General features: G+C 53.8%; 3 protein-coding genes across 4 annotated transcripts; 2 read left to right on the top strand and 1 right to left on the bottom strand.

The window, feature by feature from the left end:
* Nucleotides 1-511: 511 nt before the first annotated feature.
* SRF (serum response factor) lies at nucleotides 512-10,475 on the top strand. Its single transcript, XM_059701617.1, has 7 exons — nucleotides 512-1,416; nucleotides 2,973-3,239; nucleotides 4,821-5,082; nucleotides 5,625-5,744; nucleotides 6,707-6,898; nucleotides 7,270-7,346; nucleotides 8,084-10,475. The coding sequence occupies exons 1-7, from the start codon at nucleotides 895-897 to the stop codon at nucleotides 8,177-8,179; spliced, it is 1,536 nt and encodes a 511-aa protein (XP_059557600.1). The 5' UTR covers nucleotides 512-894; the 3' UTR covers nucleotides 8,180-10,475.
* An 873-nt stretch (nucleotides 10,476-11,348) lies between these two features.
* Nucleotides 11,349-48,663, top strand: CUL9 (cullin 9). Of its 2 annotated transcripts, none has more exons than XM_059701613.1 (41): nucleotides 11,349-11,588; nucleotides 12,889-13,492; nucleotides 14,078-14,232; nucleotides 14,567-15,067; nucleotides 15,579-15,714; nucleotides 15,863-16,056; nucleotides 16,314-16,719; nucleotides 17,952-18,144; nucleotides 21,149-21,356; nucleotides 23,386-23,582; nucleotides 23,937-24,154; nucleotides 24,959-25,208; nucleotides 25,294-25,399; nucleotides 26,092-26,319; nucleotides 26,512-26,602; nucleotides 26,704-26,908; nucleotides 28,189-28,294; nucleotides 28,563-28,658; nucleotides 28,902-29,077; nucleotides 29,315-29,448; nucleotides 29,806-29,985; nucleotides 30,152-30,261; nucleotides 30,356-30,538; nucleotides 30,678-30,838; nucleotides 31,078-31,303; nucleotides 31,385-31,574; nucleotides 37,458-37,597; nucleotides 37,716-37,845; nucleotides 37,983-38,182; nucleotides 38,622-38,872; nucleotides 39,830-40,175; nucleotides 44,166-44,306; nucleotides 44,446-44,610; nucleotides 44,834-44,997; nucleotides 45,326-45,419; nucleotides 45,890-45,964; nucleotides 46,080-46,190; nucleotides 46,341-46,458; nucleotides 47,442-47,575; nucleotides 48,151-48,224; nucleotides 48,324-48,663. In XM_059701613.1, exons 1-41 carry the CDS (start codon nucleotides 11,451-11,453, stop codon nucleotides 48,514-48,516), a joined length of 7,728 nt encoding a protein of 2,575 aa, XP_059557596.1. In that variant the 5' UTR covers nucleotides 11,349-11,450; the 3' UTR covers nucleotides 48,517-48,663. The 2 variants fall into 2 exon arrangements, with proteins under 2 accessions (XP_059557596.1, XP_059557597.1); XM_059701614.1 differs by having other exon boundaries at nucleotides 11,350-11,588; nucleotides 26,737-26,908.
* Nucleotides 48,664-49,095: 432 nt separating this feature from the next.
* Nucleotides 49,096-54,934, bottom strand: DNPH1 (2'-deoxynucleoside 5'-phosphate N-hydrolase 1). The gene is made up of 4 exons (XM_059702253.1): nucleotides 54,619-54,934; nucleotides 49,696-49,764; nucleotides 49,466-49,576; nucleotides 49,096-49,299 (listed from the first exon to the last, which is right to left on the bottom strand). Exons 1-4 carry the CDS (start codon nucleotides 54,932-54,934, stop codon nucleotides 49,151-49,153), a joined length of 645 nt encoding a protein of 214 aa, XP_059558236.1. The 3' UTR covers nucleotides 49,096-49,150.
* Nucleotides 54,935-56,264: the final 1,330 nt, after the last annotated feature.

Genomic DNA, 56,264 nt, shown 5'->3' with positions numbered 1-56,264 from the left:
GCGACCAGTCTGGACACTAGGGACCCAAGCCCCCGCTACTCGGCCAGCTCCTTTGCCTCCCTGAGGAAGGCGTGGGTAAATGCTCCCTGCACCCCGGCGGAATTTGGGCTGTTATAGCCTTTACTGCGGCCCGCACAATGCACTCAGGAACTCCCCGGGTGCTTGTCCCCAGCCCTTCCAGGGCCGGGCTCCCAGCGTGCTCCCTCTCGGCCGCAGGACCGCGCTCCAGTCCCTGCTAGGGCTCCTCTCCGCAGGTCCCGCCCAGTCCGCCTCCCACTCGCTGTCCTGGGGGTGGAGTCGCACCGCCTCTCCCTTTCCTTTAAGAGGCGTCGGCTCCGCCCCTTTCGGAGTCGCGGTCTGACGCCCGAGGACTGCAGCGAGTTCGGGATGTTTATGCAAATAGGCGCCCCCTGTGGGCCAATGGAGAGCGGAGGTGCCGGAACGATGGACCAATGGGGCGGGGGCTTAGGGGCTCACCATATAAGGAGCGGCCTCGCCATAAAAGGAAACATTGTATCTCTTTATATGGGGGGGAAGGGTCGGGGGATCCCTCGCCGCCTGCGCGTGGTCCCGGCCCCCTCCACCCGCCGTCCCCGCGGTGGCCAGCAGCCTCTGCCCCCGGGGGGACGCTGACGGCCGCCGGGCGCGCCGCCGTAGCATACGGATAGGGGGCGCTCCGCGCGGCCTGGGGCAACCCGGGCCACAGGGGCAAGAAAGTGAGGGCCCAGGTCGGCCCGGGCGTGCAGGGGCCCCGGGTTCGCAGCGGCGGCGGCGGCGGCAGTGATAGCGGCACTAGCAACAGCGGGAGCGCCGGGGTGAGCCGGGAAGCCGATGGCGGCGGCGACGGCTCCGATTCCTCGCTGACTGCCTGTCCGTCCTCCTGCACTGAGCGCCATGTTACCGACCCAAGCTGGGGCCGCGGCGGCGCTGGGCCGGGGCTCGGCCCTGGGGGGCAGCCTGAACCGGACTCCGACGGGGCGGCCGGGCGGTGGAGGTGGCGGCGGCGGCGGCGGCGGCGGGACTCGCGGGGCTAACGGGGGCCGGGTCCCCGGGAACGGCGCGGGGCTCGGGCCGGGTCGCCTCGAGCGGGAGGCTGCAGCCGCCGCGACAACCACCCCGGCACCCACCGCGGGGGCCCTCTACAGCGGCAGCGAGGGCGACTCGGAGTCGGGCGAGGAGGAGGAGCTGGGCGCGGAGCGGCGCGGCCTGAAGCGGAGCCTCAGTGAGATGGAGCTCGGCATGGTGGTCGGCGGGCCCGAGGCGGCGGCGGCGGCCGCGGGGGGCTACGGGCCGGTGAGCGGGGCCAAGCCGGGCAAGAAGACGCGGGGCCGCGTGAAGATCAAGATGGAGTTCATCGACAACAAGCTGCGGCGCTACACGACCTTCAGCAAGAGGAAGACGGGCATCATGAAGAAGGTACGGGCCCGGGAGGCCGGCCGGCCGCGGGGAGCCGGGAGGGTGGGGACGCGCAGGGGGCGCCCGGGAGGAAGGCAGCGCCCGCCGCGGCGGAGGTGAGAGGCGGCGAGTCCGCGGGAGGCGTGTGGGAGGAGATGGCTCTCACCCCGGGACAGTGCAAGGGGAGGGGCCGCCGGGGAAATGTGGGGAGAGGGGAGCAGCCGCGAACGCCCGGAGCAGAGGGGAGAGGCGCCGAGGTGGGAGTGACGGGCGCGGGAGGGGAGCCGGGCCCTTGCCGAGGGAAGGGGCGAGGCGTGGGATTGGGAAACCCAGGGATCCACAGTAGGTCCGTTGCGCTGGTGTTGGGGAAGGGCTCCCCAAAATCAGGGAGCAGAGGAGCAGGTATGGAGGTGAGGAGGCTGGAAGCGGTGTCACAATGAGGGAGCAGATGTGGGAGGGAGGTGGGCACCTCGGAGGTAGCGCTAGCCGGAAGGACGGGCGAGGCTGATGACGGAATGGGCTCCGAGCTCCAGGTGAGGGAGCAGGGAGCAGGGCAGGAGGACGGATGCCGCCCTGACCCGCAGGGGCCGAGCCGGGTCCTGCATGGCCGTGTGTCCTGAATGCCTCCCCCGGAGGCCTGCACACCCCCTGGAGACGGGCTTCAGAGTCCTCTGCCTCTCCGGCAAGTGGATGCCCGGCCCTGGGGAGAACCTGTGCGTGGAGTTTGGTGGGAAGGCGGGGAGGTTTGCAGATGCACCTAGCAAATCCTTTTCTGTGGTTACCCAGTGAAAAGGGGCGAGGAAAGGAGTCGTCTTGGGGTGTAGGAGATAGGGGACAGGGTGGAAGCAGGAGAACGGGGAGGGAAACAAGAAGCTAGACTTCTGGAAAAACTGGCTGGGGTTTCGGTTTGTTCCCTACAAAAGTCAGAGCTGCTGCCAAGGTGGGTCTGTGGACCTTGTTGGCTGTGAGGAGACCATCGTGGGACCACCCCGTTCTGGGCTCATGGCAGGGTCGTGGCTGCTGAACTAGCCCCCACCTGCCATCAGCCCGGACACTGCTGTATGAAGACAAAGGAAGAAAATGGGTAGCACACACAGTGTTACAGGGCAGGAGACAAACGGCAACAGGTTAGTTGCCTGTGCCGTTTCTGGGAAGGAACATGGGGCATTTTAGAGTTTAGGTGGCTCCCCAACGCTACACATCAGCCCTGATGTCTTATGTGGGTCCGGACAGTAGTGACTTCTAGTACAGCAGCGAGGTCGTCCTTGTCCTCGTGACAGTGAGGAGGGGATGGGAGCCATCTCTCTGAGGCCGGGCACCAAGCTGTGGTGAGGGGCAGGTCCTTGGGCCCCGGTGTGTCCGCTGGGGTTATGTTCTGTCAAGAGGGGGTTGGAACTGTGTGCAGGCGGGCATTTTCCTGCTCCGGTTCACCTTCAGACGTGCTGGTAGGACCACCCCTGGAGAGGAAGGTCATGATGGAGTGGGGCGTGGTATCCCTGTAATCCGCCCTCTCTCCTGCTCCCCAGGCAGGTAGAGGGAAGTCTGCTGACCGCCCCATCTCCTCCCGTTATCCCCAGGCCTATGAGCTGTCCACGCTGACAGGGACACAGGTGCTGTTGCTGGTGGCCAGCGAGACAGGCCATGTCTATACCTTTGCCACTCGAAAGCTGCAGCCCATGATCACCAGTGAGACCGGCAAGGCACTGATCCAGACCTGCCTCAACTCGCCGGACTCCCCGCCCCGCTCAGACCCCACCACCGACCAGAGGATGAGTGCCACGGGCTTTCAGGAGACAGACCTCACCTACCAGGTGTCTGAGTCCGACAGCAGTGGGGAGACCAAGGTGTGTTTGGGTCCCCCATCGGAGGGCAAGGAAGGGGAGGGACTTGACCGGCAGAGAGGGGAGGGGGGCCCCCTCACTTCCTCACCGAGGACAGGTGGTAGGTGCCCACCGGTGTGGAGTGGAGCCGGGTCAGCACCCCTCATCCTAGGGGACAGGTGTCCATCCTCGCTCTCCCGACAGGAGGCCGGCCCACTCGATAAGCGGGCGGCCTCCGTGCCCATATAAGGCCGGCTCCGGCTCCGAGCCGGCCTCCCGCCTGCAGCCCGCCCGCCTGGCAGGGCCCTCGCATTCCTCCCGCCAGCTGTCTCCCGCTCGGGGTGGGGGCGTAGCTCAGCCCGGCCTCCCGCAGGCCGGCGCACTGGCGAGTAGGAAGCAGCCCTCGTGGGTTCCAGGGCCTGGGAAGCCGGCGCTGGGTGCAGGGGGGCTGGCTGCCTGGGCGCAGACTACCTGACTAGCCGGTCACCTACCTCCTCAGGATGTCCGCCGGGGCACCTTAGGGAGGGTATTCCCGGCTGCTAGGGATGCCGGCCCTAGGCACGCCTCCCCCTTCCTTTTCCCGGTAAGGAGAGGGGGCGGAGCTTCCTTCCTAGTTCCTCCGGGTACTCCGCCTTCCGGGTCCTTCACCAACTGGCCAATTGGAGGGAGCGGCACTGTTTGCCTTAGCAACGCCGTCACCAATCAGGGGCCTTGAGCGCGTCCGCTTAGCAAACATCCCGCTCTGACCAATCCCCAGTATTTGAGCCCCTCAGTCCTCCGGGCTTGGCTCTCAGCCCCCGGTTTCCTCCTTCCCCTTCTAAAAACAAAGGCTCCCTGAGGGGAAAGGCAGTGCTTTAGACTTTCCCCTCATGTGGTGGCATCTGTAATAATTTTTAAACTCTTAGCAGTAGGGCTTACTCACAGAAAATTATGCTGGATGAATCCATTCTTTTGGTAATTAAAATCTTAAGTATTTGTCATAAAGTGCCAACCCCCTAAAATCTCTCTCAAGCCATAAGTTCCCTGGAAAAACTTTCGGTCCCTATCTCAGAAGCCTGGCAAATATGAGCTGGAAGGACCCGTTTAAAGAGGGCACAGTAGCCCAGTCCTCTCACACTTACAGAAGAAAACTGGAGCTCAGAAAGAGTAAGTGATTTTCCCAGGGTCACACAGATGGTCATTGCCAAAGCTGGGAGCAGACGCCTGGTGTCCTGATTCCCCAGCCAATGTGATGGCCATAGTCCACTGGGGCTGAACTCAGGGAATTATGATGACCATATTTATCATTATCTTATGTTAAATAAGAGCAGCAAATACTTACTGCTCTTTGTATGTGCCAGGCATTGTTCTAACTTCTTTAAGTATGTTAACCTATTTATTCTTCACAACACCTGTGGGGTAGGTATTATTACCCTCCTTTCATAGACAGGAAACTGGAGCATAGCAGTTCAATAACTTGCCCATGGACCAGGCAGCAGATAAAGGTCAGAGCTGTGATTTGCACCCAAGCACACTGGTTCCGGTCTGGGCTGTCAATCCACATTAAGCTCCTGCAGGGGCAGGGTCTGGTAGAGGCTCACTGCTCCATCTCTACTCTGGGTGTAGGACTCACTGAAACCGGTGTTCACAGTCACCAACCTGCCGGGTACCACCTCCACCATCCAAACAGCACCCAGCACCTCTACCACCATGCAAGTCAGCAGCGGCCCTTCCTTCCCCATCACCAACTACCTGGCACCAGTGTCTGCTAGTGTCAGTCCCAGTGCCGCCAGCAGTGCCAACGGGACGGTGCTGAAGAGTACAGGCAGTGGCCCTGTCTCCTCTGGGGGCCTCATGCAGCTGCCTACCAGCTTTACCCTCATGCCTGGTGAGTCACAAGGGGCAAATTGAGCATGGGAAGAGTGGGCTTAGGGTTGGCACAAGGAGAACCTCTTCCCCTGCTCAGAAGGAGGGTGGACAGGGGGCCAGGGCCCGAGAGAAGCCGTTGGCAAGCATGCCCCTCCCCATTGGAACCTCTGTTATCCTTGTCAGTAAGTATCAGCCATATGCTCTGGCCTTGTCTAGCCAGCCCAGCCCTGTGTCCCCCATTGCCACAGGGACAGTAGACATTCTGTCACTTCCCTACCTTGACTAGAAGGCAGATCATGTCCCTGATGGGTCAATACCAACTTCCTGAAGAGGAAAGAGGCAAGGCCTAGGACGGGAGGAGGAGGGAAGAGCAAAAGCAGAGTAGAGAAGCCCCTCGAGTCCAAGATTCAGGACAGAAAGGGCCTTTTTGGCTCCCACAAAAGATAGCGATGGGAGTTGGGGAGCAGTGTGTCAGACCCTGGGCATGTGGGTGTTTGAGGGTGCTTGGTGCAGGTGGTGGCTGGGTAGGACAGAGCACAAGTAAGTCTCTGTGTCTCCTAGGTGGGGCAGTGGCCCAGCAAGTTCCAGTGCAGGCCATTCAGGTGCACCAGGCCCCACAACAAGCGTCTCCCTCTCGCGACAGCAGCACAGACCTCACGCAGACCTCCTCCAGCGGGACAGGTATAGCTTGAAGCTCTGTCACTTTTTAATGTGGAGACTGAGGCTATTGGCTTAACCCTTATTCTAATCCTTAAGAGAAAGTCAGGTGGGGGTGGCGGGGTTTTATATCCTGCCCTGCAGTAGGGCTGTGGACTCAAAGAGGAAATTAGGGACCATTGAAGCCACCCTCCTTATTCAGATGAGAAGCCTGAGGACCAGAAAGGAGAAGTTACTTGCCCAAAGGTTCACATTTGCTTAATTACCAGGAGGATTTATAGAGCGGTTGTCTCCTTGTGGGAGGGTCTCCTAGGTTTAGAGTAGCCATAATTTCCCTCAGGATCTCCAGTCATTCCAGATAGGGTGAGACACTTTCAGAATAAAATTACTTTTCAGTTCTTGTTATTTACAACCTTGTTATCCTAAATGTGATCTATGGAGGACCAGCATCACCCTGGATCTTGAGAGGAATGCAGACTTTGAAGCCTCACCCCAAACCCACTAAATCAGAATGTACATTTTTAACAAGAACCCCGGGTGACTGTATGCACATTCACATTTGAGAAGTGCTAGTTTAAAAGATGCATTTGTTAGCCACACATTTAGGAAGAAGGAGGAGGAATGAAAACAAATAAAAATACTGAAGCTCCCTAAAGGGGGAGTAGTATCTGAGTTGCCTTAGGTTGGGTCAGTTACTGTAATCTTAGTTTTTCCCAGGGCCTTAGGGTCTTAGAGTAGAGAATCCAGCAAATAGACAATTAAATAGCACGATGTGATAGGATACAATTAAAGGCTGGTGCTGTTGTGTTCAAGAAAAAATAAGGCTTTTCTTAGTTGATGACAGGTAGCAGAGGAACGAGTCTTGTCTAGCCGCTGACCTGGGAAATGGCTAGAGAGCTCTGGCGGCTTGGAATTCCTGGGGGTGGGATGGGAGGTATCCGTGGGGACCAGTGTCAGCCTCGCTGACATGTGTCTGTATTTGCCAGTGACCTTGCCCGCCACCATCATGACGTCATCTGTACCCACAACTGTGGGCGGCCACATGATGTACCCCAGCCCCCATGCGGTGATGTATGCACCCACCTCGGGCCTGGCTGATGGCAGCCTCACCGTGCTCAATGCCTTCTCCCAGGCGCCATCCACCATGCAGGTGTCCCACAGCCAGGTCCAGGAGCAAGGTGAGTTGGGGGGCAGGGCTGAGAAAAGGAGGACCATTATCTCCCTTATACACACACACAGACACATACACACACACGCTTTCTCCCCCACCCCCGATATATATGTCCACACATACATACATAAACTAAGATGCTCTCCATGCTTCTACACATATACACACAGATACTTGCATACACACTCTGGGGCCCATGCTTGTCTGCTTAGACACTCATGCACACTTGGACACTCACACATGCACTTGGACACATTGGACACTCACCCTAGGGCATTACATCTGAGACTCACCCAGTCATATGTGCATTTATCAGCTCCAATAACTAGAAGTTTCTCTTGAGCAAGCAATTTGAGTATCTCCCGTTTTCCAATGCAGGTGGCGTCCCCCAGGTGTTCCTGACAGCACCATCTGGGACAGTACAGATCCCTGTTTCTGCAGTTCAGCTTCACCAGGTAGGTGGGAACCCCTTTCACCCCATCCCAGCCAGCCAACTACTTTGTTTGTTTGTTATTATTAAATCCTCACCCGAGGATATTTTTTTCCATTGATTTTATTTTTTAACTTTTTCCAGGTCCTCTTTTTATTTTTTATTTTGAAAAAATATATTGTTATTGATTTCAGAGAGGAAGGGAGAGGGAGAGAGAGAAACTTCAATAATGGGAATCATGGATCCGCTGCCTCCTGCATGCCCCCTACTGGGGATCAAGCCCACAACCTGGGCATGTGCCCTTGATCGGCATTGAACCCAAGACCCTTCAGTCCACTGAGCCAAACCGGTTCGGGCTTTTCCATTGATTTTTAGAGAGAGTGGAAGGTAGGGGGAGAGACAGAGAGAGAGAAACATCAAAGTGAGAGAGACACATCAATTGGTTGCCTCCCGCATGTGCCCTGACCAGGGCTGGTGATCAAGCCTACAACTGAGGTACATGCCCTTGATCAGAATCAAACCCAGGACCCTTCAGCCCTGGGGCCAATGCTCTAACCACTGAGCAACTAGCTAGGGCCAGCCAGCTACTTCTTTATCTTGACCTTGGGGATTTTATTACTAGTTAGTCAAAGCTAAGATTCCTAGCCAGAAGGCCTGTCTGTTTTCCTGGTCAGACCTGTGGTGGGCAGGCAGGCAAGCAGGAGGTCTGAGCTGGCTGATGTGTTCCTGCCCTCATTTCCTGACACATCCACTTCCCTCCAGATGGCTGTCATAGGGCAGCAGGCCGGGAGCAGCAGCAACCTCACCGAGTTACAGGTGGTGAACCTGGACGCCGCCCACAGCACCAAGAGTGACTGATCTGCCCTGCCGCCCTGGACAGATGGCCCAGGGGACGGCACCACTTATTTATTGTTGCCTTTTCACGTTTTCTTCACACACATGACGGGCCGCAGGAGGGAGGCGGGGAGGAGCAGTGGGCAGCCACAGGACTGAGCCCTCTCACTCCAGCCAAAGAAATGGGCCAGCCTACCCTCCACCCCGGCCTCCCTCACTCTCCCCTCCTTCTGGCTCCACCTCCCATTCTGTTGATGGTGGGGCTGCCCCCCCTCCTCAGACTTCCCTTGCCAGCTTGGCTCCATGTTTGCCATGAGTATTAGCTTTCCCAGTGGACCGTGCCCCACCTACCACAACAGATCTTTGTGGGACTAGGTACCATCCTCCCCCCCACCTCGAGGAAGCAATGGGGTCCTCTGCCCAGCCTCAGTGCTGACCCCATGTCAGTACTGTGTCTGCCACAGGCTGGGTCAGTAGAGCCCTCCCCAGGGAGCCAGCTGGGGAGATGGGGCTGCTTCCCTCATGCTGCCGCCTGCAGCCCCTGCAGCTCCACGTAGCTGGGCCTGTGCAGGGAGCAGGTCCCCGGGCCGTCTGCCCTGCCTTGCCGCTCCCTTGGGAACTCCAGGGGCTCCCGGATTGGAGGGAACCATCATTGTTCCTTCTCCCCATCTTCCCCCCCCTCCTCCCAGCTGCTTTACTTAAAGTTGATTTTGAACTTTTTATTTGAGGAGACGAAGTGAAAACAAATCTATAAATATATATTTTTAAAATATTTAACTTTTTTTTATGGAGTTTTTCTCGTCCCCCTCCCTGCCCAAGCTCCCCTTCCCTGGGGAGCCCTGGGGCTCCCCAGAACTGGCTGGGCCTCTGGGGACAGAGCCACCCCCTGAACTTGGGGCCCACCAGTGTGTGGGGGAGATTCTGGGATTGCCTGGTCCTGGGTTATTTCCAGGAGAAAACCGGGGGAGGGGCCCTCAGGCCATGCCACAATGGGATGGGGAGGGTGACCCACAGCTCTGGGCCTCTTTTTGCCCTCTAGGGCTGTTGTTAGGGAGAGGGAAGAGGGAGACCAAATGGTGGGGTGTCAGGTAGAGGAAACTGACTTCATTTGTGCCACATGCATGGGCATTGCAGCCTTGTGCTCCCCAGGCCTGCAGCTGCTTGGGGCCCAAGTTGCAGTGAGCAGGGTGGGATCTGGGAGGGGGTGAGAGGCAGGAAAGGGGCTCAGAAAAATGGGAGCAGCTCTTGGGCTGAGTGCAGTGATAGGGGAACCAGAAGTGGGCAGCTCTCCCAGGGAGTGAGCAGCTACTGTAACTTTTTAAAATTAAGACAAAAAGCCTTGAAGAAAATGACTTTATTTTTCTAAGTGTAACCTCAGTATTTATGTAATTTGTACAGGGGCCGTGCCCCACCCCCCACTTCCCCCTTTGGGGTAGACCTTCAGGGTGGGCCAACACGGGGAGGGTCTTTTACCCTGTGTCAGAGCCCACCTTCACCCCCAATATCCAGAAAGGAAGCTTTTTCAGAACCGGGCAGCAGTTGGGGTGGAGCTTTATTAACCCTATGACTGCCTTCAGTAGGAACAAGCCTGCTTCTGTGATTAGGTGAAGGGGTGGGGGGAGATTTTACGCACAGCCTAGTTATCAAGGGGATGATTTGCCAACATTTTTTGAGTCCCCCCTAACCTCTAACCCCCATTGCTGTCTTGCCCCAATTTCGGGTGCCAAGATAGAAGTCACCTTTCTGGGCTTTCTCCTGGAGAGAGCTGGGGCTTATGGGTGGCTTACAAGGCTGGGGCATGGCAAATCAGGGGCCAGAGAGTGGGGGGGCTTGGGACTCAGGTCTGTAACTGCCCAGCCCTTTTCTCTGCTCTTGTTTCACTCCACCCTCACTCACTCACTTCCCAACTCCCCCACCAGAGGAGGAGACCTTGATGAATTCCTCCTCTCCTTCCCACAAAAGACAGACCCAGTGGGTGAATCAGGCAAAGTGCTTATAATGTGTGTTGTGTGAGCATGGCCTTGGGAGAACATGCGTGCATCAGGGATAAGGTGGCATTTATATGTGCAGCAACCCTTGGTGTTTCCCTTCCTTGGTGGCTCTGGGGTGTGTATGTGTGTGTGTGTGTGTGTGCATGCACACGCGTGTGCACACTTGAGTGAATGTGTGTGTGAATGTGGGGTGTGTATGTCAGTGATTTCTACTTCCTGGGATGCTGACCCAGGAATAGTGGACATGGTCACAGTCCTATGTACAGAGCTTTCTTTTGTATTAAAAAAAAAATACTCTTTCAATAAATGTATCATTTTTGTGCACAGACTGTGGGATCTTTGCCTCTGTTTTTCTGTCTAGGGAGGGACGGAGGTATGAACAGGAATTAAAGCCCAAAAGCTGCTGCTCTGAGAAGGAAGCCTAGTTGCTTGGTGAAAACAACCGCAACACTTAGGAGTGCTTTGCCCTGTTAAACTCTGAACGATTTAATTTAAGAAACATTTCGCCGGGCTTGGAGCCTTATCGACGTGCATGGCTTAGCTAGGTGCTTAGGTCAACACAGAGATAAGCAATTTTAATTAATAGAAACTGACTCTACCAATCTAAAGCATTGCTGGGGGGTTTGGGACACTCGTGGCCACGTGACCTAATAAAACCTCAAAGGACAGCCCTAGGTGGGAGCGTGGGTTGCTAGGTGTCAGGGGGAGGAGGGAGGCAGACCCAGAGAAAGGGAAGGGGGTTTTTTTCCAAGCTGATTGTGGACGGGAAGGGCTGCCTGCTGCTGCAAAGGCACGGGTCCACGTGACTGCGACCGCGGGCTCCGCCCGCCGCGGCCCCACGTGCAGCAGCCGTAGATACTGCGCATGCTCCGCTCCGCTGTGGGCCGCGGTGGGACCCGTAGACGCCCGGCTGGGCGTGCGCTCGCCGTGTGACCCGGAAGGGAGCCGCGGAGGAGGCGGGGCCAGGACGGCGGGACCGGCCTCGGGGTTCCAGCGCGAGCCCAGCCGGGCGGTGGGAGGTGAGAGGGGAGTTCCGCGTGGGCCCGATCCTTGCCCTCTCCCTCCCCGGCCCCAGTCGTAGTGGGGCGACGCCGGGAGCCAGGTCTTGCTCCCTGAGATTCGCCCGGTTTGTCAGCCTCCTCGGACCGCGTGTCTCCCCCATTCCCCCCCCCCGCTCTCCCCACCCCCCAAACCTGTTCCCACCGCCTTCTGGCCCGCACCGCCCCTGCCTTTCTGCAAGCTCGGGCCTGACCTCGCTGCCTGCACCTACCGGCTGTCTCTTCCCGCGTCTAGCCCTCATCTCCATGCCTCAGTTCACTGCTCCTTATAGTGGCCCCATCCCCCCGAATTTGGGCCTGGCCAGTCGCTCCACTTCTCCACCCTGCTCAGCACTTGTTGACCACCCCGTCACCGGTCTCCTTCCAGGCTTGTCCTGCCCCATGGTAACTAGACCCCCTGCTTCCATGGGGGTCCACATCCTGTGTTTCCCCCTCTCCACACTTTTTTTTTTTTACTCTCATCCTTGTACCCCAATATGACCCCTGTCCTGATTACCATCTCTTCATCTGGGTTTACCTTCCACTCTTATTCTCGCCATTCCCTGCTGCCCCACGCTTCTTGTCTGTTCCGGGTTCCTGGCATAGCCATCACCCCGCTCCCCTTCATGATCTGACTTCATAGTGTCCCATCGAGAACTGGCCTGCCTTCTCCAGCTAAGAGTAATGACACTAGATCATGTTTACAGAGCATTCACCATGCGCAGGGCAGCTGTTCGCAGTGCTTTACATGGGCGATCGTCAGTGTTTACTTGATGAGTTCAGTATGAATATCATTCCCATGTTGCGGAGGAGGAAACTGAGGCTCAGAGGTTAAGTAACTTGCCAAAAACTACACACATAGTAAGTCAGTGAGCCAGAATGCAGTCACATTTATCTGATGCTGAAATCTGCACTATATTGCCTCTCTCATACCTCCACCATCTCCTGACCTCATTCCCAGCCCTTCAACGCCACGATTACCACCTCCCTCCATAGCTGCCTGACTTAGACCCTCACCACACGTGTAGAATAAATGGAGGACGGGGTCTGGTCTTTACCTCCCATGATTTTATCTGGTTCCCTGGACCCCTCCTCCTTGCACAGAACTCTCATGTGCTTTTCCCATCCAGCCATCTGGATGTGGGTGTCTGCAGCCCACCCTCCTTTCATCGATATTCTCTATAGCTGCCATGGCCCACTCCTTTATATCTACCTTCCAGCGTTACCCTGTCATTTATTACCCCCCCCCCCCCCCCCCCGCTCACCCCTCTCCCACCCTGACTTTCCTCACTTGTTCTGGCCCCACAGTCTCCCATGCTGCTGTCTTTCGTGCTCATCCTTGTCATTCTTCTGAGTCCTGATCTGGATCCCTCAGACACCCTGCTGCTCTGCCTAGATTGTCCTGCTTAACTGTCACCTCTTTTTGTTACCTTGCCTGTTCTCATCTCATAACCTTTTCCATTTCTAAACCTCTTTGTTTTACCCTTAGCTGTTTTCACTCCATTCTTCCTTCTTGTATATATCCCAGAGTATGTTCAAGTTATTTATTTCATGCTATTCTTGGCCTTTCTACTTGGCCCCTAAATTCCATCATGCAACCTACCAATCACCACCCACCCTGTCTGTGTCTCAAGATTCTACCCCCTCCATGTAGTCTTCCCCCTTACTCCATATTACCTTTATCTTTTCTGCTTGTGTGTCCCAGGAGGTCAGGATGGTGGGGGAACGGCGCACTGGGGACCTCATGGTGCCCTTGGGGCCTCGGCTGCAGGCATATCCTGAAGAGCTCATTCGACAGCGTCCTGGGCACGATGGACGTCCTGAATACCTGATCCGATGGAGTGTCCTGAAGTGTGGGGAAGAGGGTAGAGTGGACGTGGAAGAGGGCAAGGCAGAGCACATCCTCATGTGGCTGTCAGCCCCCGAGGTCTATGCCAACTGCCCCATGCTGCTGGGTGAGTGGGCTCTATCTAAAGGACCTCAGCGTGAGCCAGCGGGGGGTGCAGGAAGCTTTCCCCGAGACCCAGGAGGCCTGGATGACGTGGCAATGGGAGAGATGGAAGCTGATGTCCGGGCGCTGGTGCAGAGGGCTGCCAGGCAGCTGGCAGAAGGTGGGACCTCGAGCCTCACGGCCGCTGTGCTCCACACCATCCACGTGCTCAGCGCCTACGCCAGCATCGGGCCCCTCACTGGGGTCTTCAGGGAGACAGGAGCCCTGGACCTGCTCATGCACATGCTGTGCAACCCCGAGCCTCAGATCCGGCGGAGTGCGGGCAAGTTGCTGCAGGCTCTGGCAGCCCACGACGCTGGTAAGAGACAGCCAGGGGAGGAAGGCAAGAGAATGGGGCCACAAGGAGTAAGAACAGGAAGAGGAAGGATTTCCCAACTCTAACACCAACTCGATGCAAAGGAAAACTATAGCTGAATAGGCTATTGCCTATTAATCTATGTAGGATACAGTGATAGGAACTGGTTTGTTTGTTCATTCTCAGTGCAATGACAAAGAAGAGAATAGGGTAGGTTTATATTTTTAAACTGTGGGTTGAGATTCATTAGTTGGTGAATCCTCTATTCTTCTTCCCTCTGTCTTGGGTGGCGCATAGTTGTAAAACCAGTTTGGTGAGTTATAACCAACATTTTAAAAAAATGTTAAAATATTAGTATTAGCACTTAAGGTAAGTTTTGTAGCAGTTCAGTGTAAGTTTTGGAGTTCAGTGTATGTTTCAGGTATAGATGTATACACCTACATCAGGCTGCCATGTAAAATGTATATCTTACTGTGAGTCTCAGCCACAAAGAAGTGAAGACCTCGGGCAGGGGATGGAGAGTCTAGGAGAGACAGAGGGAAAGTATCGGGGATTGAGGAGAGGATACGGATTGGGTGTGGATTACAGGGAGTCGGGCTCACGTCCTTCTGTCACTGAGCCAGCAAGATGGCATCGAGCAGCACATGGACTTTGACAGCCGCTATACTTTGCTGGAGCTGTTTGCAGAGACCACATCCTCTGAGGAGCACTGCATGGCCTTTGAGGGCATTCATCTGCCTCAGGTACTCAGCCTGCCTCAGGCTGTGGGGCACATGCTGTTGTAGGCCTTGGGCATCGTTTCTGACAGTGTGGTTCAGGACTGCCTCAGCGTCAGAGCCACCTGGGAGATGGTTAAAACGAAGGTTCATGCCCCCTCCCCACTCGGAACTCCTGAGATTAGAACTCAGGAATCTGTGTTTTAAGACACCTCTTGGGTGTTTCTCATATAAATCACAGTTTGAGAACTATAGGTATGAGGATGAGGCCTTTATGTTTTTCTGTAGAGGATGCTATTGAGGGGAAAGGAGAGGGGCTAAAGCTGGGAGATGAACCTACACCACAGACTGTTCCCTGCAGATCCCAGGAAAGCTGCTCTTCTCCCTGGTGAAACGCTACCTGTGTGTCACTTCCTTGCTGGACCAGCTGAATAACAGTCCAGAGCCCGGGGCTGGAGACCGAGGCTCCCTGCCCCCAGGGGAGGAGAAAAGCCGGGGGCAGCGGGAGCTGGAGTTCAGTATGGCTGTGGGCAACCTCATCTCAGAGCTGGTGCGGAGCATGGGCTGGGCCCAGAACCTCGGCGAGAGGGGCATGTCGCCTCCCCGGCCGTCCCGGTCCATCTTTCAGCCCTGCATTTCAGGCCCCAGCGGTTTACTCCCCACCACGGTTGCCACCCCCAGAAGGCAAGAGCGGGCCTTCCGCCAGCGTTATGAGTTCTCTAGCCGTAGCGGCTATGGTGAATACGTGCAGCAGACACTGGTGCCGGGGATGCGCGTGCGGATGCTGGATGATTACGAGGAGGTCAGTGCCGGGGAGGAGGGCGAGTTCCGGCAGAGCAACAATGGCGTGCCCCCTGTGCAGGTGAGCGAGCGCATGGCGGTGGGACCCTGATGGGGATCCTTTTGGGTGGCGCATAGCTGGGGCTTCCGTGCAGGAGACTGGCAGGCCACCCAAGGAGAAAACTCCCAAGGGAACTAGACTGGGTAAAGGGGATCAGCAATCGAAGGGGGGCTTTCGGGGGCCTGAGAAAATCTGGCCGGAGTAGGTGGGCTATGAGGTCAAGGAGAGACTCACACCCAGGAAGCAGAACCCCATATATGGAGACACCCCTGCCCCCTACCCATGTGGTTGGCTGGGAGGGCGTGTAGAAGCAGAGGCCATCAAGGTTTGGGAGAGATGAGAGGCAGGGCCTCCACTGACAGGGAAAGGGAGCCTTTGGCTATCCGGAGGATTTCCCAAGCCTAGCCAGGTGTGCATCTGAGGGCTGTGTGCCCCCGGACTTGGCCCAGCATGCCCCCTCAAGCCTGCACAACCCAGGACTCAGATGGTGAGCCCTCTCTGTTCTCCTTCCCTCTGTCTTGCTCCATACCAGGTCTTCTGGCAGGCGATGGGTCGCACCTACTGGGTGCACTGGCACATGCTAGAGATCCTGGGCCCTGAGGAAGCTGCTGTGGGTACAGCTTCAGCAGCTGTGGAGAAGGGGGCAGGACCCACTATGTTGGGCACAGGTGAGTCTTAGAGGGGACATGGACCTCGTGTCCCTGAACAGAGGAGGAGTGGCTGGGATGAAGCCACTCCTGATCCGCAGCTGCCCCAGAGATTCAGAAATCCACTCTGTCCCGGGCGGGTGCTGAGACCCTTTGCCTGTGTTCTCAGCACTTCCCTCCTGGGACTGGAAGCCTGTGGATGGGCTCTACTCTTTGCCATATCTCCAGCCTGAGCCTCAGAAGAATGAGAAGTTGGGATACCTGACCCAGGCTGAGTGGTGGGAACTGCTCTTCTTCATCAAGAAGTTGGACATATGTGAGCAGCAGCCAATTTTTCAGAATCTTCGGGAGAACCTGGATGAGGTATTACGGGCCTGAGACACCTAGGGGGTTGGTAGTGGGGTTAGAAGTGGGGTTGTCCAAGGGAATTCTAGATACAGGAGTGCTTAGGAGGAGGCTGGTGCTGTAGGTTAGAGATGATGAGGGGCGCTGCTGTGGGAGGAGACAGAAGCTGTGAGGGTGCGGTATGTAGGTGTGTGGGGCATGGCGAGAGGTGGCCACTCTTCCCTGGGACCTTTGTGTCTCTTGTCCCTGATACGCGTACCCCCATCTGCTGACAGACCCTGGATGAAAGGGCCCTCGGTGAGATCTCCGTGCCCAAAGAGGTGGCTGAAGGTCTTCTGCAGGTTCTCTGGAATCGGTTTGAGGGGAGCACCCTCAGTGACCTGCTCAACTCCAAAATCTACACCAAGTACGGGCTGCGACCTGATAAACTAAGCAGCTCATCTTCTTCCCGAAGTCGCTCCTGTACCCCAGATCCAGAAGAGGAGATCAAGTCAGAGGCCAGGTTCTCAGAGGAAGAGACCAAGTCCCCCAAAGCAAAGGCTGAGCCCCACAAAGCAGAGGCAGAGGCTGCCAAGGGAAAAACGCAGCCCCCCATGGCACAGAGTGATTCACAACTGTTTAACCAGCTTCTGCTGACTGAGGGAATGGCTCTGTCCCCCAAAATAAAGGAGGCAGCCAGTGGTGAGTTATGTGCCGGGAGGGGAGGGCATTCAAGTTGGAAAAAGTCCTGGGTGGTCCCCAGAGAAATGGGTATTCAGAGGGAAAGACATGAAAAAAAGGTCATGTTAGCTGGTTTGGCTCAGTGGATAGAGTGTCAGGCTGCGTACTGAAAGGTCCCGGGTTTGTTCCAGTCAAGGGTATGTACCTCAGTTGCAGGCTCCTCCCTGGTCGGGGCCCTGGTCCGGCACATGCAGGAGGCAACCAATCGATGGGTTTCTCTCACATCAGTGTTTCTGTCTTTCCCTCTCTCTTCTACTCTCTCTAAAAATCAATGGAAAAATATCCTTGGGTGAAGATTTAAAGAAAAAAAAGGCCACGTTTGCACAGGAAATGGTTTGGAAGCATATGTCCGTTTTCCTTCCTCTGGCTTGATTGTGTCTCATCAGTCACAGCCCCTTTCTTCAGTGTCTCCGGGAGAGGAGTGCCCATCCTCCAGGGAATCTTTGTCTTCAGTGTTGGACTGTTTTTCTTTTTTAAAATATATATATTTTTTATTGATTTCAGAGAGGAAGGGAGAGGGATAGAAAGAGAGAAACAGCAATGATGAGAGAATCATTGACCAGCTGCCTCCTGCACGCCCCCCACTGGGGATCGAGCCCACAAACCAGGCATGTGCCCTTGACCAGAATCGAACCTGGGACCCTTCAGTCCTCAGGCTGACGCTCTGTCCACTGAGCCAAACCAGCTAGGGCCGTGGTCGGCAAACTGCGGCTCGCGAGCCCCATGTGGCTTTTTGGCCCCTTGAGTGTGGCTCTTCCTAAGCCTTAGGAGTACCCTAATTAAGTTAATGTACCTACCTATATAGTTTAAGGTTAAAAAATTTAGCTCTCAAAGGAAATTTCAATCATTGTACTGTCATTTGGCTCTGTTGACGAATGAGTTTGCCGACCACTGAGCTAGGGCAGTGTTTGACTATTAAGTGCTTTTCACAGAATTGGATATGTTCTGAATGCAAGCTACAGTGATGAATAATATATTAAAACTAGAGGCCTGATGCACAAAATTTGTGCAAGGGGCTCGGCTCTCACAGCCACGGCTTCATTGTTCTGCTGTTTGGTCTAATTAGCTATTAGCTCTTTATTATAGAGGATTATAGAGGATGTCAGTAGGAAAACTGGGCTTGACCTTTAAGGACTTCTAACGTGGAGGTGCCATATTTTTTTAAGCCACTGCCTTTCCCTCATCCATTTCAGAAATGGCTAGAGCCTTGCGGGGTCCAGGTCCACGCAGCTCCCTGGATCAGCAAGTGGCGGCTGTTGTGGCTACAGTGCAGATATCCAGCTTGGACACAAACCTGCAGCTCTCAAGCCTGGATGCCCTCTCTCAGGCTGTGGAGGAGGTCACTGAGCCGGACCACCCTCTGGTCCGTCCTGACAGATCCCTGAGGTTGGAATGGTGGAGAGGGAAGCAGTTTGGTTTCAGCTAGTGGGGTGGGAAGGATCTGTGAGATTAAGAATTAGGCTGAGGGTGAAAGGAGGGTCAGTCTGAGGAGCAGCAGAGCGGGAGGATGGACTATTACTGAGGCTAATATTGTCAGAGCATTTGTTTTTGGGCTTTAACGTTTTGCTTGCATTCTCTCATTAAGTCCTCCTATCATCTGAGGAAGATTCACTCCTATTCTCATCCCGTTGTATGGGTGAGGAAACCGAGGCTTAGGGAGTTTAACCAACTTGCCCAGAGTTTGACAGAAAGCAGAACTTCCGATTCAAACCTAGGAACTTTTGGCTCCAGAACTTGAGTTTTTTTCTTTTCTTTACCCTTCTTTTTTCCTACCTCCCTACTTTCTATTTTGAAATGGGTTTTTAATACTCCTTAATTATGTAAATAATATAAAAATACATTCTCATTTTAAGAGATCTGAAGACCATAAAAGAACATAGAATGAAAAGCTAATTTCTTTTCACCACTGTCATTCGGATGCGTATCCTTCTGACCTTCTCTAGTTTTACATTTGTTGGTGTGTTTGGATCTAGAACATTTCCCGAGTTTGTGTCTTAATATATGTAATCACGCTACATGTTTCTGCAACTTTTCTCCCACACTCAGTATGTCTAACAGGGCTCTCCATGTCAGTACGCATAGAGCTGCCTCAATATTTTCACTCTGCATAGGACTCTGAAATACGATTATGTCCAAGTTCAAATACAGAGTTTCCTTCACATCTGCCAACACTGGATATTAGCATATTTTAAGAATCTGTCTGATTGGAAAAATTTAAAATGATTGGTATCTCCTTGTTTTAATTTCTTAGTTCTAGTGAAGTTAGGTATATTTGCACTCATTTGTTGTGTTTCTTCTATAAATACTGTGTTTTTTGTTTCTTTGTTTTTAATATATATATATTTTTTATTTCAGAGAGGAAGGGAGAGAGAGAGAGAGAGAAACATCATTGCTTGGCTGCCTCCTGCACACCCCACACTGGGGATAGAGCCCGCAACCCAGTGCCTGGCTGGGAATCAAACCATTACGTCTTGATTCACAGTTTGATGCTCACCCACTGAGCCATGCTGGCCAGGCTCAATATTCTGTTTTTACCCTTTGCCCATTTTCTTACTGGGTCTTTTTCTTATTGACTTATAGACATTCTGGATATTAATCTGTTACTTATGTTTCAAATATCTTGCCTTTTTTTCAAAATCCTAACTATTTTGTCAATATAAAATGATTCATGCTCACTGTAAGAAAATGGGAAAATTATGAAGGTAAAAATCATCTGAAAACCTTTATGCAGAGATAGTCACTGTTAACATTTCCGTAAACACCCTTATTTATATTTCTATACCTATTCAGATATAGTACCTATGTGTGTTAACCCATTTGTCAGAACCATGACTGCAGAGGTCATATATATTTAAAGCGTATTTGACTCACTTTAAAATCATAAAGCATGAGAAAAGACAGATAAAAACAGGACTTCCCCAGTACCTGTATTTGCCTTCTTTTTCCAGAATTTCTCCTTTTGTGTTTCTTAACTCCATAGTTCATAGACTACCTCCTCAGCATGCATCTCTGTCCCTGTGGAGAAAGACGGCATTCTGGCTTTCCCCTCTTGTGATGGTCACTGTGATCTAGGGACTCGGGATACTTCTTCCTTCCCTTACGATAGCATTTCCTCTGGACCCTCTCTCTGACTCTTGTTGCTTATCTCTTAACTTTGTGGATAGTGCCTTTCATTGTGCTCAAGTTTTAGATTGTAGTGTTGCTATATTTTTCAACTTTTTATTTTGGCTTCTAGATTTTAAGTCCTACTTAAGAGGGGCTATCCTATTTCAGGATTACAAAAATATTTCCCGCCCTGGCCAGTGTGCTCAGTGGTTAGAGTATGGGCCCACGCACTAAAGAGTCTCGGACAGGAGGTATCCAATCTGTGTGTCTCTCTCACTTCGATTCTCTCTCTCTCTCTCTCTCTCTCTCTCTCTCTCTCTCTCTCTCTCTCTCTCTTCCTCTCTCCCTTCTCCCTTCTTCCTTCTCCCTCCACTCTCTTTAAAAATCAGTGGAGCCAGCTGACTTGGCTCAGTGGTTGAGCTGGTTGTCAGCCAGGAGGTCAGGGTTCGATACCAATCAGGGCACATACCTGGGGGGGCGTACAGGAGGCAGCCGATCAATGATTCTCTCTCATTCTTGATGTTTTTACCTCTCTCTCCCTCTCCCTTCCTCTCTGAAATCAATTTTAAAAAGCTAAAAAAAATGAATGGAAAAAATGTCCTCGGGTCAGGATTAACCAAAGTTAACAAAAATATATGTCCATATATATTCTGAAAATATTTGACTTTGACTTTTATATTTATTTTAAAACGTTTGCTATTTATTTTTGCAAATGAAGCGAAGCGGAGTTCCAGCTTTATTTTTTCTAGGTGGATAGCCAGGTGTCTCCACGTCATGTTTCGCATGGTCCTTCCTGTCCTTTCTGACTGGGATGCGGCCCTGGTCTCCCTTCTCATCTGTTGATCTGTTTGACTACCCTCTATTATCTCCAGAGCTTTCATTATTAGAACTTCATATTTATACTTTGACAACTAGTAGGCAAGTCTATTCTTTCTTTCCAAACATTTTTTGACTATTCCTGCATATTTCCCTTTCTGGGCCTGAATCTGCCTATCACGTTTAAAGAAATAAACTTTTTAGGCATTTTGATTAGAATTTCATTGAATTTATAGACTTATTTGAAAAGATGAGCCAGAGTTTGTAACCAGTTTGTTCTGCCGACTCCTTCATGAAGTGAGGAGCCAGAGGCAGTTAGACTGCCGTGGAGGGGGCATCAGGAGTGAGGCTGAGGCAAGAAGAGCAGGTGGGGAAGGGGAAGGGGTGAGGGACTGGAACTCGGTGTACAGGGCTAGGCGGGGAGTCAGGCATGACTCGGGGTGGGAAACGCCAATTTCTCTCCTCCCAGAGAGAAGCTAGTGAAGACACTGGTGGAGGTGCTGACCAACCAGGTGGGAGAGAAGATGGTGGTGGTGCTGGCCCTGCGCCTCCTGTACTTGCTCATGACCAAGAATGAATGGCGCCCCCTCTTTGCCAGGGAGGGTGGCATCTACGCTGTGCTGGTTTGCATGCAAGAATACAAGACTTCCGTCTTGGTGCAGCAGGCAGGGCTGGCGGTGAGTGGACTGGGAGTGAGTGAGGGGTGAGATGGGCAGGGTGGGGGACTGCTGACCTCGGGAGGTACTGTGGTGATTTACATCAGCGAGGAGACCTTGGGACCAAAAGATGCGGGTGGATTTAAGAGTTCCAGCTGGATAGTCTTGGAGATAGAGTGCCGCTTGAAGAAAGGGAGAAAGATGTCTGTAAGAATGACGGCAAGTTTGCAGTTGAGCAGCAGATGGATGAGGTGGCCATTTACTAGGTGGAAGAATGTTGGAGGAGGAGGAGGAATGGGGAGAAGTCAGGAGTTGGGTTTTTAGGTGTGTTGGATTTTCCATGCCTTTTTAGTTACAATTAGGTGTCTGGTTAAAGACTAATTTTCTAGATGTGACAGAGTAAGTTTTTACCCTTTGATCTGAGTTTTTACCCTTACACAGAAAATATCCCTTCCCATATGTGTGTAAAACAAAGCCAACATTGCCATTGTCTTGCCACCCTGGGACCAGAAAATGGAGAAGGGAGGCCCTCGTCCAGGGGAGCTTAAGAGAATTGGCTTCCAGAATGATCCAGGCATTCTTGCTGGCTGGCAGGATGTGGCAGGGTGTGCTCTGTATAGGCTGAGGGTCCTGGAGGGGTACAGGGAGGCCTCAGGTATGAGAATGCTTTCCAAGTACAAAGGCAAAGTGTGGACAGGAGCACAGATCCCCCTGGAGCAGGCTGTCCCAGGGAGAGGCGGGAGGCTCTTTTCTCTGTGGGCCTACTGCGTGCTGCTTCTCCCAAGAGCAGCCAAGCATTCATCGTCTAGGCCAGTGGTCAGCAAACTCATTAGTCAACAGAGCCAAATATCAATAGTACAACGATTGAAATTTCTTTTGAGAGCCAAATTTTTTAAACTTAAACTATATAGGTAGGTACATTGTTATTAACTTAATTAGGGTACTCCTAAGGCTTAGGAAGAGCCACACTCAAGGGGCCAAAGAGCCGCATGTGGCTCGTGAGCCGCAGTTTGCCGACCACGGGTCTAGGCCATGTCTGCTGATAGAATTCCCTGACCTTTTCAAGTTGCTTGACCATAATACAGCATTTGCCTCTTGCCCTGTAACAAAATTGCACCATTTTGTATCTAACATGAGGTCTGCAGAATTCAGCTAATTGGGAGAGAGTGGGGTAGCCCAAGGGAGAAAGCCTTATGATGAGGCAGCACTTGCTTTGAGGGCCCAGGTCTCCGGAGGGCGATTTTCCTGGGAATTATGTCTAATTCCTAGAGGGTTTCTTGGGAGCCAACTCTTTCCCCAGGAGAGACCTTCTCCACTCCAGTGGTAGAGTGTTCATCTTTATTTTTTTGTATAGTACCAGCAAACAAGTTTGCACATTGCAAGTATTTTTTCCTATAACTACAACCACTCTGCCGGGGAGGAAGCCCAAGGAGCCTTGTTGAGGAGGGTGGGACACTGGTTTTGGAGGCCAGGGGACATCGTTTGGGAGTGTTGGCATCTAAGTGGTAACTGAAGCTATGGGCGTGGCCCAGGTTGCCTAGGGAGGGCATGCAGAGTGAGAAGAGAAAGGGGACAGGAACTTGCATGTGTAAGGTCTAGGCAGAGGAACCCCAGGGAGGGAGGACAACCCGGCAGACATGAACTTACGGACGTCAAGGGAAGAGACGTTTCGCAAAGGCAAGAGCTGTCAAGCAAGAAGGAAACAGCTTCAAGGAACGCTTTTGCAGACAACTAAGTGCTGTGAAAGGGCCCCATTCTGAGGCGAAGCTACGGGAGGGCAGCCATCCCACCAGTTAGCCTTGGTGCCGGTAGAGAGAAACTGGACTCATTACCACCATTGAGCGTTAGAGTTCTTTGCTTTATTTTGTCTTTTTTCTTTGCTTTTGTTTTTTGTTTTTGTTTGTATTTAATGTCCCATCAGTGCCTTTTCCATTTCCATCTCTTACTCTGCTCCCCCAAAGTTTGAGATCTAGAAGGATGGCCTGGCTCTCTCCGTCCTCTGCCGGTGGCTCTGCTCCCTCCTAACTCTGCCTCCACGTCCCTCTTGCAGGCACTGAAGATGCTGGCCATTGCCAGCTCCTTGGAGAACCGCGACTTCTTTACTAGCCAGGATTCTGCCCACCCATTGTTCGATGTGCAGATGACCAGAGAGATCTTCGCCAGCATCGACTCAGCCACCCGCCCAGGCTCGGACAGCCTGCTCCTCACCATCCCTGCCGCGGTGATCTTGATGCTGAACACAGAGGGGTCAGGGCCTCACCCTCCGAACCTCAAACTCCCGCCGCGCCCCAGTCACCACTGCTCTCCCCACGTCTCACTGCCCCTCAGAAACTCCCTTGTTTGTGCCTCTGGGTGAAACTTCAGTGGCCTCTCTGACTGTCGTTGGGGGAACAGCCAAGTGCTTGCGGGCAGGGTGATGCCCAGCGAGCAGAGACACCCTGGCCTCTCCTTCCTTCTTGGGATTGGGCGGAGTGACCTGAGGCCGAGAACCCCTGAAGCCCCTTCCTCCCCAGATGCTGGGCTTCTCCCCGGTGTATCTGCTTCCTATTTCTGTTGTGTTCACTCTGTCAACTTCTTCCCGGGCCACCTCTCTCCTCCCAGGTGCTCCTCCGCAGTGAGAAATGGCCTGATCCTGCTCAGCCTGCTTTTGTGCAACCACCACACTCTGGGAGACCAGATTATCACCCGAGAGCTGAGAGACACCTTGTTTAGGCACTCGGGGATCGCCCTGGGGACGGACCCCATGCCCACCATACGCACCGTCCTCATGATCCTCTTCAACCGCTACTCGGAGCCGCCGGGCAGTCCTGAGCGCACAGGTACCATTGTGGGGAGGTGGTCTGCTGAGGAGCCAGGCAGTGCCCGCCGGCGGCCAGGAAGGCTGCCACTGGCGTCCTCAGACCTTACTAGAGGGACGCAGGGAGCCTTCAGGAAGTGAGTGAGGCTTTGGGGCTCAAGTTAGGTCTCAGGTAGAACTTCCTGCCAAGAGGGGAGGATTCCTAGAATAGGGACAAGGGAAGTGCCTTCTCTGAATGGCTTCCGGCGTGTGAGGTCGCCATCGGTGTGGTCTGGGTTTGGTCCGGTCTTACTGGACACCAAAAGGTTGGTTGAAGTAATTTATAGAGAGGCCTTTTTTGGTGAAATTGTAATTTACAGTACAGAAAGTTGATGACTAGAAACTGCTGTCATAGGGAGGAAACCCTTTGTGTTTCACAAACAAGTGAAAACCCAGAAGTGTGGGGGAGAGTGAAGAAAGCAGTGTCCTTTAGCGTGTCTGTCTGAAGCCCCAGGCCAGGTTAGTGCAGGTGCGCTTACACCAGCTGACGTTTACTGGCGTATGTGACAGCATAGTTCACGTCTAATCATAAATGTAATTGTATGATATAGGAGACTAAAAACGGTAAATGTGACAGTGTTTGCCTTTCTAGACATTTCTTCAGATGTAGCTAGGTATATATTTGGGGCCAGAAAAGAAAATCCCCTATAGTTTTGTAAAATCTGCAGGCACCTCCGAATGGGAGGGAAATCTGGGGGTGATTTTCAGGACCTGCCCATTTCTCGGTTTGGCCAACTTGTACGAATCCTCTTTGTATGTATTTTCTTCCTCCCGTGTGTCTGGGCAGCAACACTGGAGCCCCCCGGTGCCCCGGGCCAGGATGGGTCCCCCGAGCTGCTGATCCGGTCCCTGGTTGGAGGCCCATCTGCAGAACTCCTCCTGGACTTGGAGCGTGTGCTGTGCCGTGAGGGGGGCCCTGGGGGGGCCCTGAGGCCCCTCCTCAAGCGCCTCCAGGAGGAGGCCCAGCCCTTCCTCCTGTTGCTGCGGACTCTGGATGCCCCCGGGCCCAACAAAACCCTGCTGCTGACGGCGCTGGGGTGAGGGACCTGTCCGGCCCGTGCGTTGGTGGCGAGGGCCGCTGGCAGACTGTAGGGACTTCACTTGTTTCCATCCCCTCACCAGGGTCATGACCCAGCTGCTGGATTACTCTGAGGCAATGGCCCTCCCCTGGCATGAGGTCTTGGAGCCCTGCCTCAACTGCCTGAGTAGCCCCAGTAGTGACTCTGAGGTAACCAGAGACGCGGCAAGGGTGGGGGAGGGAAAGGCAGCCTCAGGCCCCAGCTACTTCTGGAGGGACAGCATAGCCTTTCTGAAGGGGCTGGACACTGGGGGGGGGGGGGGTCCGAAGGAGAAGCTGATGCCACCTAAGAGTCTCCAGAACCGGGCCTTTGAAATAGAGGTGTACGCCCCAGATACTGTGGGTTTGGTGCTAGACTACAGTGAAGCGAATATCGCAATAAAGCGAATTGTAATTTTTTTGCTGGTGGAGGGCCTTGCCTTTAATTTGTTAAAAATGCAACATCTGTCACGCCCCATAAAGCTAAATGCAATAAAATGAGATGTGCCTGTATAAGCTTTTGGCTGCACCTGGATTTAGATTCCTGGTTGAAGAGAAGCCCACAGTTAGCAACCCAAACATTCCTGCTCCCCCCGCTTCAGGGTGTGAGAGGCTTGGGCACCGAGGTTGGCTGCTGAGATAGCTTGGCCCTGGCAGGAAGAGGCCTGGGGAGGTGTGCCCAGCTCCTGCCAGCTCACTCTGGACTCCCCGCACCCCAGTCTTCCGTTCCTGCCTTTGGTACTCTCCTTTCCCTGGGCTTCTGAGTTGCTCCAGGATCTCAGCCAGGACCTGCCCTGTACTAACCCGCCCCCAGCGTGACCTGGCCTTGTTTCCCACGGGTCACCCTGTGGCTCCGGGCGCAGATTGTGCAGGAGCTGCTCCGCTTCCTGCACCGCCTGGCCTCGGCGCACAAGGACTATGCGGTGGTGCTGTGCTGCCTGGGGGCCAAGGAGGCCCTCTGCAAAGTGGCGGACAGGCACTCGGCGCTGGTGCTGCGGGCCGGCGAGCTCCGCGACCTGCTGACCGACTGCGAGAAGCACGCCCAGCTCTACAGCAGCCTCACCTCCAGCATCCTGGCTGGCTGCATTCAGGTGGGCCGGCTCGTGGGTACAGAGCGAAGGGAGATGGGAGGCAGAAGCAGGGGAAGGGATTCGGTGTGTCCCCCTTTGGCATGAGTATCTGTTGCCCTTGGACTCTTTCTCACATATGTCTTTTACTTTGTTTGTTTTTCTGTGTTTTCCCCTCTCCCCCTTCCCTTTCTCTCTCTCCTGTTTTGGCTGCAGATGGTGCTGGGCCAGATCGAAGACCACAGACGAACCCACCAGCCCATCAACATCCCCTTCTTTGACGTGTTCCTCAGGCATCTCTGCCAGGGTTCGTGCCCCCTCTGCCTTCTCCTGGCTCCCACCCCAGCATCTGTTCTTCCCTTCTCTTCTGCTCTCCAGTGCCTTGCCTTTTCTCTCTCAACTAACCAGGCTGTGACCGCCACCCCCTCCCACCGCCCCCAGGCTCCAGTGTGGAAGTGAAGGAGGACAAGTGCTGGGAGAAGGTGGAGGTGTCCTCCAACCCGCACCGGGCCAGCAAGCTGACGGACCGCAACCCCAAGACCTACTGGGAGTCCAACGGGAGCACCGGCTCCCACTCCATCACCGTGCACATGCGCCGTGGTATTCTTGTTAGGTGCGCATGCACCCACATGCACAGCCCTGTCTGAAATCCCTGAGGGACACGCTCAAGCCCATTCTGTGCAGTGAATAGTAGTCACATAGGCACAGAGACCTCCTCCCCCCTGAGCCTGGTGACGTGCTCCCCAGCAGGTACAGCTGTCACTTCCTGTGCTTGGTGTTGAAGGAGATCAGCAACTCAGCCTCTCTTTCTGTGGGCATTTGTTTAACGTGTCTCTGTGCCAGGCACTGTGCCATGGTGTGGAGCTGCAAGGACAAGATATGGGACCTGTCGTCAGGGCACATGCAGTCTAGTTGGGGGACCAGGTCGACTAAGAGCATAGAGTGAGAACGTGGTCGACGTGTGCGGTGGGCCCCCAGCCCAGCCGAGGGTCGGAGAAGGCTTCCGGAAGGAGGGGTGGACTGAGCTGAGCTTTGAAGCAGAAAACGGCGAGATAAACAGAGGGCAGTGGATATTCTAGGCAGAGGGACAGCATGTGAGCAAAATGGGAGTAAGAAATGGTGTATGGGGGGAACTTTAAATAAATGTATTTGGTTGGAATGAAGGTTATGTGTAGTGAAGCAGCAGGAGATGAAGCCAGAAAAGTAGGCTGAGCCAGATCACAAAGAGTTGTGTGAGCTTTATTCTGCAACGTGGGGGAGCCACTGAAGGGTTCTAAGAAGGGAAGAGACAGAGCTGGGTGTTTAAATTTAGAACACTCACTCTGGCATATGGGAGTTGAAAGGTTTATGCAGTGGTCTAGCTGAAAAGGGATGGCTGTCTTCAGTTAGGCAGAGGGAATGGGAACCGCCAGGAGGTGATGGGCTGGGACGCCTTTGGTGGAGTCAAGGGACTGGCGGTGGGCCTGAGGAGGGAAGCAGCAGAGGGAGGGGCACCGTGACAGTGTCCGGTTGTGGCACTGGGGGGGGGGGGGGGTGGCGGCAGTTTTCCTTCCCAGGGGAGAGAAGGTTTCTGAAGACATGATAGTTCCACTTGGGCCTGTTGACCTTGAGGTGCCTCCCACTTTGAGGCATGACACGGAAATGCCCGTGGGACACACAGCAGGAAGCTCAGGAGAGGAGTGTAGGGTAGAGATGTGGGTTTGGAGTCATTGGGCAATTTTCAGTGGAAAGTATGAGCTTGAAGCCACTTGGGGGAAGATAAAGGCAAAAACAGGGTCTAGGGAGGACTGATGCTTAAGCAGAGGGACAGGAGTCTGACGAGGAAGTGGTGGGTTGAAGTTGTGAGCTAAGCTCAGAGTCCTGATTCTGACTGACCCCTCTCTCCTCTCCCAGGCAGCTGACTCTGCTGGTGGCCAGTGAGGACTCCAGTTACATGCCGGCCAGGGTGGTGGTGTATGGGGGTGACAGCACCAGCTGCATCAGCACTGAGCTCAACATGGTGGGGACCCTCGTGATCCCCCCGCCCCTTACTCCCCATCCTTCTGTTTGTCCTGGGGCCTTATCAGAAGGGCCCACCCCTGGGGAATTCCATATCCCTTCCTCCTCGTGAGCAGTGAGCAGAATTAAGGATGTGGATCCAAGTGGGTCCGTGGGCTCCGTGCAGGAGCAGTGATGGGCACACAACATCACAAACTTGGTTGCTGTCAGCAGTCCTTCCAGCCCCGCCTCGGAGGTGACAGCCCTCCCTCTTCTCCCCTGCCCACCAGGTGAATGTGGTGCCCTCCGCCAGCCGGGTGGTCCTCCTGGAGAACTTGAACCGCTTCTGGCCGGTCATCCAGATCCGCATAAAGCGCTGCCAGCAGGTAGGGCAGGGGCAGAGGCGGGGGTCTGAGGATCGAGAGGTAGCACGGGGTTTCCATAGTGACTGGGTTACTGCATTTGGGGGCCAGGCTCGGACCAAGGCTTCTCCTCAGTCTGCCTGGGGATGGCCCAGGACCCTGCTGAGTCCCAGAGATGCAGGACTGTCTCCAGGGAACTCAGGGGTGAGGCCAGGCTTTGGTAGTGCTTGGTGACTTAGGTGACAGATAAGTGTGTGCATGTAACAGGGCGGCATCGACACCCGGGTTCGGGGTGTGGAGGTCCTGGGCCCCAAGCCCACTTTCTGGCCACTGTTCCGAGAGCAGCTGTGTCGCCGTACATGTCTCTTCTACACCATCCGGGCGCAAGCCTGGAGCCGGGACATAGCAGAGGACCGCAGGCGCCTCCTCCAGCTCTGTCCCAGGTGGGTGAGGCCGGAGGAGGTGGGTCAGGGAGCAGGACACTGAAGGGGAGATGCTGTGGAGTCTGAAAGGTAGAGCAGTGGCCAGGACACAAGGGAAGTGAACACAGGTGAGAAGTACGTGCCAGGGAAGAGCTGGGGGTGGACTGAGCACGGGGTGATTAGGAGTTGACTGCACTCGAGTGGAGCCACAAGGAAATGTGTGCCTTTAATCCTGGACCACACACTGTTTATCCCCAGACTGAACAAGGTTTTGCGCCATGAACAGAATTTTGCTGATCGCTTCCTCCCTGATGACGAGGCCGCCCGAGCGCTGGGCAAGACCTGCTGGGAGGCCCTGGTCAGCCCCCTGGTGCAGAACATCACCTGCCCCGGTAACCATCCCGACCCTGGCCCACTAACCAGCTCCTTGTCACCATTCCCAGGCACCGCCTGGGTTAATGCTCTTGGTTCTCTTGGTTCCTGTCTTTATCCCCGAAGGCCTGTCACCTCAGTGTTCCTTTCCTTCCTCCACAGACTGCTCCCTGAGACTCTGGTATTTGAATCTTCCCTCCACCCCATCCCCAATCTGTTTCCATATCCCCAGACTCCAGCTGAAGCAGACCGTGGTGGGAGGGGGGTCGAGAGCTGTGCTGGCCCCCAAACCTTTTTGTACAATTGCTCCTTCTCCTCCCGGACTGTCTGTTGCCCCATTTCCCATGGGCACCTGTTCCTGACCCATCTTCTTTTAGACGCGGAAGGCGTGAGCTCCCTGGGATGGCTGCTGGGTCAGTACTTAGAGCAGAGGGAGAGCTCTCGGAACCCCCTGAGTCGAGCAGCATCCTTTGCCTCTCAAGTTCGTCGCCTTTGCCACTTGCTGGTGCATGTGGAGCCTCCTCCGGGGCCTTCTCCTGAGCCATCCACGCAGCCCCGTAAGTCCCCGCCGGGGCGGCCGAGCTGAGAACCTGGCTCCTCCCCTCGCGGGTGTTACTCTTCCTCACTGCTTTGCTGTGGGCATTTCCAGGGGTCAGTACCCAAGACCCCGAGACTCAGCAGAGGCTGAGATGAAACTCCTTCCTTTGCCCGGTGTCTCTACAGCCAGCAGGAACAGTAAGGGTCGGGACCGGAGCCCGGGGCCTTCACCTGTCCTCCCGAGCAGCAGCCTGAGGAGCATGACGCAGTGCTGGCTGAGCGTGGTGCAGGAGCAGGTGGGCAGCAGGAAGCTGAGCTCTGCGGAGGGGGTCTGCGAGGCTGGCCGCACACTGGGACTTCCCTTTTACATTTCTTGCTCTTTCTCCTCAGGTCAGCAGGTTCCTGGCTGCAGCCTGGAGGGCCCCAGACTTCGTGCCTCGTTACTGTGCACTCTATGAGCACTTGCAGAGAGCAGGCTCAGAGCTCTTTGGACCTCGGGCAGCCTTCACGCTGGCCCTGCACAGTGGCTTCTCAGGCGCCTTGCTGCAGCAACCCTTCCTCATGGCTACTCACGTGAGTACCGTCAGCCTCCCAGTCGGCGGGGCGTAAGCTCATGCAAGGCTCACCCCTCTCTGCCCTCTCATCTTCTTTCACTCCCCACTCTCCTCCACTCCCTCTTCCTGGTTCACCAGTGCCCTTTCCATTGCCCCAGATGAGTGAGCAGTTTGCCAGACACATCGACCAGCAGATCCAGGGCTGCCTGGTGGGCAGAACCCCTGGAGCAGACATGCTGGGGCAACTTCAGCGGCACCTGGAGCCCATCATGGTCCTTTCTGGCCTGGAGCTGGCCACCACTTTTGAGCACTTTTACCAGTGAGTGAAGGTCGACAGAGTAGGGGATGGGAGGCCTAGAGTGTAGAGAGGACAAAGATGGAGTCTTAGAGGGAAGATGAAGGAGGGCAGTGGGGAGAAGAGATTAAGATTCAGAGATGGCCATGGCCTTGGTGGGAAGGAGGAGGTGAGGTAGGGCCGTGACCCAGGTTGGCTGCAACAGAGGGACCTATGTGCCGAGTGCCCACACTGAGGCCGGGCCTGGGCTGTGTGCGCTGCAGGCACTACATGGCGGACCGTCTCCTGAGCCTGGGCTGCAGCTGGCTGGAGGGGGCCGTGCTGGAGCAGATCGGTTCCTGCTTCCCCCACCGCCTCCCCCAGCAGATGCTGCAGAGCCTGAGTGCCTCCGAGCAGCTGCAGCGCCAGTTCCACCTCTTCCAGCTCCAGCGGCTGGACAGGCTGCTCTTGGAGCAGGAGGATGAGGAAGAGCAGGTCCTGGAAGCAGAGGTAAGAGCAAGGGAGGAGAGCGGGAGAACGGGAGAGGAAAGAAGGGAGCCCAAGAGCCCTTGAAATTCTGCTCTCTCTCAGGAGGAAGAGGAAGAAGAGGAGTCTGGGAAAGAAGTCTTTCTCGAGGACCCAGGTCCAGCAGTTTCTATACTGGTCCTGTCACCACGCTGCTGGCCCGTCTCCCCACTCTGCTACCTGTACCACCCCAGAAAGTGCCTTCCCACAGAATTCTGTGATGCCCTTGACCGCTTCTCCAATTTCTACAGCCAGAGTGAGGAGATGGGACAGGCAATTGGATATTGGGGTGAGGTTTGGGGTGGCAAGAGAGGAAGAGGAGGTGACCTTTGGACAGGAATGCATAGATAGGAAGAAACATTCTCTAGCAACAGCAGTCTCCTAGGGAAGGGTGAAGAAGTGTGGGTTAGATTTTCATTAATTTCTCATTTCCTTCAACTTTATATGAATTGGTTCTATTTTCCTTTTTCTAACTTCAAGTTGCATGCTAGTCTTTTCAGACTTCTTTTTAAATATAAGTATTTAAAGCTATTAATCGCCCTCTCAATATTACTTTAGCTGCATTCTATAAGATCTATACTTTTTTGTTGTTGTTAATCCTCACCCCTGGATATTTTTTCCGTTGATTTTTAGAGAGAGTATAAGGGAAGGGGAAAGAGAGAGAGAGAGATATCAATGTGAGAGAGACACATCGATTGGTTGCCTCCCACATATGTCCTGACCAGGGCTGGGGACCAAGTCTGCAACCAAGGTATGACTCTTGACCAGAATCCAACCCTCAACCATTCAGTCAGGGAGCCAGTGCTCTAACCACAGAGCCAAACCAGCTAGGGTAGATTTGTTTATTTTATATGAACTATTTTTTATTAAGGTATAATTAGTAGTCAGTAAAGCACACACATCTTAATTGTGACTTAATGAATTTTGTGTCCACATGCATTTCCTTAACCACCCCCAGCTCAAGATGCAGAATACTCCCAGCACCCAGCAAGCTCCCTCCTTCATCTCCTTCATGTCTCCTTTCTAGTCAGTATCTTCTTCCAAGGGAAACTGTTGTTCTTCCCTTTGTCACCATAGAGTTTTGCCTGTATATGAACATCATATAATTGGAATCAGAGTATATATTCTGCTGTATCTAATTTCCTTCTCTCAACTTAATGTCTGTGGGAGTGATCCAGGTTGTCAGTTGTGTCATTACTGTGTTCTTTTGTATTGCTGAGTCATAGTCCATTGTAGGAATATATTTGCCCTTTCTGCTGCTGATGGACATTTGGGATGTTGAATCAAGTTTTTATTATGTAATATTTTTATTGTTTAGTTCAGAGAATTTTCTAATTTTTATTCTTTTTTTTATTATTATTATTTTTAATTTGTTTCTGGCACCCATGACCGGATGGAACCTGGGACCCTTGGGTCCACAGGCCAACGCTCTATCCACTGAGCCAAACCAGTCAGGGCTATTTTTCCTTTGACTTAATAGTTTTCTAGAAGTAGATTTTAAAATTTCCAAGCAGATTTTTCTTTGTTTTGTTTGTTTAGTGTTCTTTTTTTTTTTTTGGTGTCCTGGACGATGCTCCAACCAACTGAGCCACCTGGCCGGGGCTGTTTAGTATTCTTTTTGTTTTAGATTTCAACCTTCATTCCATTGTGGCCAAAAAACAATGTTTCTGTGATACTGAATCTTTGCCATTTATTGAGACTTCCTTTGTGGCCAAGTAGATGGTCAAATTTTGTAAGTTTTTCATGTGTGATTAAGAACAATGTGTGTTTTTCTGTTGCTGGATACAAGATTATACATATTTCACTAAATTGACCTTGTTCATTGTATTATTCACACTTTCTATAACCTTATTTTTAACTGCTTGATCTAATACTGAGAGAGGTGTGCTCTAATCTACCATTATGATAGTGAATTTCTAAATTAAGTATGTAAATTTCCCTTTATATATTTTGACTCTTATTATATACAACTTTAAAATTATTTAACAGTGCTGCTAATAGAACTTTCTGCAAGGATAGAAACGTTCTGCACTGTTCAGTATGATAGACATTTGTGGCTATTGAGTACTTGAAATATGACTAGTTTACTTTAACCAGTTTAAATTTAAGTAGCCACATGTGGCTACTGGCTATCACAATGGGCTATGCAGATACAGAATCTTCATGGTTAATTAGATCTTGTCATTATGGAGTGACCTTCTAGTAAAGCTCTTAAAGTCCATTTTTACCTGGTATTAATAGTATACCAGCTTTCCTTGGTTACTGTCTTTCTAGTACATCTTTTTTTATCCTTCTACTTTTTGTTTGGATGGATAATTCTTTTAGATCATTTTTATTTATTTTTTAAATATATTTTTATTGATGTCAGAGAGAAAGAGGGAGAGATAGCAACATCAATGATGGGAGAAAATCATTGATTGGCTGCTTCCTGCGCACCCCATACAGCCCTGAAATTGAAAAGATAAGGACTCTCTTTTTAAAGGCAAGGATACTACATGATCAAACCTTTAGAAATTAACAATTCCTAATATCAAATATACATTTAGTGTTCATGTTTATGTAATTGTCAAAGTGTTTAAAATTGGGTGTTTTTGTTTATTAAGGATCTAAACCAAGCCCACGTATTGAACCTGATTTAGTTCTACATCAATCTGGGTTCCTGTCTCCCTTTTTTATTCCCTACCCCTTTTGCGATTGTTTGTGGGGGAAACTGGGCTGTTTTCCAAGTAGAGTTGTTGACAGGCTGGATCTTGCCGATTGTATCCACGAGGTGTCCTCTAGCATGCCCCTCTGTCTCCTTTATTTCCTGAAAACTGATCATTAGCTATAGAAGCTCATTCCGCTTTGAGTTGGATTTCTTGGGCAGGAACACTCCATGGGGGGTGTTGCGGCCTTCTCCAGGAGGCGTGTTATTTCTAGCTGTCTTTCTGTGCTGAGGTGGATCAGTGGGTGTCAGTGTTGTTAGTCTGATGTACACATTGCATATGGTTCCCATCAGCTTTCCACTAGACAGCCATTCGTTACCATTGCGTAGGTTGACCATCTCACTGCGGGTTACGGACTGGTGACATTCTAGTTCTATCATTCCTTCCTCGTGTATTTGCTGGAATGCTTTCTCTATACAGAGAAACTTTTCTCATCAGCGTTCTAGTTACCTTCAAGTACCACTGATACAGGAGAGGCTTGACTCTCTCCTTCTCCCCTTTATTTTGAACCAGTTTTCAAAATAATGTGCTGGTTCTCTGGCATCCTCTAAAGATGCCCAATGAAGTCTCCTAAAAAACAAAACAAAACACAACCATCATTGTGAATTCATGGATTTAAAAAAATTTCATGTGTTTCAATCCATTGCGGGTGTCATTCTTTTTTTTTTTTTTAATTAAATCTTTATTGTTCAGATTACTACAGTTGTTCCTCTTTTGTCCCCCCATAGCTCCCCTCCACCCGGTTCCCACCCCACCCTCCGCCCTCAAACCCCCCCCACCACCACCACCACTGTCCTCATCCATAGGTGCACGATTTTTGTCCAGTCTCCTCCCGCACCCCCCACACCCCTTTCCCCCCCAAGAATAGTCAGTCCACTCCCTTTCTATGCCCCTGATTCTATTATAATCACCAGTTCATTCTGTTCATCAGATTATTTATTCACTTGATTTTTAGATTCACTTGTTGATAGATGTGTATTTGTTATTCATAATTTGTATCTTTACATTTTTCTTCTTCTTCCTCTTCTTAAAGGATACCTTTCAGTATTTCATATAATACTGGTTTGGTGGTGATGAACTCCTTTAGCTTTTCCTTATCTGTGAAGCTCTTTATCTGACCTTCAATTCTGAATGATAGCTTTGCTGGGTAAAGTAATCTTGGTTGTAGGTTCTTGGCATTCATCACTTTGAATATTTCTTGCCACTCCCTTCTGGCCTGCAAAGTTTCTGTTGAGAAATCAGCTGACAATCGTTTGGGTACTCCCTTGTAGGTAACTAACCGTTTTTCTCTTGCTGCTTTTAAGATTCTCTCTTTGTCTTTTGCTCTTGGCATTTTAATTATGATGTGTCTTGGTGTGGTCCTCTTTGGATTCCTTTTGTTTGGGGTTCTCTGCGCTTCCTGGACTTGTAAGTCTATTTCTTTCACCAGGTAGGGGAAGTTTTCTGTCATTATTTCTTCAAATAAGGTTTTCAATATCTTGCTCTCTCTCTTCTTCTGGCACCCCTATAATTCTGATGTTGGTATGCTTGAAGCTGTCCCAGAGGCTCCTTACACTCTCTTTGTATTTTTGGATTCTTTTTTCATTTTGCTTTTCCAGTTGGGTGTTTTTTGCTTCTTCGTATTTCAAATCTTTGACTTGATTCTTGCGATCCTCTGGTCTGCTGTTGGAACTCTGCATAATATCCTTTATTTCAGTCAGTGTATGCTTAATTTCTAGTTGGTCCTTTTTCATAACCTCGAGGGTCTCACTAGATTTCTTGAGGGTCTCACTACATTTATCGGCGGTCTCACCAGTCTTTTTGAGGGCCTTACTAAATTTATCGGCGGTTTCTAGAAAGTTCTTGAAAAACCTTATAAGTGTGGTTTTGAACTCTATATCCAGTCGTTTGCTTTCCTCCATTTCTGTCATTTGTGACCTGTTTCTTTGTCTCCGCATTTTTTATGCTTCCCTGTGTTGATAGAGTGGCTTTGTGTGCTAGGTGTCCTATAGGGCCCAGTGGCTCAGCCTCCCCAATTACCTGAGGTGGACACTCTTGGTGCACCCCTTTGTGGGCTTTGTGCACAGTCTTGTTGTAGTTAAGCCTTGATTGTTGTAGGTATCACTGGGAGGAATTGACCTCCAGGCCAATTGGCTGTGAGAGTCAGCTGTGTCTACAGTGGGAGAACTTCTGTGGTGGAGACACCCTTATGGGGCAAGACTTGCTTCAGTGGGGCTTTGGTGCTCACTGAGTCTGCCCCTGAGTGTGTCCCTTATGGATCTGAGGAGTTGTAATTGGATGGTCCCACTCTGACCACTTGCTCTTGGATCTAAGGAGGTGCTAATTTAGCCTCTGCCTGAGGCTACCCAGCAGGATCCCAGCTGTGAAGCAGTGCAAGCTGCTGTGGGGCCTTGGGCCTTCTCTTGGAAGTTCTGGGTCTGTCTGGCCCAGCTGCAGTTTGTTAGGTAATTTTCAGATTGCAAAGGGCCAGGGCATTCATATGCAAAAGCCTCTGCTCACAGCCTGGGTGGGGCGGGGTCTCAGGGGATCAACAGGGCGGAGCAAGCAGCTGTGGCTGATCCTCAGCCCTGCCCTAAGGGGCCGCATGTCCCAGTGTCCCGGTAATCACTGCAAGCACCTCTGAGAAAAAGCCGCCCTCGAGTTCCGAGTTCTGCCTGCTGCCACACAGTCCAGTTTCTCCCTGTATGAGTCCTGGGTCCCCAGAGACTTCCCGGAACTGGAATTCAGAGCAGTCGGGAGCTTGTGATTCCCTCCCGATTCAAAAAGACAGCCGCGTCCTCAGTTGCCAGCCCTTGCCACGTCCACCTCCGTACCTCTGCACTTTACTTCCGCACCTCCTCTGAGTCTCAGTGTGCTTTTCTCTTTCCTCCTAGTTGTAGAATTTCCACTCGGCCAGCCTTCCTGTGGTTCTGGATGATGTCCGTTTTGTCTTTTAGTTGTATTTTTGAATTTGTTGGAGGCAGCAATTTCTGGTGTTTACCTATGCCGCCATCTTGGTTTTGGGTGTCGTTCTTTTGTCATCCAAACTGTCCCATCGTAGCCAGAGTGACCTCTCAGGTGGCTCTGTTTGAAACTCGCTGCCTTTGACAGCGTCCTTGCTCTCCAGTCTGAGCGCACTTGCCAGGCTCGCCTTGCCCGAGCTGGACACAGGGCAAGGAAGAGACCCAGCCTAGAGGATCTGTCTGCTCCTTAAGGGCAAAGCCCAGGTCTCCGGTGTTCCTTCCATGGAGCCTGTCTCGTGCAGGGTGGGGCACGGGGCGGAGGGTGCTCCCAGATGCCTGTGACTTGCCAGGGAGGCTGCGCTCCGGAGGCTGTAATGCTGGGGTCTGAGAGATTAGCAGGAGCAAACCTAACTAATAGTGACCCTCGCCTCAGCGCCTCACCCCCTTTTCCCTTGTTCTGTGTCTCCACCCTTCTCCTCGACATGCTCCCAGGTCAGGACCATCCAGTCCGGGGACCACATCGGCGGCTGCAGTGGACGTGGCTGGGCCGGGCTGAGCTGCAGTTTGGGGAACAGACCCTGCATGTGTCCACTGTGCAGATGTGGCTGCTGTTGAATTTCAACCAGACAGAGGTGCCTCAGCTCCTCAGCCTCTCTGTCTTCTTTCCCCCTTGTCTGCCACTGTTCTAAACTCTGTTCCTCCTCCCATCCTTTCTCCCCACTTCTGACTGTCCCTGTTTCTCCTCGCCAGGAGGTGTCAGTAGAAACCTTGCTGAAGAATTCTGACCTCACCCCACAGCTACTGCTCCAGGCACTCCTGCCCCTCACCTCTGAGAATGGCCCTTTGACCCTGCACGAGGGTCAGGACTTTCCACATGGGGGTAGGTCAGTGGGGCTGGCCTGAGACTCTGCTCATAGGGCGTGGGGCCCCCAGGGCGGGGTAGTGTGGTAGGGAATGAGAACGGGTCCCCTTTCTGCCCCTCCCCCTCCTCGGGCACTAACTGGCAGTGAGTTCCAGGTGTGCTGCGAGTCCGTGAGCCTGCGCTCCGGCCCTGTGGGGAGGCCCTGTGGCTGATGCCTCCCCAGAAGTACCTGGATGTAAGGAAGGATGAGGGTCGAACCCTGGAACAGAAGAGGAACCTCTTGAGATGTCTTCTTGTCCGTATCCTCAAAGCCCACAGGGAGGAGGGCCTCCACATTGATCACCTGGTTTGTCTGGTAGGCAGAGAGGGGACCCTGAAGCTAGGGGAGGGGGGAGGAAGCTGTGCTTGGGGTTGGAGGTTAGAGCCAGAGGTCACCACAAGGCAGGGTAAACTGTCAGCGTGAGCCCTCCCAGGGTGACATTTCTGTCTGGGTTTTCTATCCCTGACGGGGCCGGTAGACTGAAAGTAGAGACAGGACATGAGTGTTTACCCTGTGCCAGGTCCTAACTCTAAGAGTTTGCATTATTAAGTCATTTAATCTGCACCACTCTGTGAGCTAGGCAGTATTATTATTACTGTCGTCCTTTCCGTTTGACAGGTAAGAAAAATGAGGCATGAGAGAGTTAGTAACTTATCCGTTGTCACACAGATAGTAAGTGGAACAGCTGGGCATCGAGCCTAGACAGGCTGCTCCTCCAGGTAACGTGGCCTGCCTGTTTCCTCCTCCCATCCAGGTGCTGGAGGCCTGGCAGAAGGGCCCAAACCCTCCCGGGAGCCTGGGCCGCACTGTGGCCGGGGGCGTGGCCTGTACCAGCACAGATGTCTTCTCTTGCATCCTGCACCTCCTGGGCCAGGGCTATGTGAAACAGCGTGATGACTGGCCCCAGATGCTGATGTACGCCAGCCCAGAGCCCACGGGGCCCTGCCGGGGCCAGGCCGAGATCCCCTTCTGTGGCAGCCAGACCACCGAGGCCTCCAAGCCCAGGTAGCCTCCCCCAGCCCCCGCCCCCTGCAGGGGCTGCAAGCAGTAGAGATGGGCTCCCCATGACAGATGGCACCTCAATAACTTGGGAGGGGCCAGGCTCCCTGGTGGAAACACATGTCATTTCTTTGTCCAACCCCTTTTCCCTCTCCCTGCATTTTCCCCCATTCGATCGTCCTCATTCCTCCTCCCGGTGCCTTCACCCCTTCTTTTTTTTTCTAGTCTGTCCCCCTCCTCCTAGAGTCAGCCCTTAGCAAGGGACCCACCCATGTGAGCTCCTTTATGTATGTCTCATCTAAGCAAAGATGAAATATGCAATTTGTATTGAGTGCTATGTACTCTGCTCAGTGAAATACACAAACTACAATGGGAAGCCTGTTCTGGAGGCTTCCATAGCTGCCATAGCTGTCCCTGAAGTGGCTAAAACTTCTGCATCGGATCCAATTCACCAGAAGTTTTTAGGGCACCTCTTCCATGCCTGTTGTTTGCACTGGGTATAGAGTGAGTTCTCGAGACTAGAATATTTCTCCACCTTTCACATGCGCGTACATCACCTGGGAGCTTGTTAAAATGCAGATCCTGCTTCGGTAGAGCTGCCTCTGGTACCTGTGCTGCTGGTCCACAGACCACACTCTTTCTCACAGACATGCTGGCAGCATTTGGGTGGGACCTCCAGTGGGACTGTCCCATCTACTGTAGGTCAGTTAGCCTCCTGACCCCCACCCACTCGATTCCTGTGGTGCCCGCAGTCACTTTGACATCCAGCCCAACCCCCACACCTACAAATGCTTCTGTGGAGGAGCCTGCTGTGACACTTGGTTTGGGGGTTATTCTCTGGCTGGTTAAGCAAGTGTGACAGGGGTGTGCAAGCAGGGAGCTGGGGGACAAGGTGGGGTTCAGTTAGTAGCTTGTATAAGCAGGACCGGGAGACTGACCACTGACTCTTCTCTGCCCCACAAGCCCAGAAGCTGTGGCCGCCCTGGCATCCCTTCAGCTGCCTGCAGGCCGCACCATGAGCCCCCAGGAGGTGGAAGGGTTGATGGAGCAGACGGTGCGGCAGGTGCAGGAGACACTGAACCTGGAGCCAGATGTAGCTCAGCACCTTTTGGCTCATGCCCACTGGAGTGCCGAACAGCTGCTGCAGAGCTACAGTGATAACCCCCAGCCACTGCTGCTGGCAGCTGGGCTGCGGGTGCCCCAGCCCCAGGCTGCCCCTACACGCCCCGATCACTGCCCTGTCTGTGTCAGCCCCCTGGAGCCGGATGACGACTTGCCCTCTCTCTGCTGCAGGCACTACTGCTGCAAGGTGAGGCCCCAGCTCTCTCCTGCCCCTGGCTTTCTACTCGAATGCGGTTCCTTGGCAACTGCTGGTTCTAGCCCTAGCGCCACCATTGCCTACCCCAGGAATGTGGGACAGGTCTCTTAGTCCCTCTTACACTAGTTTTGTTAGGATCCAGCGGTATTGGTATGCATCAGTGGTTCTCAAACTGGCTGCGTATTACAATCTCTGGGAGCTTTTTTTTTTTTAATCCTCACCCAAGGATATTTTCCATTGATTCTTAGTGTGGAAGAGGGAGGGAAAGACAAAGAGAAACATCGATGTGAGAAACACTGATTGGTTGCCTCCTGCACGCACCCTGACTAGGGCCCAGGGCCCAGGTAGGAGGAGCTTGCAACCGAGGCACGTGTCCTTGACTGGAGTCGAACCCGGGACCCTTCGGTCCACTCTACCCACACTCTACCCACTGAGCCAAACCAGCTAGGGCAATCACGGGCTTTTAAAGATCCTAATGCTCATGCTATATACCAGGCCAAGTAAATCAGAATTTCTGCAGGTGAAACCCCAGCATATGGAGTGTTAAAACCTCAGGTGATTCCAGTATCAGTCAAGTTTGAGGACTAGACACAGACACACACACATATACGTCTCACACACATCTTACACACGTCTCACACACATCTTAACACACACATACGTCTCACACGCATCTTAACACACATACATCTCACACACACACACGTCTCACACACACATCTTAACACACACATACGTCTCGCACACATCACACACACATCTCACACACAGTGTACCTTAAGGCACTTTGTAAATGAGGTGTTATTAAATTGGTGGTGATAATAGTTTATGGTTTCCTTTCTACCATTCAAGTCTTTATCTTAGAATATCTTCACTTCTGTTATATGGGTGGGCAAAAGTAGGTCTGTAGTTGTTCATATGGAAAATAATACACTAATTAATAAATAATGATAGAGGAATAAACTGTGTTTCGTGTATTCACAACTACAAACCTGCTTTTGCTCCACTCTGGTATATGCTCTTATTTAATATGAAAATAAAAAGTATTATAAACCAGGACATAGCACAAAAGTATGGGAAGGCAGGGTTTGCTGCTGTAAAGCTGACGCAGACAAGGCCGTAGGTGGGGGCGCGAGTACGGAGTCTTCGGAGGCAGGGAACCGAGTGCTGAGGGTCTGATGTTCCCTCCCTCACAGGTATCAGCTTAACAGGATGAGCACGTTGTTGCCATGAATGGTCGCTGCCTCTCCCAGCAGCGTCCCAGGGTGTGTGGTCTGGGACAGGTGCATTGCACGCTTGTACCTTTTCTCCTTCCCTTTTGCTCGGTTTCCAGTTCCTCTTCTCACGTAGGTGCCTGTGCTCACTTTTCTCTAGGTCCTTACTGACTTCCTTGACCGTCCATTTTTTCCTTCAACTAATACTTGTCCTGGTTTTACTGTGTGCACAGCACGGGGTGCTGAATGAGGGGGTGGGACAATCCAAGCAAGAAGTCACTAGAGGCTGGAAATAGCAGCTAATAGTTGCGGGGACTCGCTCTGGGCCACTGTGCTGCCTCGCACGCATTCTTTGCTTGGTTCCGTCCTAGTTCTCTGCGAGGCAGGGACTTGCCATCGCATTTGGCAGACTGCAGAGGGAGGCACTGGGTGGAGAAGGAACCTGCCCTGGGCCGGATTGGGTTTGGGCAGTCCCGTCCGGGGCCACACTCTGAGGATAAGTGCAGGGAAGAGACTGCAGTGGGTCTTGTTGGAAGTGACTGGGGTTAGGAGTGGGCTGGGGGCCTCGTAGGGACTTCAGACTGGGGAGGTTGGGGAAGGCCCGTCGGAGGAGGAGATCTGGGGGAAGAGTGGTGGACGGAGAGAAGAGCCAGTGAGCGTGCGCTGAAGTGGTGGGACAGCAGGGGGGTGGCGGGGAGAGGAGGCTTGGCAGGTGCAGGGGCCAGTTGGGGGGGGATTGGCACACAGTGGGCTTTGCTCCAGGGGAAGCCATGTGGGTGTAAAGCAGGGAGTGAAAGGGTCACTTTGTGTGGAGAAAAGCTGGGCCAGGACAGGAGAGGAAGCAGGGACACCCCTTCGGAGACTGGTCCACACAGGCCAGAGAAGGTGGTCGTGCGGCCGAGGGATGGGGGAAGAGCGGAGTGGGTGGGCGGGCTGCATTTGGAGGTAGAGCAGGTAGGGCTTGGGGAGTGGATTCGGGGGCTTGGGACAAGGGAATGGAGGGTGGTTCCTGGGGGGTGGATGGGATGTGTCATCTTTTACTGGCTTGGGGGAAATGTTGGGCCTGGGAACAGATTTTGAGGGGAAATGCAGTCTTTTGTGTCCATGAAGTTGGAGCTGCTTGTCGGGACCTGTGTGTGACCGGCAGGTAGACGGTGGGTTTTCAAATTCAGGATTCAGTAGAGAGGCCTGGCTGGTATCACCCAGGGAGAGAGAAACAGGCCCAGGACATTGAACTTGGGGCACCCCCACCCTATAGCCATGTGGAGACAGGGAGCCTAAAAACACCACTGAGGGAAACAGGCTGATGGACAAGGCCCAGCAGAGGGGAGCCTGGGACTAAGTCCCGGCCAAATGGCACCAATGAAAGGCAGGACTCAGGGTGGGGAGTCCCGGGGCCTGGAGCAGTGGGAGGTGGCTTCCCCGGATGCGCCTTGAGTGGCAGGTGGGATTGTCAGAGGGCCTGAGACCCAATACCAGTTGGGCTGGGCAGTGGAAACAGCATGAGCCAAGAGCAAGCCCAGAGCTGAGGGGGTACCTAAGGGTGAGCGGTCAGCCAAGCTGTCCTCTGTGGCGGTGAGGGGTCCTGCCGCCTCCATGTGCCTGCAAGTAGCTGTCTGAATTTGGAGAAATGTCCTGTTTTATCTTGGAAATACGGGAAGTTTGCATTCAACTTCTCAATTTATCTGGGTTTCTTTCACTATATGAAAAGGGGTTTGCCCTGGTGGGTGTATCTCAGTGGTTAGAGCATTGGCCCATGCACCGATGGGTCTCGGGTTCGATTTCCAGGCAAGGGCCTGTGGCTGGGTTGCAGGTTCAATCCCTGGGCCTGGTCAGGGCATGTGTAGGAGGCAACCAATCGATGTGTCGGTCTCACACTGATGTTTCTCTCTCCCTTCCACTCTCTAAAAACCCATAAAAATATATCCTTGTTTTGTTTAGTAAAGTCCAGGCCAGTGCTTCCCATCTGTCCTGGAGCTTTGCTACCATAGATACATGGCCTCTCCCGGGGTCAAGTGCGTCGTTTGGAAAGCTCCGCTGTCTGCAGTGTGAGGGAAGGGCTCTTACGGAGTGTTCCGGGAGGCTCGGGCGCCGGTCACACATAAACCAAGTGGGTTTGATGGGGAGAGACAGGGTGGAAGGTTTTGGGATCAGCTCCGGCAGCAGTTCAGGAGTCGACGGTGGCCTAGCTTAGGATGAGGCAGTGACATGGGCGCAAGACAAGGGTTCAGGAGATTGAAGGTTCTGACCCTGGAACTGGAGGGGAGCGGGGGGCCGTTTCTCAGGACTGGGAGCTGCAGTGGGCAAGTCTGTTTTGTGGAGAAGAGGCCGAGTCCGGGGGGACAGAGCCTCCAGAGAGGCAGTGAGGTGAGCAGTGGGGCCAGGGGGAGAGGCCGCCCAGCGGGGAAGGGGACCCACCTCCTGGCCTCCTTCCTCTCTGACCTTGCTCTCGCCAATTCTTTCTTGGAACTTGAATCTTTCTTATTTTTTTAATTCTCTTTACCTGATCCCTCTATGTCCATCCCAACAATAATTATAATTAGGTTGCTGTCCTGGCCCACGTATCCTCAAAGACAACTAATTTGGACCAATCCCAGGATAATCAGTGGAAGCCAGAAAGATTAGGGTCAGTTGTGAGGTTGACCTAGAAGCTGCTTGTCTCTGGCCTTCTGCGTCAGGGGGGAGAGGTGCGTGATGAGTGGCCAGGGCACCGCCCCCTGGTGCTGCTCCCACACATCCCTGAGCGGCCCCTCCTGTGCCCTCCCAGTCTTGCTGGAATGAGTATCTGACAACTCGCATCGAGCAGAACCTGGTGATGAATTGCACCTGCCCCATTGCCGACTGCCCGGCCCAGCCCACGGGAGCCTTCATTCGTGCCATTGTCTCCTCGCCAGAGGTCATCTCCAAGGTACCCCCTCCTCCGAGAGAGACCCCAGTGCACAGCCAGAGGGGAGACCCCAGGGAGTGGGCTGACTGCGGGTGCGGGGGGCCTGGAGGTGTGGCGACCGAGCGAGCCAGGCCCTTGCCTGTGGCCTCTGTCCCCACAGTACGAGAAGGCCCTGCTCCGTGGCTACGTGGACAGCTGCTCCAACCTGACGTGGTGCACCAACCCCCAGGGCTGTGACCGCATCCTGTGCCGCCAGGGCCTGGGCTCGGGGACCACCTGCTCCAAGTGTGGCTGGGCCTCCTGCTTCAACTGCAGCTTCCCCGAGGTGGGCGCCCGCCCAGCCCTGACGCTGAGCCAGGACCCACCCCGGCCCTGGTCAGCACACACATTCTGCCTTGTCCTCATCCTCCGCCACCGAGCGGAGCTTTGTTCCTCCTCCTGTCATCCTCCAAATGGAGCCTCCCTCCCGCCCGCCCCCTTGAACAATAGCAGGAGGGCCCCCCTGAGTAAGGGCTGGGCTGTGTCCTCCCCTCCCTGACCTGCTCTAGGCACACTACCCTGCCAGCTGTGGCCACATGTCTCAGTGGGTCGATGATGGCGGCTACTATGATGGCATGAGTGTGGAGGCCCAGAGCAAGCACCTGGCCAAGCTCATCTCTAAGCGCTGTCCCAGCTGTCAGACGCCCATCGAGAAGAACGAAGGGTGTCTGCAGTAAGAACGGGGTGCTGTGGGCCCTGGGGAGTCAGCAGGCACAGGAGAGAGTGAGGAAGGGGTGGTGGGGCTTCTGAAAAGCTGAGCAACAAGGGCAGTTACTCAACTCCCCTCTCCGGGCACCCTCCAGGGCGACGCCCTCCGCTCATGTCCCCGTGTTCAGTCTAGTGTGTGGGGACTCAGAAGCCAGGGCGCTTTCAGTAGGAATTGGTGAGGTTAGGGCGTGGAGGGGCCAGGGACACCGTCCGTGTGCATCTAGGCCCCTGGCTTTCCTGGTGCGGCCCTGGCCAGAGGCAGGAGTCCTCTGACCGGATAGCTTCCTCCGTAGCATGACCTGCGCCAAATGCAACCATGGATTCTGCTGGCGCTGCCTCAAGTCCTGGAAGCCAAATCACAAAGACTATTACAACTGCTCTGCCATGGTAAGGGGCTGGGCACCGAGGAGCGAGAGGCCCAAAGGCAGGCAGGAGGGGCCCTGAGCAGAGGGCTCTCAGTGGGGAGAAGACAGAAGCCACCTAGGCCTGCAGTGCTGGGAGGTCTGTCCTGGGAGGTCTATGCACAGGGACCAGAGGCCCAGGGTGGGACTTCCACCCCCAGGTGGCTACAGAGGGCTGGGTGGGCTGGGCATTCTCGGGCAGCAGGGCAGAGCGGAGAGCAAGGACTGAGTCAGGACCTGGCTCTTCCAGTTAGTATGTGGCTTTGGGTCAGTTTACTTGTCCACTCGTCAGCATTCTCGCCTGTAAAAGGGGGGAATAATATGACCTACCTCACAGAGTCTGAGGATTACAGAGAAAATCTGGGCAAAGCGTGGAAAGGCCTCTGTGAATGGTAGCTAGTCTGACGAGCCCACGCTGTCCCAGCAAAGCACAGTAGCCCCCTGTGTGTCTCACAGGTAAGCAAGGCAGCTCGCCAAGAGAAGCGGTTCCAGGACTACAACGAGAGGTGTACTTTCCATCACCAGGCCCGGGTGAGGAGGGGGAGGGTGGGGGAGAGGCCGGGAGGGGCCCAAGGTCCGAATCGATGGGTGCTGTTCTGAAGGGATGTGTGTGCATGCGCTCGCTGACCCGCCTTCCTCTGCACAGGAGTTTGCTGTGAACCTGTGGAACCGAGTGTCTGCCATCCATGAGGTGCCCCCACCCAAATCCTTCACCTTCCTCAGCGATGCCTGCCGGGGGCTTGAGCAGGCCCGAAAGGTTGGGGGGGTGGGGGGTGGGGAAATGTCCCAAGGGGACTGGTGCGCTGGGCAGCTGTCTTCTGACCGGTTGGATGGAGGGAAGGAGGAGGGAGCAGGTGGGAGGCAGGTGCCTCCCCACAGCCAGGAGGCCTGACTTGGGCTCCCCTAGGTGCTGGCCTATGCCTGCGTGTACAGCTTCTACAACCAGGAAACGGAGCAAATGGACGTGGTGGAGCAGCAGACGGAGAACCTGGAGCTGCACACCAATGCCCTGCAGATCCTCCTGGGTGAGGCCTGCCCCCGCCTGCTCAGTCCCCTCTCCTGCCCGCCTACGCCCTGAGCACCCCGCTCCAGCTTCCCACCTTCACGCTGTCCCTTCGTTCCGCATTCATGGCCTCATCACCACAGGCCTTTTAAAATTCTGCTGGGAAGGCATACAGTACAGGCTGTAAGTGCCTAAGGGCACAGGTCTTCACCTGACCTTTTATTTGACTACTAAATTCGTGCATGAAATTCGTGCAGTGGGGGGAGGCAAGGTCTGAATCGATGGGTGCTGTTCTGAAGGGATGTGTGTGCCCCCCCGCCAGCCTGACTACCCCCCACTGCTTCCCACCCCCACCAGCCTGGTCGTCCCTAACTGCCCCCAACTGCCCCCTCCCTGCCAGCCTGGTTGCTCCTAACCGCCCCCCCCCCAGCCTGGTCACCCCTTACTCCCCCTCTCCTGGCCTGGTCACCCCCAACTGCCCCCCTCTGCAGGCCTGGTCACCCCTAACTATCCCCCTCTGCTGGCCTGGTTGCCCCCAACTGTCCCCCCTGCCAGCCAAGTTGCCCTTCACTGCCCCACTGCCAGCCTAATCGCCCCCAATTGCCAGCCTGGTCCCCCCCAACTGCCCCTCTCTGCCGACCTGGTTGCCCCTAACTGACCCCACCCCTGCTGGCCTAGTTGCCCCTCATGGCCCCCCACCCGCCGGCCTGGTCACCCCACACAGCCTGCTGTTCAGTCATTTGGTCGTCCCTCACTAACCTCCCCTACCAGCCTGGTTGTAGGCAGCCAGCCATCTTGGGAGGGTGTGGGTTAATTTGCATATTGCCTCTTTATTATATAGGATATCTGTCCCCATCACTAGAGTGTAAGCCTCTGGAGAATGGGTGTCTAGAGCTGGGCCTGCTAGGTGTTGGTAGCACTGGTGGGTGTGCAGTAGGGATTTGCTGGAGGAGGGGATGGAGGGGGGAAGAAGGGAGGGAGCCCTGCGCCCTGTCCCCTCTGCAGAGGAGCTCCTGCTGCAGTGCAGAGACCTGGCCTCGGGCCTGCGTCTCCTGCGGGCCGACTGCCTCCACATGGGCCTGGAGCTGCTCCGGCGGATCCAGGAGAGGCTGCTCGCCATCCTGCAGCATTCCACCCAGGTAGGCCGCCCCGCCTGGACCTCCCGTGCCCAGCACCCAGCAGGAGACCTGGGGGTGTCCCAGCTCCTGGGCCAGCCTGCTGGGTGCTGTTGGACCCTGCCACTTAACCTCCTGGCGTTTCTTACAAAATAAAGGAGTTAGCCCAGATCCTTGCTCTGCAGAATCAGTTGGGGAACTTTTCAGACACACTTCCCAGATGTGGACTCAGAATCCCAGGAGTGGGGGTCAGGGGGTGGAGTCCACTGAGTAAGGGAGCTGAGAGTCTTTCCAGCTGTAATATGCTGATGTTGAGTCTGAACTAGGAGCCCCACCCTCAGGGAGCGTACAGACTGACAAGTCACCAGTAGGAAAGGCATGAGCATATACTGAGCTCCTGAAGCAAGGCCGGTGTGCTGACCTGTGTCCTGTGTCCCTGGAGACACCTCTGGTGCTGTGATGGGGGAGGGAGAGCAGGTGGGAACGTCCTGCCAGGAGCATGGCGCCTCGTAGGCCCTCGGAGAACGTTGGTTGGAGAAACGCTGGGCAGAGGCCCAGTGGCCTCTCCTCTCCTGCTCCCTGTCCTCCGTCTCTGCCAGGACTTTCGGGTTGGGCTCCAGAGTCCATCGTTAGAGGCCCGGGAGGCGAAAGGGTCCAACGTGCCCAGCAGTGGGTGAGTGTGGGCGGAGCCCCGGAGGGGGGTGGGATACGGCAGGCCTCCCTGGGGCTGAGCGCTGGCTCTCTCCCTATTGATGGCGATCTGTCCCCCCAGGCCCCGGGGCTCCTCGGGGCTGGAGACGGATGAGGAGGAAGGCGAAGACGACGTGCCCGAGTGGCAGCAGGACGAGTTCGATGAGGAGCTGGACAACGACACCTTCTCCTATGACGGGGAGTCGGAGAACCTGGACCGGGACGCTTTCTTCTTCGGGGATGAGGATGAGGATGAGGATGAGGGCTATGACTGAGGGGCGGGATGCAGGGAGCTCCCGGAGCCGTGGGGCCAGGGGGCCGGCGGTTCATCCCTGACCACTGTCCTGAGTGCTCGGAGGGGCGGTTCCCAGCATCTGCAGCACCTTCTGTTTACTGAATAAACTTTTTTCATATACTTCTCTGAAGCAGGCCCGTTCTAACTCCCCTGCTCCCCACACCCAACCCTCCTCTAGTTTTCTTTAGACCTCCAGACTCTTCTGTTGTCAGAGAGGCCCAAAGCTGACCCTGTGACCTAGGCTGATAACGGGAAATGACGGTCCGTGTGGCACAGGCTTGCCCACTTGCCCCAGACCCAGCCCAGCTTCAGAGGAGACGGCCGGCCATCCACTCGGTCGGCCTCCCTCTAAACTCCTGAACGTTCCGGGAGGGGCCTGCGCATTAGGAAGGGCCCTCTTGGGGGCCTGCAGACTTTTAAAGGTTTTCCCTGCATCTCAAAGTGAAGTGTTTCGGGGGAAAGGGGGGGGGGCATTACTGAGGCCCTGCCCACCCCTCCCCACACACAGACAGAAGTTAGAAGTGTAGACGTGCCTTTTAATTTGTACTGGGCTTTTAGGCAGGAATGGTACAGAGCAGAGTCAGGGATCTGAAGAATGTAATGAAGGGGCGAAGTCAAGTGGTTGGGTCAAGGGAGGAAGCCAGCTGCTGGGGAGGATTAGCTGCAAAGTATCGGTCCAGCATGACCTCCACCTCTCCCACCTCGTAGTCCCACACCTGGAACCGGTAGCCGTCTGCTGCTCCGCGGATCATGGCCGAGAGCACTGGGGGGCAGAGGCAGGTGACGGTGCCTCCCACTCCCTCCTCTGTCCTCTCCTGCCCAGCCCTCGTTGGGGACAGACACTACTCAGAGCCCCCCAAGAAAGGGAGCTGAGGGTGGGTGCTCAGCTGGGGCGGGGGGAGTCGCCGTCCAGGGCTGGGAGTGCTCACCTCGGCCAGACTTCCGGCGGAACAGGCACAGGATTCGCTTATTGAGGGCCTCGGCCCGGCCCACCGCATAGCCTACGCCCAGGGACGGCTGGGTCACTTCTGCCACAATCACTGGGAAGGAAAACGAGACGGAGGCTCCGTATCTGGGCTTGGGAGAGAAAGGTGGAGAGGGGGCCAGGCGTGTCCGGGAATTAACACCCAGAGGCGCGCGCAGGGCGGAGGGCACTCACAGTCCGCCCGCTGCAGCAAGGCCAGGTCCCGCTCCTGGATGAACCTGTCACCCTCCGCGGGCTGTTCCCCTGTGGGTGAGGGAAAGCTGGTCAGGGCCGCGCCCTCATCTGGTCCTCCGCCCGCCCCGGCGGAGCCACCCCCACATCCTCCCTGCTCAGGGCGGGAGGGAGGTGACTAGATGACCTCTCAGGGCCTGCCCAACACCAAAAGTCTATGAAAAGGAGGAAATGGAACAGCCACAAGAAAAAACCCAGCCCTCTGCACGCTGGGATGTATGACACGGGCCAGATGAGTGATACAAAATAAGATTAACCAGTTAACCGCCGCGACATTTTGAATTTAATTTAAAAAGTTCCGCCGTTTGCATCTATAGATGCTGATGGCATACGAGTGGTTAAGTGAAGGACTAACGGGCGGGGCCGTGGGCAGAGTGATCACAGGCGGAGAGGAGGAGGGGCATCCAGGTGGGGGAATGGCAGGCAGGAGCAAGGACTGGGCCCCTGCAAGGAAAGGACGGAGGGAGACCAGACTGAAGCCTCATCGAGTGGCTCTCACGCTTTGGTAGGTTCCAGAATCACCTGAGAACTTGATAAAACTACAAAGACCCAGGTATCACTGGGCTCAGCGGCTTCATTCCCACTGAATTTGAGAACCACGGCCTGCAGGCAAGGCGGCCTGTTGGGGGCGGTGGGAATCCAGGTAGAGGCAGCTGGGGAAAGCGTACGGAGCTGGGCGTTCGGCTGGATTGCATGTCACCGTTAGGACTGCAAGGCTCGCAGCTCCCTGCACCGGAGCGGAGTCGCCGGAGAACGTGCCCAAAGGGCCTTCTAAGGCTTCATCCCAGCCACGGGGACCTGCATTTTGAACAAGCTCCTCCGATGACAGCTGAGCACGCTAAGCCTGAGGCCCACCAGGCAGGCGTGGACACACCCTGAGACCGTGAACCATGAGCTGCGGGTCCCTCGTACAGGCCCTTTCCAACATCCCCGGCAATTTCGTCTTTTTAAAGAGGTCTCCCAGGACTGCATTAATCCCTCCAATCCTGGATCTGCTCCTGAGTAACGCATCGCACTTCCCGATTTCTAGTTATATTATAAAGTAAAACAATCAAAACAGTATGGTATTGGCATAAAAACAAACACCAGTGGAACAGAATCAAGAGCCCAGGGATAAAGCCACGCATGTACACTCAACCAACATTTGACAAGGGAGCCAAGAATACTCGGTGGAGAAAAGACTCTCTCTTCCGTAAACGGTGCTGGGGAAACTGGGCATTCACATGTAACAGAATGACACTAGACCCCTATTTTACACCACTCACAAAAATTAACTCGAAATGGATTAAAGATGTAAATGTAAGACCAGAAATGATAAAACTCCTAGAAGAAAGCACGGGAGAAGCTCCTTGACTTGGGTCTTGGCAATGGTTTTTTGGATACGATACCTAAGGCACAAGCAACAAAATAAAAAATAAACAAGGGGGACTATACCAAACTAAAAAGCTGTTTTCTGCACGGCAAAAGAAATAATCAACAAAATGAAAATACAACCTACAGAATGGGAGAAAATATCTGCAAACCATGTACTGACAAGGGTTAATATCCAAAATGCAGGGTGGGGCAAACGTAGGTTTACAGTTGTGAGTACGTGAAACACATCTATTCTTATATTATTATTATATTATTTTCCATATAAACAACTGTAAATGTACTTTCCCCCCCACTTTTTAAAAAAAATATATATTTTATTGATTTTTTTACAGAGAGGAAGGGAGAGGGATAGAGAGTCAGAAACATCGATGAGAGAGAAACATCTATCAGCTGCCTCCTGCACACTCACCACTGGGGATGTGCCCGCAACCAAGGTACATGCCCTTGACCGGAATCGAACCTGGGATCTTTGAGTCCGCAGGCCGACGCTCTGTCCGCTGAGCCAAACCGGTTAGGGCTCCCCCCCCCCCACTTTTATTAAAAACAAAACCAAACCTCATACAAGTCAGCAGCAAGAAAACAAATAATCCAATTAAAAACCGTCAAAGGACCAGAAAAGACATTTTATCAAAGAAGATGCATGAATGGCCAACAGATACATGAAAAGGTGTTCAGCATCACTAGTCATTAGGGACAAGCAAATCAAAACCACAATGAGCCCTAGCCAGTTTGACTCAGTGCATAGAGAGGAGCCATGTGGACTGAAAGGTCCCAGGTTTGATTCTGGTCAAGGGCACATGCCCATGCAGGAGGCAGCCGATCAATGATTCTCATCACTCTTTCCCTCTCCCTTCCTCTCTGAAATCAATAAAAAAATATTTTTAAATAAGAATGCTATTACCTACCTGGTTTGGCTCAGTAGATAGAGCATTGGCCTGTGGACTGAAGGGCCCCAGGTTCAATTCCAGTCAAGGGCACATGCCCGGGTTACAGGCTCAACCCCCAGTTGGGGGCGTGCAAGAGGCAGATGATCAATGATTCTCTCTCATCATTGATGTTTCTATATCTATCTCCCTCTCCCTTCCTCTCTGAAATCAGTAATATATATATATATATATATATATATATATATATATATATATATTTAATATATTTTATTGATTTTTTACAGAGAGGAAGGGAAAGGGATAGAGAGTTAGAAACATCGATGAGAGAGAAACATCGATCAGCTGCCTCCTGCACACCCCCCACTGGGGATGTGCCCACAACCAAGGCACATGCCCTTGACCGGAACCAAACCCGGGACCCCTCAGTCCACAGGCCGACACTCCATCCACCGAGCCAAACCAGCCAGGGCTATATTTTTAAAAACAAACAAACACAAAAACACAATGAGCCCTGGGCCTGTAGCTCAGTTGGTGAGAATGTCGTTCCGATATGCTAAGGTTGCAGGTTTGATCCCCAGTCAGGGCACAAACAAGAATCAGCCAATGAACGTATAAATAAGTGGAACAACAAATCGATGTTTCTCTCTCCCATTCCCTTTCTCTAAAATCCATAAACAAAATTTAAAAAATAATAAATCAATAAAACATATTTAAAAACCCACAGTGAGATACCAATTCACATCTGTTAGAACAGCTATCATAAAAAAAGACAAGAAATAACAAATGCTGACAAGGATGTGGAGAAAAGGGAACGGTTGTGCTCTGTTGGTGGGAATATAAATTTCCACTATGGAGAACAACAGTATGGAGGTTCCTCAAAAAAATGAAAAATGGAACTGCCACCCAGCAGGCATGGCTCAGTGGTTGAGTGTAGACCTATGAACCAGGAGGTCACGGTTCGCTTCCTGGTCAGGGCATATGCCTACCTTGTGGGCTCAATCCCCAGTGTGGGGTGTGCAGGAGGCAGCCGATTCTCACATCTGATGTTTCTCTCCTCCCTTCCTCTCTGAAATCAATAAAAATATGTTAAAAATATAAAAAATAGAACTACTGCCCTAACCGGTTTGGCTCAGTGGATAGAGCATCGGCCTGTGGATTGAAGGGTCCCAGGTTCGATTCCAGTCAAGGGCATGTACCTTGGTTGCGGGCGCATCCCCAGCAAGGGGTGTGCAGGAGGCAGCTGATTGATGTTTCTCTCTCATTGACGTTTCTAACTCTCTATCCCTCTCCCTTCCTCTCTGTAAAAATTCAATAAAATATATTAAAAAAAATAGAACTACCATACGACCCAGCAATCCCACTTTGGGGAATATAACTGAAGGAAATGAAAACACTGTTGGAGTGATGTTCGAAGCATTACCTACAATAGCCAACACATGGGAAATAAGTGTCTACCGGTGGATGAATAAGGAAGTTGTGGTGTATAGATACAATGGAATATCATTCCGCCATGAGAAAGAAGGAAAGCGCCATTTGGAAAAACACGGAAGGACTTTGAGGGCACTATACTAAGTGAAATAAGTCAGAGTGTATGATCTCACTTATATGTGGAATCTTAGCGCGCGCCCCCCGCCCCCACACACACAGCACCATCACCACCACCACCATCACCAACAACAAAACAGAAAAACTGAAACTCCTAGCAAAAAAGATCAGATTTGTGGTTACCAGAGGTGGGGGAACAAGAGATGGGGAGATTGGATAAAGGTGGTCAAAAGGCACCAACTTCCGGTTATAAAATACGTTCTAGGGCTGTAATGTACATAACGACCATAGTATGGTTTTTTCAAATTTGTTAAGAGAGATCCTACGAGTTCTTGTCACAAGGAAAGGAATTTTTTTCACGAGGTGACTGATGGTAACTAAACTTTTGTGCTAATTCTTTCACGCTATATCAGTGGCAGGCCCAGAAATCAGGATTTTAGAAGGATTCCCAGGTGATTCTAATGTGCAGCCAAGGTTGAGAACCACTGCTCCATATGAAAGTTGAGCCAATAAACTGTCCCCCTTAGACCTACACGCTGCTCTATGTCAATTACCGCCCCGTAAAACTGGGGAGAAGGAAAAAGACCCGGCGGCCCGGAGCAGAACGCGTAAGTCCCAGCCCGACCGCAGGGGAGGGCGACCGTGGAGGCGGAGCGCGGTGTCTGCGGGGCCCAAGGGCTGGCACCTGGGGCGGGGGCGCAGGGAGGAGGATGAGCGTGGTCTCAGGTCGGGGAGAAGGTACCAGCGGGACGTGGAAATCCAAGCAGCCCCGTCTGCGCCCACTCTGCCTCCCCCCACCCCTGCGCCCCAACTTCCCTGGAAAGCGCTGGAGAAAGTGCTCCCAGAGGAGCTAAAGCTCCGATCATGAGTGAGCGCGGAGGCTGGGCGCGCACCGCCGCTGCGGCTGCGTGCGGACGGCGCGGTCTGAGTCCCGCTCCCACGGCCGGCGGCGGAGTGGCGAGCGGCCACCGCCCTGCGAGGGCTGTTCCGGTCAAGGGGCGCGGGCGTCTCTGCCCCCCCCCCCGCCCCGGGTCCCGGTGCCCCCCGCGCCGCGCCTCACCCTGCGCGCCCAGCTCCACATCCAACACGTGCTCGGTGAGCACCGTCCCGAAGCGCCGCAGCCGGGACACGATCCGATCGTACAGCGCCCGGTCCTCGCGTCCGCCCCGCATGCTCCCGCAGAAGTACAGGGCCCGACGGCCCGGCGTGGCCGGCTGCTCCTGCTGCCCTCGCTGCCCGGGCGCCCCGCTCTCCTGCTGCCCCGGCGCCCCGCTCTCCTGCTGCCCCGGCGCCCCGCTCTCCTGCTGCCCGGGCGCCCCGCTCTCCTGCTGCCCCGGCGCCCCGCTCTCCTGCGCGCCCGCCGCCTCCGCCTCCATCCCCGCCGCCACTCACCTTCCCGCGCCAGGGGGCGCCAGCCCGCGGCCATTTGACCCCGCCGGGCCCCGCGCAAGTGTCCACACCTGTGAGATGGGGCGGAGTTGGGAGGATGAGTGACCCCACCCATGCGTGGGGAACGCACCGCCTCCTGGACTTCTTACCTCTAACTTGTCCCGGAGGACCCCTCACCCCCTTGGCTCCCCGCTGCCCCCCAGTCTTCCCCATCTCAGCCAAAGGCAACTCCATCCTCCGAGCTTCTCAGGCCCCAAACCTTAGAGTTATCCCCGGCTCTTCCCTCTCAAATCCGTCCGCAATCCCTGTCGGCTCTCCCTTGTGAAGATTTCCAGATTCTGATACCCACCCACCACCCCAGTGCAGCCATGCTCACCCAAACCTCCCTTACCTCCCTCAGCAGGCTCCTCGCCGGCTCCCCACTTCCCTGCCACCGTCAGGTCTCCACTCAGCAGCCAGACTGACCCTGTGAGCACATTAGCTGGGTCAAGACCCTCTGCTCAAACCTCCAATGGCTCCCTTCTCAGGCTAAAAACCAAAATCCCGCCCAGGTGGCGAGGCTCGGTGGTTGAGCAACGACTTATGAACCAGGAGGTCACGGTCGTGGGCCTGATCCCAGTGTGGGGTGTGTAGGAGGCAGCCGATCCGTGATTCTCTCTCATCACTGATGTTTCTCCCTCTCCCTCTTCCTCTCTGAACTCAATAAACATATATTTAAAAACAAACAAAAACACCAAAACCCCACAGTGGCCCACCAGGCCCACACGATCGGTGACTCTCTAACAGGGGTGGGCAAACTTTTTGACTCGAGGGCCACAATGGGTTCTTAAACTGGACTGGAGGGCTGGAACAAAAGCATGGATGGAGTGTTTGTGTGAACTAATATAAATTCAAAGTAAACATCATTACATAAAAGGGCACGGTCTTTTTTTTTTTTAGTTTTATTCATTTCAAACGGGCCGGATCCGGCCCGCGGGCTGTAGTTTGCCCATGGCTGCAACCTCTTGTAGCCCCGGCCCAAATACTCTCGCTGACCTTTCTGCAGCCAGGCTGCTCCCTGCTGCTCCTCAAGCTGGCCGTAGAGCCTTTCCATTTCCTGCTCCCTGGGACCCTTTGTCCCAGATGTCCCCTTTGTCCCTGGGCCACTCCCTCATCTCCTCCAAGCCTTACAGGTCACCTTCCCTGACCACCCTCTTCAACAGGACAGCCTCCCGCCCCCAGTACTCTCTGCATCTTTCCCTGACTTGCCTTTTCTCACGTACCATGTCATTCATTAATGTTGTTGTATATCTTTCTACACCCGGTAGAATGTAAGTC

The sequence above is a fragment of the Myotis daubentonii genome, chromosome 6 (assembly GCF_963259705.1).
Source record: "Myotis daubentonii chromosome 6, mMyoDau2.1, whole genome shotgun sequence".
Taxonomy (NCBI): domain Eukaryota; kingdom Metazoa; phylum Chordata; class Mammalia; order Chiroptera; family Vespertilionidae; genus Myotis; species Myotis daubentonii.
This window is presented reverse-complemented; position numbering and strand designations above follow the sequence as displayed.

Coding starts and splice junctions, on each gene's coding strand:
- CUL9 (XM_059701613.1), top strand. CDS start 11,451: ATGCCTCAGTTCACTGCTCCTTATAGTGGCCCCATCCCCCCGAATTTG. Junction 16,720..17,951: donor AATAAAGGAGGCAGCCAGTG/GTGAGTTATGTG, acceptor CATCCATTTCAG/AAATGGCTAGAGCCTTGCGG. Junction 40,176..44,165: donor GCAGGCACTACTGCTGCAAG/GTGAGGCCCCAG, acceptor GTGCCCTCCCAG/TCTTGCTGGAATGAGTATCT.
- SRF (XM_059701617.1), top strand. CDS start 895: ATGTTACCGACCCAAGCTGGGGCCGCGGCGGCGCTGGGCCGGGGCTCG. Junction 6,899..7,269: donor CAGCCAGGTCCAGGAGCAAG/GTGAGTTGGGGG, acceptor TTTCCAATGCAG/GTGGCGTCCCCCAGGTGTTC. Junction 7,347..8,083: donor CTGCAGTTCAGCTTCACCAG/GTAGGTGGGAAC, acceptor ACTTCCCTCCAG/ATGGCTGTCATAGGGCAGCA.
- DNPH1 (XM_059702253.1), bottom strand. CDS start 54,934: ATGGAGGCGGAGGCGGCGGGCGCGCAGGAGAGCGGGGCGCCGGGGCAG. Junction 49,765..54,618: donor TGTGGAGCTGGGCGCGCAGG/GTGAGGCGCGGC, acceptor CCTCACCCACAG/GGGAACAGCCCGCGGAGGGT. Junction 49,577..49,695: donor CTTGCTGCAGCGGGCGGACT/GTGAGTGCCCTC, acceptor TTTCCTTCCCAG/TGATTGTGGCAGAAGTGACC.